The sequence below is a fragment of the Prunus dulcis genome, chromosome 1 (assembly GCF_902201215.1).
Source record: "Prunus dulcis chromosome 1, ALMONDv2, whole genome shotgun sequence".
Taxonomy (NCBI): Eukaryota; Viridiplantae; Streptophyta; class Magnoliopsida; order Rosales; family Rosaceae; genus Prunus; species Prunus dulcis.
The window spans coordinates 26084585-26154332 of NC_047650.1; the positions used below are offsets into that span (position 1 = coordinate 26084585).

The 69748-nt window shown below is 37.4% G+C and overlaps 9 protein-coding genes and 1 pseudogene across 12 annotated transcripts in view; 8 read left to right on the top strand and 2 right to left on the bottom strand.

The window, feature by feature from the left end:
* The first annotated feature begins 5946 nt into the window (after nt 1-5946).
* Nucleotides 5947-7692, top strand: LOC117617342 (protein STRICTOSIDINE SYNTHASE-LIKE 10-like). Its single transcript, XM_034346678.1, has 3 exons — nt 5947-6236; nt 6788-7057; nt 7173-7692. The coding sequence occupies exons 1-3, from the start codon at nt 5947-5949 to the stop codon at nt 7690-7692; spliced, it is 1080 nt and encodes a 359-aa protein (XP_034202569.1).
* A 414-nt stretch (nt 7693-8106) lies between these two features.
* LOC117614220 lies at nt 8107-10261 on the bottom strand. The gene is made up of 8 exons (XM_034342948.1): nt 9810-10261; nt 9353-9433; nt 9201-9260; nt 9042-9085; nt 8899-8941; nt 8724-8795; nt 8522-8623; nt 8107-8441 (listed from the first exon to the last, which is right to left on the bottom strand). The coding sequence occupies exons 1-8, from the start codon at nt 10182-10184 to the stop codon at nt 8322-8324; spliced, it is 897 nt and encodes a 298-aa protein (XP_034198839.1). The 5' UTR covers nt 10185-10261; the 3' UTR covers nt 8107-8321.
* A 2494-nt stretch (nt 10262-12755) lies between these two features.
* LOC117616520 lies at nt 12756-14654 on the top strand. The gene has a single exon (XM_034345859.1). The coding sequence runs from the start codon at nt 13234-13236 to the stop codon at nt 14488-14490; it is 1257 nt and encodes a 418-aa protein (XP_034201750.1). The 5' UTR covers nt 12756-13233; the 3' UTR covers nt 14491-14654.
* A 1365-nt stretch (nt 14655-16019) lies between these two features.
* LOC117621100 lies at nt 16020-17653 on the top strand. The gene is made up of 2 exons (XM_034351430.1): nt 16020-16439; nt 16543-17653. The coding sequence occupies exons 1-2, from the start codon at nt 16126-16128 to the stop codon at nt 17414-17416; spliced, it is 1188 nt and encodes a 395-aa protein (XP_034207321.1). The 5' UTR covers nt 16020-16125; the 3' UTR covers nt 17417-17653.
* A 490-nt stretch (nt 17654-18143) lies between these two features.
* Nucleotides 18144-19615, top strand: LOC117616662. The gene is made up of 2 exons (XM_034346049.1): nt 18144-18524; nt 18618-19615. Exons 1-2 carry the CDS (start codon nt 18145-18147, stop codon nt 19474-19476), a joined length of 1239 nt encoding a protein of 412 aa, XP_034201940.1. The 5' UTR covers nt 18144; the 3' UTR covers nt 19477-19615.
* A 783-nt stretch (nt 19616-20398) lies between these two features.
* Nucleotides 20399-22122, top strand: LOC117615941. The gene is made up of 2 exons (XM_034345160.1): nt 20399-20829; nt 20941-22122. The coding sequence occupies exons 1-2, from the start codon at nt 20450-20452 to the stop codon at nt 21815-21817; spliced, it is 1257 nt and encodes a 418-aa protein (XP_034201051.1). The 5' UTR covers nt 20399-20449; the 3' UTR covers nt 21818-22122.
* An 8131-nt stretch (nt 22123-30253) lies between these two features.
* LOC117617352 lies at nt 30254-31542 on the top strand (annotated as a pseudogene).
* A 750-nt stretch (nt 31543-32292) lies between these two features.
* LOC117617360 lies at nt 32293-33565 on the top strand. The gene is made up of 2 exons (XM_034346696.1): nt 32293-32585; nt 32728-33565. The coding sequence occupies exons 1-2, from the start codon at nt 32293-32295 to the stop codon at nt 33563-33565; spliced, it is 1131 nt and encodes a 376-aa protein (XP_034202587.1).
* A 630-nt stretch (nt 33566-34195) lies between these two features.
* Nucleotides 34196-45456, top strand: LOC117614589 (importin-9). 4 transcript variants are annotated; one of them, XM_034343453.1, is made up of 33 exons: nt 34196-34562; nt 34929-34990; nt 35308-35400; nt 35650-35821; nt 36068-36183; nt 36767-36853; nt 36953-37069; nt 37168-37231; nt 37349-37491; nt 37705-37752; nt 37854-37922; nt 38746-38821; nt 39665-39795; nt 39880-39939; nt 40082-40151; nt 40260-40324; nt 40406-40467; nt 40554-40677; nt 40753-40810; nt 40962-41074; nt 41264-41341; nt 41455-41517; nt 41639-41734; nt 41876-41985; nt 42467-42656; nt 43048-43162; nt 43656-43768; nt 43860-43937; nt 44297-44362; nt 44434-44565; nt 44635-44694; nt 44774-44854; nt 45021-45456. In XM_034343453.1, the coding sequence occupies exons 1-33, from the start codon at nt 34430-34432 to the stop codon at nt 45069-45071; spliced, it is 3096 nt and encodes a 1031-aa protein (XP_034199344.1). In that variant the 5' UTR covers nt 34196-34429; the 3' UTR covers nt 45072-45456. The 4 variants fall into 4 exon arrangements, 3 of the variants coding, with proteins under 3 accessions (XP_034199344.1, XP_034199345.1, XP_034199346.1); XM_034343454.1 differs by having other exon boundaries at nt 44297-44341; XR_004583892.1 differs by lacking the exons at nt 43656-43768; nt 44635-44694; nt 44774-44854; nt 45021-45456 and having other exon boundaries at nt 44297-44341; nt 44434-44500.
* A 24159-nt stretch (nt 45457-69615) lies between these two features.
* LOC117615929 (geranyl diphosphate phosphohydrolase-like) overlaps nt 69616-69748 on the bottom strand; it is a 598-nt gene continuing 465 nt past the window's right edge. The window contains exon 2 of the mRNA XM_034345113.1: nt 69616-69748. This exon is cut by the window's right edge and continues 172 nt beyond it. Within this exon, the coding sequence (XP_034201004.1) occupies nt 69616-69748 (133 nt within the window).

Here is a 69748-nt window from a genome sequence, read left to right on the forward strand (position 1 = left end):
GTATAAGCATAAAATAACACAAGTATTACTTACATTCTTAGGTGGGAGAAACTTTTCTCAAGTATCATTCGAGCTCGTATCGGCCCAGTAAATATAATGTAGCGCTTGATGATATAGTTATATCTTGCAATATCAAAGATCACAACTCTTTTGTCTCTGTCAAAACAAATAACCCTCAGAGTTAGGATCACTTCATGAATTCTCTCTTCAGATGTTCATTCTAAAGAAATAAAATCCCTTATGAACAGAGAGTTATAAAATAAAATAAAAGATACAAAAAATTATGATATTGATTGCAAGGTAAGGTAAGCAATCAGGTGAGGAAGCTGATGAGAGCAGACAACAAACTCTCATTTCTCCTAGTCTAGAAGAACTTTAGGAGATTAGAGCATGTGGTCTTCTTTACAGTTCCCCGATGTAGCGGAAACGTAATCAGGGATAGTCTCGCTTCATGAATGGATGATCAGAGATAGTCTTGCTTCACAAGCACATTGAGTGCACACTAATATGAAAAACATGTGGATATTTCATCACTAGATATGGAGAAAACTGGATGTATTCTGCAAAGAAAATTTCGTTAGTAACATATTTATACACAAATAAGAGGAATAGGTGGAACCGGTGAATTTCAAATTAACTACAAAAATTTGCAAGGTTCTCGGGGTGCTTTTGAAAAAGTAGCTCCATGAAATCTGCAAAGCAAGATCGACTTTTGACGAAAATAATACTTGAAAACGCCGAAAGTGCCGATAGACATTATTGGAGGCCGCGTGAAATTTTGGAATATGGGAAAGAGAATATGGGGATCCGAGAGAATATTGGGATCCTGGAAACCATTGCCATATTTCCGCCTATAGATATTGCTTCTGCAAGACCTGATTGGAGTAACTGCGTTTCAACTCAACTTCCTTTCGATGGGTTTGCTGTTCTTGAGAAGATAAAGAGATAGAGCTTATCATGTTTTTTCTTTTCTTTTCATTGTGCTTGGTTGCTGCCATTGGGACTTTGAGAGTGAAATACCTACGCCAGTTTTTATTATAGCAAGTCTCACCCCAAGAACAATAACTCTCAGCATACAGAGAGTGGTGGTGACGAGAGCACGTGCATGTCCTGGTAGCCAAGGTCATATTGGTCACTGCCTGAAGATCTTCGCTGGAAGTGGAAGCTATGCAATGAATGGGTCTAAAGATGCTTTTCTTTAAGCGACCCAGTCAAGGTCTCGGAGATCGAAGCCAATCACAAGCTTCTACGATATTTTATGCAAATTTCTCGTAGATCGAGAACACCAAGGCCAACGACGACGGTTTTGAGCCAACTTTGGGGAGTTGAACAGAGAAGTGGAGGAGGCTCTGGAAGAGCAGGGCGAAGCCATGGTGAGAATTTTGGAGGAGGCAGATCAGTTGAGACTAAGAACTATTAAGGAGCTTGTGAATATATTGACACCTATTCTAGCTGTTGATTTTCTGGTGGCAAGTAAGAGGCTTCACTTGTGTATACATAAATGGAGCAAGAACAGAGACCCTCTCCAGCTCTGATTACTTTACAACCACACACTTGCAGAGTTACAGTTGCAGAAGAAGACGGATGGAAGGAGGGAGGGATAAGAGATCTGGGTTTCATCAGAGAATTCAGCTGGTATATTTGAAAGCGAATTCGTGCTGATAACGTGTTATAAAACTAAGAAATTGGAGGGGGAATTGAGATAGAGAGCATAGAAATCTGATATTTTCATAAAGACTTTTGTTCTATCTTTTACAATGAGGAGGATGCCTTATTTTTGCTCTCAATGAATGATAGCAGACAAGCTTCATTATGATGTCCTTCATTATTTTCAAATGTGTGGGCTCCACTCAAGACTTTACAACACACATACAACTTGAAAATTGTGAAAACGTATTTCACTAAAACTCCAGCGCCTTGAAGGATTGTGGTGGTCCCCTTTCTTAGTTTATACTATGGAACGAACAAGTGCAATGCTAAATTGTCACAATCTCGTGCAACAAATAATCTTGTATTCCATGTTCAAAAGCTGGCGCCATTATTCGTTCATGAATATTACAGTAGAATCAATCATAACTCTCTTTCTTTGTGCTAAAGGGGATTGGTTGGCCTTTTATAAGCAATGAACTCTAGAACTCCAAATCTCATATCTCTTATTTATCTCCATGTTCTACGATAATGGATATCATATTATTTAAATCCATTCATTATCTCAAATTTAAAATTCATGAGAAGCGCCTTATTACTTGGACTTTAATTTTTGTTCCCAGATACATTATTTTGATTTTTGGCCAGGTACTCAAAAGTCAAGACTGACTTTGGGCTTTGGATGATGATGATGTGTCAGTGACAGAGCCAATATAAGGTGTGACATGAACCCTGGCCCGCAAATTTTTGTTAACATTGTGTAAATGAACTTCAGTCCATATCCTTGAAAGGAAACTTCCCTATAATTATGTTGTGTCCCCCTCAAAACAATAACCACTTGGCAATGGAGACCTTGATTCTTAAAAGGACTTGAGGTTATGTTAATATAATATCCAGCAACCATATAATTAAGCCAATTTCTCCAATAGTCAACGCCCAATAGTCCTGAGCAAAAAATAAACTAAATAAATAGTTATTGCGTTTCATTGGGTAGTAATTCTGTCAACTAATTTTTCACACGTGAAAAATCATAAATAAAAGCACGTATGTGCCAAATTCTTCCACTACTACTATTTAATTGATTTATTGATGACAGTAATTTTATTATTTTAGTTTTATTTTATTATTTTTTTCAGCATATAAGAATACACATAGAATAGAAGAAACTTTTCTAAGATATGAAAACATAGAGTTTTATTTTGATTCATGTGATTGAGTACACAATTATTTTAATTTTCTTTAACTAGTTTTATGTTTGACCTCCATTATATAGGGGAGCCACACAATAGCTGGCTCAAAGTCAAAGGATTAATGGGGAAGTTAGATGGAATTGCCTACCACATTGAGTTAATTAAACTCCCTATATATCTTTATAATTAAAAAAACATGTATATTCTAGCTAATATGGTTGATTATATATATAAAACACGAGGTATTTCCCTTCCTTTTTTTTTTTTTTTGGGAATTTAATCAGTCCAGATAGATTAGGTTGTCAAATTCACATTCTAGTGCCCTCTACATACGCATGTGGCAACATGCCGAGGCCGTGCGAAGTCCACAAAAAGTATTTTTGTCCGTATAATTTGCCACTTTTATTATTTTGGTCTTCGTAGTTTTATTTTTGTCAATTTTGCCTTCGTAGTTTTTTAATTTTGTGAATGTTATTCTTATAATTTTCAATCCGAAGCAATTCAAGGATACGTTTCAATTTTTGTCCAAATTTCTTCCAATTCCGTTAAGTTTTGACCACGCGCCCTTCACATGAGGGGTGTTATGGTCCACTTCAGCCAAATTCCTTCAAGTTCGCTCAAATTTTAACCCAGAGATGCAAATTTTTTCAAACCCCAAAACCGCACCTAAAGTGAATAAGAAGAGCTTCAACTTGTGTTTTACCGTTAGATGGGCTTGAGTGAACTAAAATACCCCTCCACGTCACACGTGATCAAAACTTATTGGAATTTGGAGAAATTTAACAAAAATTGAAATGTGTCCTTGAATTTAGGCCTCATCATTTGGCCCGCGGGCTCATGGGCCAACGGGGACCTGCCCGGCCAATCGAAAAAAAGCCCAGCCCAGCCCGTTATGAGCTTTGAGATGGCCCGGCCCGTCTTGGGTTGGGCTAGGCTTGGGCTTGGGTGTCTGAAGCCAGGCCCGGCCTGGTTAAGCCCAATAAAGCCAGGCCCGGCCCACCCACAAAAGCCCGGCTTGTTAGGCCCGCATACATATATAATTATGTATAAATAAGAGTTTATGATTAGGATTATATCACTTAAATCACATATATAATTTGTTTCATTGCATTTACTTTTCTTTACTCATTCATAGTTTATAATTGGATGATTAACACATTAATTTGTGTCAATTATTTTGTGTCAATTATATAATACAACAATTATATATATAAATAAGATGAACAATATATCACAAAACATAATTGTACCACCAAATATATTCATGCTTTTTCTTGAACACATCACCAAACATTTGCATATTTAGTCATACCATCCTTTAAAAAAAAAATATTTTTTTGATACTTATTTTTTTTAATACTTATTATTTTTTTAAATTATTTCTTAAAACGTATTACGGTCTAATTATGTAATAACCTCAAAAATAATACTTGGTTTTATTATTTTTGTGGAAAATCTTATTAAGTTGTGTGACTTTATTGGGTGTTTTATGAATTTGGTTTGATGTGAAAATATTGGAATTAAGTGAGTTTAATCTCAAATTTGGACTAAAATGCCCTTATGATTATGTTTATGATTTTTTTCGAATGAAGTAGGCCCTTTTCGGCCCGGCCCGATGGGCTTTCTCAAGCCCGGCCTATGAGTCGAGCTTGGGCTTTGAATTTTCTAAAAAAAACCCGGCTCGGTATTTTCTCTCTCCTCTTTAAAGCTCGGCCTAAGCTCATTAAATTTGGGCCGGGGACGAGCCCTACTTGAATTGCTCCAAATTGAAACAACATGAAATTGACAAAATTAAAACTACATGTCTTTCTTCATATGCACTGAACAGTTATATATACTAAACTCAGTAAGTTATTACCTTCAACCATAAATGGCAAGTGGTTGGGATATAATAAATTGTCATGAAACCCCAACATAAGGTCCTTGGTAATGGCAGTCAAAGGCAATGGGTTGGGGCCATGGTCTAAAATATCGATGATATCGGAAATATCGGTAGTTTAAAAATATGGAAATTTCGATGGAAATATCGATAATATCGACGAAATATCGAGAATATTTTGGTTTTTTTCGAATTACGGATATTTCGGAACATATCAATGTACATATCGTATGAATATTGACAATATCGACGATAATATAGAAAAATATCGATGTCGATAATTTCGCTCACACTTCAGCAATATTTTGTCAAAATATCGGTGTAATATCGCTAAAATATCGAAGTAAAGGAAAAAAAAAAGGAAAAAGAAGAAGAAAAAAAAAGGGGATTTAAACCCCTCCCATTTTACTCCTCCAACACCTTAACCACCATATATCACTTATGTTTTAGTGATAATATTGCTAAAATATTTATATTTATATGGGTGACATGTTAACAATTACATACAAAATGATTTTGGAGATTTATCATTTGATGAATACTCTTCACAATACACTTACTCTACACATAGAGATGATAAAGATAGTGAAAATTTTGAACCTCATAGGAATTCTATGTGGTACTAAGTTACTCATGTATCTTACCATGCAATGTATAAAGTGTAAAATATTGTAGTAAATAATTATATATAAATGATTATGGTGTGTTTAATTTTTTTTTTCATTAATTACTACATATTTTCTACATTCACAATGTTTGCCAGCTCGCTGTATAATCAACTTAAATCAATTAAATCCATCATGTAATGCATTTCCTTCTAATTTTTTTTGATAAACTAATAGATAATTGACTAAATAAATATTCTCCGAAGTTTCAATAAAAATTTCCAAGTTTTTCTTACAATTTCCGTGGTTTTTATTCAATTTTTATCGATATCGATAATATCCCGATATTTCCATCGAAATTTTCATATTTTTGGACTATCGATATTTCCGATATCATCGATATTTTAGACCATGGTTGGGGCCAACACTCTGGCCAGCTCTATTTGATGGTAATTTCTGAGGTCGATCACATAATTAGCAGCTGCTGCTAATGGCAAGTGAGTTAATATACAAAGGCAAGTGAGTTAATGGGAATTATTTTATTCTGTGAAGTTGTTATAAATAGTCTGGTACAAGAGAGCCAGAGAATTAGTCACAATATCTGCACAAAATAATTTGAGCTGCCATGAGGCCACCTTTTGTTTCATTCTTTTTGTTCATAGTCGTAGCCGCTCTTGATGTCATTCTATCATCTAAACCGCCGCCGGCGGCAGCAGCATCAGCTGCAGCTGCTAATTATGTGATCAACCTCAGAAATTACCATCAAATAGAGCTGGCGAGGGTAGTTGGCCCCGAAAGCATTGCCTTTGACTGCCATGGACAAGGACCTTACGTTGGGGTTTCAGATGGTACAATTCTCAAATGGCAAGGACCTCGCTTGGGTTGGATTGAGTTTGCCTTCACCTCCCCAAACAGGTAAGATCTCTTCAACTTCTTGTTGGTCAACCGAGAGATCTTTTGAAAACAACATTATGTAAATGTTTACAGCATTGATCTTACTTCTTGTTTTTATCCTTTATTTGCTAATGGAAAATAGCTCCGTTGCGAAAAGTCCTAGCATTAGTATGAGTTCGTTGATCGCGTAAGGGCGATCCATCTTGATGACGAATTCCTCGATAACGAGAAATAGAAATTGACTTTGCAAGTATTGGTGAACCAAACAAAAATCTTCATTTTGTAATTCTTAGATTTCTAGTGTTCTTTCGTTTGGTCGTAGTTTTGAAGTTTGGGGTTATGCTTTACTAGTTACCAATCGGGCTGTGAGGCCTCGTCTCTACAGAAGTTGACTTTTTTGGGTACTAAGCGAAGTTGACTTTTTTGGGTTGACATATTATTTCATCCATAAAAAATATAATATGTTTTTCTTATGGATTTTTATTACTTTTTAAATATGCTTCTTTCAACAGTAATACTTTCATGTAATTATTATTATTATTTTTGAACTAGTGAATTTTTTTGTTAATCAGGCCAAGGAAATTATGTGATGGGTCAACCAACGCGACGAATGAACCCATATGTGGTAGGCCACTGGGCCTTAAGTTCAACCCCAAAACTTGTGATCTGTATATTGCAGATGCCTACTTTGGGCTCCTCAAAACAGGCCCTAATGGTGGTAAGCCGGAGGTACTTGCCAGTTCTCTAGGAGGGGAGCCCTTCATGTTTACAAATGCTCTGGACGTTGATGAAGAAACAGGCATTGTCTATTTCACAGACACAAGCACTGTCTTCCAAAGAAGGTATATTATCTAACTGCTTACTTCTTCTTCTTTTTTTTTTTTTTCTTCGTCCCGCAATGTGTCTAATGATCTGAACCGTTTATTTTATCTTTTTTAAACTTTGTTTTGATCGTAGGGTATGGATGCAGTCAATCCTAGCCGGTGACAAAACCGGGAGGCTACTAAAATATGACCCTTGTACAAAGGAGGTGACAGTGTTGCTCCATGATTTGGCTTTTGCAAATGGTGTGGCTCTAAGCAAGGACAAGTCTTTCATCCTAGTAGCCGAATCTGCCCCCTTCACAATCCACAGGCTTTGGCTTCGAGGCCCCAAAGCTCCTGCCTTTGAAATTTTTGCCCAACTAGAAAGGCCTCCAGATAATATCAAGAGCAACAACAAAGGAGAATTTTGGGTTGCACTCAATAGTGGAAGAGGAGTTAATGAAGTAGGGAATATTGAGACCTCGGACAAGTGGTTGAATGTAAATGATCCTGTAGCAGCAAAGTTTGATGAGCAAGGAACAGTTGTGCAGGTGTTGGATGGAGAGGGCGGTCCAGCTCTGGAATCTGTTAGCGAGGTTGAAGAACAAAATGGGAATTTGTGGGTTGGGTCGGTAGTGAAGCCTTATGTTGGTGTAGTTAAGTTTCGGGTATAGCATATAAACATGTGATATTCTGAATTTCATAAATTCATAGGCATAGCTTTAGCCCTATAGCCTATAGCTTTTATTATTGATACATTTCTTTCGCAATATAATCTGCTTGAGATTTAACTTCTACACGCAAGCAAACGGCTTATAACTCAAGTAATTAAGAGTAAATTACTCATACATCCACATTATGAAATTTAAATTAACCTGGTAATATTATGTGCTCATTCTTTCACCCAGACCCGAGTCTTCTACCCTTCACCTATTTCTGTTCCTTCTCATTGGCAACCACCAATTCTTACTATACTTGAGATCCTAAATCTCTAAATTCTTACTATACTTTAGAACTCTCTGTTTTCGTGGCCAATTCTCACACATACATCTGTTCTATGTATGATATCAAAGAGGAAACAAATTCACTAAATGTGAGAAATGGAAATCGACATTTGCCTATATTCAATTGTAGTTTGAGATATACATGGCAAGAATGTAGTCATGAACAATGATGACTGATGTGATTACACGAGATCAAAGATGGTCTCACCTGAAAACATGAAACCATTGTTACGATTTTTTGTTTCCACCTATAATATATGGTACTATAGAGTGTTAATTTATCAATCCCACGAAAGCAGTCATATAGCCTTCTCTAGCCATCTTGGCAATCTCAATGATGATTTCATTCCAAGCCTGGTAAGGAACACCGAATACAATAGGTGCAGCAAGAACATGAAGGATCCACTGTTGATCAATACCTGTTAAATATATAAAGCCTTCATACTCTAGTATATAAGTGTGTGCGACAGAAGGAGAGAGACAAAGGGGGAGAGAGTACCAGAGTGCCAAATAAGGCATATATCACTCCCATCGACGGGACTGTATAGATGCCCGACGCAGTGAATATGAATGTTAGAGAAGCATGAATGTTTATAGTGATCTGCAAGCAAATTTGATCCACCAAAGAAAACAAAACAAAAATTGAAACTCAAATCTAGGTATTGCATCAAACTAATACCAGATAAAGGATAGTCAATTACCAAAGCAAGTATGTTTTCACTTATCAAGAATGAAGATATCAAAACATAGCCTACAGCGCCCAGTGATCGAACCTGCATATACAATGAATTTTACCATTAACTAAAATCTTTAAACGAGATAAACACTGCTTCAAACAGATTTAATGAATTCAAGGCAGAAGGGAGAAAACACTACAATTGTGCACAAGAGAATTGAAAGACCCCAATTTGCTCCCGACCTGAGAAGATGCAAAACAGAAGGTAAACTGCTAATCAGAATGACATGGACAAAAAAGTAATCCATACCCACTGCTTAAACTAATTTGAATTACTTCATACCTCCATAAACCTCCCATTGTGAAACCAACCAAACCATGCTTAAGCTGCACAAGAGAGAATCTATTAAGCAAGTCAATAATCAATCAGTATGGTGGGAAGAAGAAAATTGTTATAGATACTAATTCACAATATAAAGAACAACTGGACAAGCAGACTCACCAGATAAGTTAAGGCTTTCACTGGACCAGACAAAACTAGTAATAGCATAGTTGTTGCCACCTAGCAAGACCCAAAAACCATTGCAATTATGTAATGCAAAGGTTATATCAATCTCTAAGTTCAAACATGGGGTTACGAAAATATTCACAAACCATAGTTTTTCTTCCAGTACTGATGCCCCATCTCATTGAGGTGATCACTATTGGCAACGAGAAGAAGCAGCCAAAATAATTCTGCAAAAAAACCAACCTTATTGAGATAATGTGTACTAGAATGAATGACATAAGACATACGGATAACCATGACAAAAGTTCATACATAATCCCAACCAAGTAAACAAGTTAATTACAATTCCTCTGTTTTGGTTTATCTCTGCAACCAAGCAAAGCTGTTGAAACAAAGTAGCCTAACATCAACTAAAGTATCTAAAATGTTCAAATTATAAAAATCAAAATGAAAAACAAACAACTTCATGTAAAGCTCGCTGCTTTATAAGCAATAAACAGTAACAAAAGCGTTAACGACTACAAAATAACACAATTGAAACTGTTAATTTGGGTTGTTTGTCTAAACTGATTCAAACCCATATTTCATTATAAGTCAACAAACCTCAATTGCGAGAGAATTGCTGAGGAAGTACACCAAGCCAGTAAGTGAAGCAAACATGGAGCACTCCACCAATGCTAATGTCTTCTTATAAACGACGCCGTCGGGCGATAAGTCTTCAAGCTCGGGTGAAATTTCAGTGCTTTCTTCTTCATTTGTAGAAAATGATGATGCTTGACTTGCTGATGCCCTAACAAATTTGAAGGTGGGGTTGGATAGTAAAATTGGGGGAAACGAAAAGGGGTTGGGTTTGAGAGAAATTTTGGTTCTTTGAGAGGTGGGAGAGATAAGGTCAGGAAGAGGGAGAGAAGAGTGGAGAGGGGTAGTTTTGGAAATGAAGAATGATGGGGTGAGGTGGTGAATTTGCAGGGGAATCATGGAGGTCACAGAGTGAGAGCTCTGAGAAAGTGAGAGATTGAGAGCGGGAGAGGAGCTTTAGATTGGGCTTAATTGGCTGTGAGGATATTGGGCCTTGTTTGGTCTTGGGTTGAGTTTTGCTTGTGTTTCTACATTGGGCTAAGGGCAAATGAGTCTTTATTGGGGTATCCACCCAACAATTTCATCAGAATTACCCATGATGTAGAATTCCTTGGATATTATCATCTCAATCATGGATTCTTGAAGCCTTACTCAAAAAGTAACATTTCTCTTTTCCCATAGTTTTCGATGCAAACGATATTGATATTGGTGGAGTGTGGATTCGAACACAGAATCTCGAGTATAAGAATAACTTTTTTAATCACTTGAGTTATAAATTCATTTTTAATCACTGGAGTCCTATTACTCTATTTTTCAACTCTTGAAAATTGTCTTTTTGTTCAACCAAATAAAAGATTTATTTGTTTGGGAAACAATTCCTTCAATTAAAAAATGCTTACGTTCTTCTTCTTTTTTCTTTATTTAGTTACAACCGTCCAATCTAAGCATTGAATCATAAGCAAAACTTAGGCAAAGGCACATGGCATTGACACCCCAGAGAAAGTGAACGTCAGACAGCAAGCATGTCTTTTTTACAAATCTGCAGGTAAAAATTGCACTTAATCATGAGCACATTCAAAACAAAAGCAATCTTAAGATCCCCAAGACATTTAAAAACTCATGAACCGCAACGCAACAAAATAATTAATGAAGGCAGAGGCAAGGCCAATGGAAAACATCATGATTGCCACACTTCCATGATCCAACATATTTATATTAAATTAAACAAAACATTCTTTTGGTTTGGTAAAATAATTGTTTGTGTGTCCCAAACCACAAACGGGGATCTGCATGCGCTGGGCTGGCTGGGCGTGCGAGCTTTGCTATTATGTCTCCAAACCAGACGTGCTTCTGGCTCTACAAGTTTTCATTTTTGTGGTTCAACCCCAAATTATTTCAAAGTGAAACACGCAATTGGACTCAGTCAAGTTCATTTGTTATTTTCTCTTTTCTTGTGCGCTTCAAATTAGGTGGAACAAAAGGGATTAGTTCCTAACTTCCCTGTCCATTTCAAATCATTTTCTATCAGTTAATCAAATAGAGATTGAAGCTTACCTAACTTTACTATTGGAGTCCCTATAATTGGAATCAAAATACAATAAAATTTTCCAGTGTGAAACACACAAGATACACGACTGTTCTTAACATGACTCGTTTACAATAGAGATGCTTATGACTTTTATGTTATAATATGCACAAAACATAAAGAGAAAATGAAAAACAATCAATCAAGGACCACCCTACTTTCTGATCAAACAATGTATAAGCTGTGATGATCAAACAATGTGAATGTGATTTTTTCTTTTTTCACACATATCGGGGTCTTATAAGTTATGTTTATGACTTACGAGAGACAACTCATTTACGATTGTTCTTAGTATGACTCCTGTAGAGATTGAGAGACGCTTATAATTTATACATTATATATACACAAACAAAGGTGTATAAAAGTTGTGATGATCAAATAGTGTGACTGTGATTTTCTTTTTTCACACATGTTGGGGTCCCACGGTTTATGTTTATGACTTATGAAGAGACAGAGGGATATGAGAATCTCTACAACTCCAACTCTCCACGGCACGTCAAAGGCCGATCTCATTTGCTTTTGTTTGTTTTGATACACAAATGTGACAGATGCAACCATCGTCATCATCATCATACTTAGCTTTGCGACTTTTAGGGCTTGATTTAGCAGCAGCCTAACCCAGGTTTTGGATTTTAACACTTTCATCAGCATGGGCGTTCATGGAGCCTCAGATATCAGAGTCGTCCATTGCCATTTGAAGTCTCCAAAAGAGAGGCCTCGTTGGGTCAACAACATAGGCTGAATTGTCGGTGGTACACGTGGTCAATATCCACGGGAAAACGACATGGTATGAGATTGTGTCTCAGTGAATGATTGTAGAATGTCAAAAGCAAGTAGACAAATGAATATGCCTGTTTCCCTCATGCCACCTCTCATGCACTAGGTTTAAGTTTAACATCACACCACAAAAATTTACCATAAATTTAGTGGGTTAATAATACAACAAAAAATGCAAAGGAGGGTCACCACAAGGACCGAACGTACGACTTTCAACCGCTAATGCATTATAGACTTCACATGTAGTAATAATTTGAAATCGCTTTATCACAAACATGAGAAGAGGAATGAGCGACTCTCTCAATTGCTAATGCATTGTAGACTCCACATGCATCAATAGTTGAAGTCGCATATTCTCGGAAGATGAACAATTCTCAAGATACATTGTAGACTTCACATATATCTGTAGTGTTGAACATGAGAGACTTCCCTAGACCTCTCTCTGAACACAAATAAATTCATAACAGAAAAATAATTAATTTTGAGGGGATAAAAGGAAGTTGACAAAACACATTAAAGGATTGATGGATCTAGACCAGATGATCAAATGACTTTACAGTGAGACTAGGTATGCGGAGTAGGGAACTGTGGTTTGGTGGGTCTGGTTAGCATTGATGGTACAAATGCACGCAGTAGTGGTAGAAATTTATGAAGGGGCTCTCAGTTCACTGATTTTACTCAAGTTCGCTGTAACATTCACTTCCCTACACAATAATGCCTGCAGGGGTTTAGTGCTTTCTTGCATCACTCCTTTTCTTCTTACCACTGTTTGCTGAAAAAGCAAACGTAAAGTTGACGCCTCCTTCATCTATCAATTCATTTCACTTCAATTCAAATTCAATCACTCTGAAATCTCATAGCATTCTCCATACCACTCTGATTCTTGAAAATCCCCAAAAAAAATCTCTTTTACCACTCTTTCATGTTATCAATTCAATTACCATTCTTTCAAATTCAAGCGCACATTGCTTTCTGCCTTTCATTGATCTTCTTCTAAATCTCATCAAAATCAAAATCTTTTGTTTTATTTGACATACACTTTTTCATTTGAAACTTTATCTTCAAGATTGAAGCGGCAGGGGAGCCATGAAAGACAGAGGCAAAGCTGTGGAAGCACATAACAACATTGACATGGAGTACTTTTCTTCATCTGAAATGCCATGTAGAAAACACCCCAATTCATCATCAGTTGGGATATGCGCTTATTGTCTTAAAGAACGTTTGGTCAAGCTCGTCTGCTCAGATTGTGGCGAGCAGCGTCTCTCTTCCTGCTCTTGCTCTGAGATCTCATCAAACCGAAACTCATGCACTGTGGAGGTAGGCAGCGTTGGCAGAGTCTCATTTCTGATTGAGAATGAAAAGCATGAGGCTTTACAATCAAATTCCAAGGCCAACAAGACCCAAGAGAAAGAGGATGTTGTGGTGCTCAGGAGAAGCAGCAGTAGCTGCGTTGAGATTAAAAGAAGTGGGTTTTGGAGATTTGGGAGGTTGTTTAGGAAGAAAAGATCAGACAAAGATTGTGGGAACCAAAGTGTTGTTGGGTTTGATGAGAAAAGTGAGATGTGGCTCGTTGATCATATGGGCGTGTCAAGGTCCAGGTCTCTCTGCAGTTTCAGGGGCGGTGGCTTTTTTGGATCAGAGGATGGTGGAGAACATTTAATGGTTTCTGGGGCCAGGAGCTCAATTTCAGCTGCAAGAAGTTCCAGTGTCACTACTGCTGGTATGGTTTTAGATTCTGGAAGAAAAAGTGGGTTCAGTGAAGGAAGAAAGAGCGGATTCAGTGAAGGAAGAAAGAGCGGATTCAGTGAAGGAAGAAAGAGTGGGTTCAGTGAAGCAGAGCCAAGAAAAAGTGGTTTTGATGGTGAAAAGAAAGATGAGGTTTTGGCTTCTGAATTGGGTACTGATTTTAAGGGTGCCAAGAAAAATGGCCTTATGGAGGCTGCTGATAAGGGTTTCAGTGGGGCAACAAGAAGAGTTTTCTCACTCAAGGAGAGTGATTTTAGTGGCATGGATGAATCAGGGTTTATTGACTTGAAGCTTGATTATTCAGCAGAGTCCAAGCCAGAATTCTCTGCAATGAAGATGGGAAATATCACTGATACAGATTCTGTATTTGGAAGCATGAGAGGCAGTGACTTTGTGGCAAATGAATGTGGAGGTCCATTTGGAGGTCTAATTGGAGATGGTATTTTCAGCCATGGAGGTTCTTGTAGAATAACAGTCAATGACAGAGGGATCAAGAGGGGGAGGAAAAGTTTGAAGGGTTGGAAATGGATTTTTAGGCATCATCCAAGCTGGGGAAGTACTAGGAAGAAAGATGAAGATTTAATGTTCAAAACCTGAGATAAAAATGTTCATGGACCACAAATGACAAATAACTGTGTTTTTCTGTAGCTTACAAATTGTTGTCTGTGTTTTTATCAGTTTTTTTTAATCCTTGTATTTATGTTGATGTTGTTAGTAAATGTTAAAGGAGGTAGCTCATACTAACTGGGATCTTTGCATAACACAAGAAAAATAAAGTTATGGTCTGGTCTCTTATAAAATTTAGCATACACTAAAGCTTAACAAGGAAAATGTTATGAGCAGACAGTATGTATAATACTTTTTCTCAGAAAATAATGTTATCAGACAGTGTTGAGTCGCTTTTGTTGGATTCTTCTAAATGTCACTGATTTAAACAGAGGATTGTTTGAAATGCATTTGCACGTCTGAAAGGGGCCAAAAAGACAAAAATCACATCCCTATTGTTTGAAAGGCTTGTAGACCAAGTAGGTGTTAGCATGCATTTGTGTTGAGATCTTCTATGCTTTGAAATTTCAGAGAAACCCCAAAAAGAATATGTCCCCTTTTTCTTTTTCTCCAATATCAATAAAGGATTGTATACCATCCCAAGAGAATATATATAAACAGATGAAGTTTGGTTTTTGACCTTTTTCATTTACGGCAATTATTTTTTTCTTCAAGAGGGTATTTGAATACATGACCTCCAGTGTAAAAGCGTTAGTGTTAATTTGGTATTATTTATTTGGGGTGATAAGTGATTTTTTTAAAAATTTGAGAAGCACAGTCCGTTTGGTAAATTATGAGAAAATCACTTATTGTTAAAAATTATTGTGAGAGAAAGCTATAAGGGAAAGCAGCTAATGAGGTGCTTTCATTTTCTGATTATACAGGAATCAGTTTCAAATAGGCGCTGGGTTTAATGATTATGCGGTAATCATTTTCTGATTATGTGGGAATTAGTACCAACAACACTTTTAACAAAAAGTTTACCAAACGCCAAATTGCTTTCTCTCACAGCAAATCTGACAATGATTATTTTTACAGCACATCAATGCCAAACTAACCCTAAGCTCTAGGGTTCGCTTCTTTGTCACAGCACCTTAATTTTACTTCATTGAGTTATGGACTTGTGAACAAGGGACTGATCCTCAGACCAAGTTGAATGTTGGACCAGAGCGCATAAGAAGATCCCTTTTTCTTTTCTTTTTTGGCTTGGAAGCAACAGCAATGAAGTCTTGTAGACCTTGAATTTTTATTGAAGGCCTTAATGGTCAAGCTCGATTTATTTCAGGCCCAAACAATGTCCATTGTTCTTCTGTCACAGACATATTCAGCAAATTTTGGCTTTATTCTCTCCCCTGGATTCCAGCTAGCCAGCCAACTAGCTTGTTTGATACTTAAATGAAGAAATAAAAGTTTGGAAAGTGAAAATAAAGCGTCAAACATTTCAACATCATGTCCAAGCCACCAACCCACCACAAGAGCCCTTGGCCAATCTACAACTACATGCTGGCAAATCTTATCAAGAATTGCAGACCAAGTGGTGGAATTTGTTCACCTAATTATTAATGACATTCAACACGTCAAATAATAGTCAACCATTGACAAACACTTACAAAGCATAAGAATTTCTCTCCTTTTTGTGTTAAGAAGAAAAAAGCAGAGAGACGAAGAGTCTGCGGCAGAATCAGAATGTATGTGACAAGGCCTTTTTCCATGTTCAAAAACTCCCCTGCTGATCTCTCATTGCCTCCACCGGAGGGTCCAAACTCTGGTATTCTTGTCGTCCAAGATGAAGAAGCTACATGCTGTTTTGGGTTATTCAACAGCGAGATGATCAAAGACCTGCCTCTCCCTCAGAACAAGAACCTGGAGCTTTACTATGCAACAGGGTTTTATCCCAACAGAAATATGCGTTTCCACAAAGTTTTCTTCATCCCAGTTCTTAATCAGCCTTTGTCTTCCAACCGCTACTATGCAATATATCCATATGGGAAGGATAGAGGGTAAGCAAGCACACATAAAACAATCCCATATCACATTGATTTTTAAAATTTAATATGAGGGTTTATAATTATAACTGTGTTTTTTGGTTTGTTCGTTTTGCAGGGAAGCCTACACAAGCTCAAAAGAGGAGGATTTGGAAATGGACACGTGCTGTTTTGCAGGTCGTAACGATGTACTACCGCAGCATTTTGATCCCCGGAACTTACATCAGCAATATGAGATTCATCTTCAAACAAGAATCATTAATGTGTCAGGTGGTTTTGTAGCCAAATCAATGGCTCAAGATGGGTTTCCTCCAGAGGCATTGTGGAGGAAAGGGTGGAAACTCAAAAGCTCAACGTTGAATGAATTCGAACTTGGTGATGCACCAGGACTAGACACCGCCCTCCGTGCCTGTCTTCCAGATTTCAATTTCCCACTAAAGCCTGTGGTTGTAGGGAAGTGGTATTGTCCCTTCATGTTTGTTAAGGAAGGGACACCAAAATCTTTGAGAGATGAAAGAACTAGGGCAATGTATTATGAGATGACACTTGAGCAGAAGTGGGAACAAATATTTGCAAGGGATCATCATAGTAACTACCATGATCAAAGCAATGCTGTGGCTGTGGATGCTGTTGTGCAAAGTGAAGTGGTTATGGTTGCAGGGAGGGAAGCTGTGTGTGATGAGAGAAGTGTGGGTGATGGGGTGATGGAGTTTAGGAGTTTGAACAATGTTGGAGAAGAGACAAGGGTTGGGGTGAGCTTAGCAATTGTTGAGAGAATGAAGTGGGAGCAAGGAAGGGTTGGGTGGGTTGGTGGGGATGATAAAGGTCTAGTGAGAGTGCAGAGGGTAGAGGAATATGAGGGGAAGGGTGAGTGGAACAAGTTTGGTTGTTTTGTATTGACTGAGAGGTTTGCTTTGAAAAGAATGGATGGAAACTTGGTATTTACCCATGATTTCAAGCACACTCATCAGTTTAGGAGCAAATGGGAATGAAAAAAATATGCAGTTGTTGTATGCATACCAAAAACTTCAAATTGGGTTTTTTGTTTTCTATACATTTTTGTAGCTTGTGGACTCAGTATGCCTTCTGAGAAACTATTTGATTTATGGAAGTGTAAACTAAGACTTTTAAATCGCAGGAATGTTCACATCATTTTGATCAATGTGTTTACAATGTCCCCTGTTTTGTTCCTAACAATTCTTACAAATTAAGGCTTCTGAGTTTGACCATTCCACTGGATTGAATCTTCAAGCATAACCAGAATTACCAAAACATTGGACTGATTCTCAGTTTCAAAGCCAAATTCGAGTTCAAACATATCTTCCTCATACGGCTCAAGTTTTTCTAATGATACGGAGGACTCAGAATTGAAAGAAAATATCAAGAATTCCTTACTTTTGGACTGCTTCAAAGTTCAGATCTTTTTGATTCACAGCCAATCATTGGTCTTCCACTTGGCATCAAACTGTTGGCATCCTCATCTTAACGAAAGAAGCAGGAAGAAAGCTCAAGACGAGGGTAATTTCTTCGCAGGTTCCATGTCAAAAAGTGAACGAATAAATCCACCTTCCTTGTCAAATAAGTTCCATTAGACACGCTCTTAATAATAGTCAAAAAGTTGATTTGTAATATGAATAAAATGAATAAATCACCCATAACTTGTGCAAATTGTATACGCAAACTTGAAAACCTTTCATATTATAAATAAATCAGGATTTATATGATCCCTGGGACCAAAAGTACAAGAAGCAAAAAGTTGATCAAGAAATTTAGAGAGAAAATGTACGTGACAAGGCCTCTTTCTATGTATCTCAGGGACCCTTCCATGGTCACCTTGCCACCCCCAGAGGGTCCAAACTCAGGTATTTTGGTCATCCAGGATGAAGAAGCGGAGCCAACAGTTTGCTTTGGTTTGTGTAAAGGCCACGAGCTCCATGACCTGCCTTTCCCTCAGAACAAGAATCTAAAGCTTCGGTATTCCACAGGAGTGGGAGAAAACCGACATGTTTCTCATTTCTACACTGCCTTCATTCCAGTTCTTAACCAGCCATTGGCTTCGAATCGGTACTATGCTATACAGTCGCGTGGAAGGCTTAAAGGGTATGCATGCTATCTCAAATTGAACTTAATTCTAGTATTGTAACCAATCCATGGAAAAAAAAAAAATTTGAATGAACTTATTGACACTTGCAGGCAAGCATACACCTGCTCAACAGAGGAGGACTTGGGAACCTGCTGCTTCTGCACTTTTGTAAAGGACGTACCCTCACAGCCTTTCAATCCCAATAACATATACCAGCAATTTGAGATCCAGCTCAAAGGAAGATTCAATCGTGGCTTTGTTGCCAAAGCCATAGCTTCAGATGGGTACACTCCGAAGTTTCTTGGAAGAAAAGGGTGGGAAATATATACCTCAACTCCTCGTGACTTCGATTTAGGTGAAGCACGAGGTCTTGACACTGCACTACGTGTCCGCCTTCCAGATTTTGACTTCCCATTATCGCTTACAAGCTCGAACCCCGTGGTTGTGGGGAAGTGGTATTGTCCCTTCATGTTCATTAAGGAGGGTACACCAAAAGATCAAATGAATAGGACCAGGTATTATGAGATGACACTTGAGCAAAGATGGGAACAAATATTTGCATGTGACAGTAGTAATAGGGAAGGCAACGCTGTGGTTGTTGATGTTTCTGTGCAAAGTGAGTATGTTGCTGTTGCTGGGAATGTGGAAGCTGTGCATGAAGAGAGGGATGTGGCTAATGGGCTTATGTGGTATAGGGGTTTTAACAATGTGGGAGGAGAGAGCGGTGTCGGGTTGAGCTTAGCAATTGTGGAGAGGATGAAGTGGGAGCAACAAAGGTTTGGATGGTTTGTGGGGAATGAGAGGCAAGTGAGAGTGAATAAAGTAGAGGAGTTTGGGGGAATGGGAGGGTGGAGGAGATTTAGTTGCTATGTTTTGGTTGAGAGGTTTGTATTGAAAAGAATGGATGGAAGCGTGGTCCTAACTCATGGTTTTAGACACACTCATCATATCAGGAGCAAATGGGAGTGAGATTTTTGCTCTTCTTTTGGTTTGGGGATGGCAAAATCCATTTTGCCCTGTTTTGATTAGTCCCCATTGATCCTTGGAGATTAGTTATTTGATCCAATGCAGTAATATTCTTTATTATTATTATTATTATTTTGACGTATTTCTTTAGCTTGGTTGAAATTTTCAAGATTAGCCGTCCACAAGAAGTTGAAGGTTAACTGATTAATCAAACTATTAAAATAAATTTAAATCTATATCCCTATGATGTTTAATTTCAATCTCAGACACAGGCATTAAGCTTTTAAAAAAGACCTTTCTAGCTTATATGGTGATTGAGAAATACGTGAACCTTCCTGGTAGGTTCATTAAGAAGATTAACAACACTGGCAACACAAGAAAATTATAATTAAAAGTTTTTTTGGATGTGTTCATTAGCTTGATTGGAATTTTCAAGATTAGTTGTCCACAACAAGTTAAGGTTAACTGATTATACCAAAGTATAAATATTTATCATTGTAGAGAACCCACAAGAGCCCTTGGCCAATCTACAACCACATGCTGGCAAATCTTATCAAGAATTGCAGACCAAGTGGTGTAATTTGTTGAATGGTATTTTAGTCTTTTTATTTTTAAGAAAAAAAATAGAAAATATAATAAAGAGACATCTCTCTCCCTTTCTTACCCATCCCAAACCCACCGGCCTCAAAAACACATTGCACAGAGCTGCCCCGCGGGCGCCCCCCCTCCCCTCTGTGACCATGTATACATTTTTTTTTATAATAATTTTTTCATTTTTAAAATACCATTGAAAATAAAAAAAGACTAAAAAATTAAAGTAACATTTCTCTTAAATTTTCTTTAAAGTAACAAATTAAAATTGAGTATATGTTGAAGTTACGTGTCTACAAAAATCTCAATTATTAATAGCATTCAACACGTCATATAATAGTCAACCATTGACTATGTCAATATCTGTATTCACTTCTTCTCTGGGATGGGATCGACCCTCCAAGAAAACTTACAAAGCATAAGAATTTCTTTCCTTTTTGTGTTGAGAAGAAAAAAGCAACCCCCCAACAAAATGTATGTGACAAAGCCTCTGTCTCTGTATAGAAGGTCTCCTCAGTCACTGTCGTTGCCACCACCGGAAGGGCCAAATTCTGGTTATCTTGTTCTCCATGACGACGAATCGGTGGAGATAACATGTTGCGGATGCGCTGATGATCGGGTTAAAGACCTGCCTTTCCCTCAGAACAAGGATCTAACAGTTGGATATGGCTCAGATGATGACGAAGTTACATTCATCCCAGTGCTTAGTCAGCCCTTATCTTCCAATAGATACCATGTGATACTTCGGACAGGGAAGCATAAAGGGTAAGCATAAATTTATAAATATTTATATGATTAATTTTCAGGCGGCGGTGTTACTGTCACACTGAAATGTTCTCTGTACAGTTTAATAGCTGTGTTGAGTTTAATTTGCAGGGAAGCGTGCACAAACTCAAGGGAAGAGGACATGGAGATTGTCTGTTGCGGCTGTACCAATGTTCCAGATGCTAAACCAAAACCACTGGAACCATCAGACGTAAATCAGCAAGTTGAGATCGTTCCTAGGGAGCGTGACAGGGGTTGCTTTGTTGCCAAGTCTGTTGATCCAGATGGGTTTCCTCCTTCCTTCTTGAGAAGAAAGGGGTGGACTGTGACCATGCACACACCCCGTCATTACCGATTGGGTGAAGCCTCAGGACTCAACTCTTCACTACGAGCAAGCCTTCCGGCGTTCGATTTTCCATTATCACATGACTGCTCTGAAGCTGTGTTTGTTGGTAAGTGGTATTGTCCTTTCATGTTTATCAAGGAAGGAGGGGTGAAGCTGAAGGACCAAATGAAAAAATGCATGTTCTATGAGATTAGTCTTGAGCAAAGATGGGAAAAGATTTTCGATAGCATTAATGAAAATGTTGAGGGAAAAAATAAAGGTGCTGTGTTTGTGGATGCCTTTGTTCAAAGAGAGGTGGTTTTTGTTGGTGGAAGTGAAGCTATTTGGGATGAAAGAAATGTGAGTGGTGAAGGGTTCATGTTGTTTAAGAGTTTTGATGGTGTGGGACGAGAAACAAGTGTGGGATTGAGCATGAAAATTGTAGAGAGAATGAAATGGGAACAAGAAAGAGTTGGATGGGTTGGTGGGAATGAAAGACGAGTGAAAGTGGAGAGAGTAGAAGAGTTTGGGGGGACAGGAGGCAGGTGGAAGAGATTTGGTTGTTATGTGTTGGTAGAGAGGTTTGTCTTGAAGAGAATGTCAATAGCACTACTCGCATATGATTTCAAGCACACACACCAGATTAGGAGCAAATGGGAATGACAGAAACTTAAACTTTGTCGTTGCCATTCTCATTAGCGTTCTCATTCCACTGGCATCTACCTTCACATTTTAATTTGATTGGAACTTTCAAGAAGTTGCCCACAAGAAGTTGAAGATCAGCTGTTTAATCAGATTAGCAAAGTAAATTTTCATTGTAAGGGCACCCCCAATGGTTGGGGCTCTAAAAGAGATTGATAGAGCCTCTTTTAGAGTTCCGATGGAATTTTTGGAGTTCTAAAAGCATCTCTCTTACAGTGAGAGGATCTATATTATATATATATATATATATTTATGATGTAATTTAATTTAGGTGCTATTTTTGTTTCTTGTTAACTTATTTATGTTAGTTTTATTTTTGTGAACATTTCAACTAAAAAAATAAAAAATTGGACAAGATTTGAAAACATGGTTTAAAAAAAAATAAACCTGGCCGTTTAGAACTTGAGGGTTGTAGCCTGAGTCAACTTTACAAAAAGAAAAGAAAAGAAAGAGACAAGCTTGTTGCAATTGGCCAAGTGATTAAAAAAAGGGATTTGAAACCTGGTCAGCAACTATGACTCTGTCGAGTCGCAAGGCAAGTGAGCCAAAAAATTGTTGGGCTGGCAGCTTTTTCCAGATATGGTCCTCACCGAGTTTTAAGGGCTGCAACCGGGTAAACCGATTCGGCTTCAACAATTTAAAGCCTCAAATTTACACCATTGGGAAAGATATTTTTTCAAAGAGTTGTTATTTATTAGAGCCCAAAGGTGGTGCAACCCATTTTAAAGCCCCCATTGGGGATGGCCTAAAGAGTATGGATGTGATGTATAAGGGGGCTCATTATAATATCTTCAATAATTTTTAGTTCTTCGCAATTAGTGTAACCTTAACACTGAAAAATTATCCACAAACAAACATCAAACTTGAAGACTTAATTCACCTTTCCATATAGATGCTGCTTGACACTCAGTGGCAAAGTTAGTTCTTCGTCGTGTTATTCGTTTCTTTTAAGAAAGAGTCATAAATTTCCATTTGAATTATCTTCTTCAGAGACTTCTGGTCCTTTGGACCTTGGACACTCTGATGTTTGGATGTCTCCACTTTTATCTATTTATGGTTTTTGTTATTTTGTGATTTTTGTGGATGATTTTTCATGTTATACTTGGATTTTTCCTCTTAAATTGAAATCCGATGTCTTTTCTATTTTTGTTCAGTTTAAGCAACTTGTTGAGAATATATTCACTACTAAGATTAAATCATTTCAAACTGATGGTGGGGTGAATATATTAATAAGCAATTTCATACCTTTTTTGTCTTAACATGGCATTTTTCATCGTTTTTTGTGCCCGCATCATCCTGAACAAAATAGACTTGCTAGACGAAAACATAGACACATTGTTGAAACTGGACTCCTATGTTAGCCAATGCTTTCATGCTTCTTTCCTATTGCGCTGAGGCTTTTCACACTGCTGTCTATTTTATTAATAGATTGCCTTCTCACATTTTGGGCTTGGTTTCTCCTTATCAGCGTTTATTTCATCATGAACCTGATTATATTTAAAATGTTTGGTTGTGTTTGTTTTCCTTATATTCGACCATACAATTAAAATAAACTTAAACTTAGGTCCACTAAGTGTGTTTTCCTTGGTTATGCTTTGAATCAATGTGGTTATCAATGTTTATATTTGTCCACTGGTTGTATGTTTTTATCTAGGATGTTATGTTTGATGAACTATCCTTCCCTTTAAAGATGATCTTGCTTTGGCAAAGGAATCCCCGGTCTCCATGTCCTCGATTCCCCTTTATATTGATGATACCCCTCTCCTTGCCTACTCCGTCTCTTAACTCACTTGACCCTCTCCTAGTTCACCTGACACGGCTCCTTCCGGTCCTCTTGATCTAGAACCAGCACGCCTATAATCTACCCCTACCCCACCTCAGCTACCTTCCCCATCCAGCCCCCACCTACTGATTTGCTGTCCCCTTTTCCTTCCATCTCTCCTGCCTCGATACTCACATATACTCGTAATCCTACCCTTGCTATTTGTACCTTCCCCTCTCCTTCTACCACCCTGCCTAGTTCTCCTTCCTATCTGGCTATGGATTCAGCATCTTCCTCTAATGCGCTACCAGATACTTCTTCTCCTCCAACTTTGGTAAGTGCCCTTCCTCCAGGTAAGGTAACTCGGGCCATGGATGGCATCCAGAAACCCAATCCCAAGTATGCACTTATTTTTTATGTTAATAACTTGTCTATTGAGACTTCTTATTACAGTCAGCCACATAAGTTTCCTGAGTGGCGTCAAGCCATGACTGAGGAATGTATTGCCTTGCAACGCACTGGGACTTGGATCTTGGTCCCATATCACTCTCAGATGAATGTTCTTCCGCATCAAACGACGGTCAGATGGTACTATCAAGCACTATAAAGCTTGACTTGTTGCTAATGGATTTCACCAATCGGAAGGTATTGATTATGGTGACACATTCAGTTATGTGGTCATTCACTCTACCATCTGTCTTGTTATTGCTTTGGCTGTTCATTTTCACTAGTCTATTCGTCAGCTGAATGTTCAAAATGATTTTCCGCATAGTTCTTTGACATAGGAGGTGTATATGCGTCAACCTTCTAGTTTTATTGATCCTCAGAAACCTGATTATGTTTGCCGCCTTAACAAATGCTTTGTATGGCCTTAAACAGGCTCTGCGTGCATGGGTTCAATGTTTTTCTTCTCATTTGCTGACATTGGGTTTTGTTGCCTCAAAAGCTGATTCTTCTCTCTTTATATTTACTGATGCCTCAATTTTAATTTATTTGTTGATTTATGTTGATGACATTCTGGTTACTGGCAATAATGATGCTAGCATTGTCTTTTTCATTGCTAGTTTGGGCAAGTTGTTCTCTATGAAGGACTTGGTGTTGGAAGTTTAAATGAAATTCAAAAATATTTGTCCCACATTGGTAGAAAGTAGAAAAAGTGAAGTTTTTATAAGTGTGGAAGTCCTACACTTAACAAATGGAAATGGGCCAAGTGGAAGCCAATTGGGCTTCAAAAACGATTTGGGCTTTGGGCACTTTCATATTTAAATTAATTTTTTGGTTTCGAGTTAATAATTTTTTTATAATTCGGATTAGTTTATTTAACTGTTTTCTAACAGTTGACTCTTCTGATAAGGTTTCAGAGGTTTATTTAAATCGAACAAAGCCTCATTTGTTTGAAAAAACATTATACAAGCATTTCACGGGAGGCAGTCACCTGTAGAACTTCAAGCACCGAGAAGAGGTGAAATTACTGTCTTTAGGACATTGCATAAAATATGCAAGCCTCTATCTCGAATCCAAGTCATTTTTATTTGTTGTTGTTTACTGTATTCTGTATTACAATTTGTATCTATTTCGTTGATATTGTTAATATATAATTATTTTAAATAGTCACTGATTATTGTTTTTCTAACACTTAGGTCCCCTCCACTATTTTCTGGGCATGAAGGTGACTCGTACTTCTACTGATGATCATTTGTCTCAGTCTAAATGTATTTTGGATTTACTCAAGAATGATTGCAAGCCTGTCTACACCTGCTATCTCTGGTCGACATCTTAGCCTTTTGGATGGTGAAACTTTCTCAGATGTCTTTTAGTACCGTAGTGTTGCTGGGGCCCCTCAGTACCTTACCTTGACACGCCCCGGATATTACTTTTGTTGTTAACCAAGTTTGTCAATTTATGCATAGTCCTATCACTCTTAATTGGATTGCTGTCAAACAGATCCTCCATTATTTAAAGTCCACTTATGCCCACGGCCTCGTCTGCCGACCCAGTACTATGGCCTTGACGGCCTTTTCTGATGCTAATTATGCTAGTGATCCTGATGATCGTAAATCCACTGGTGGGTATTGCATTTATTTGGGTTCAAATTTGTTTTCTTGGAGCTCCAAGAAATTAACAACGTGGTGTTTCTCGCTCAAGTACGGAGGCTAAACTAAAAGAGGCCACTGGCGTTAACGCAGGAAAGTGACTAATTATAGGGATCTTTATTATGTAATTACTTGTAATTGATTGTAAAGTTATACACTTACCTTATGTATCCAACAACTAGGGTAAATCTACTGCTTCTTGTAAACTATGGGGTCGTTTGGTACGGCCGACTGTCATGGACTGGACTAAATTCTGGGACTGTATTGGATTAGCTCGGATTGGCCTAAGCTGGATTAAGTACTGGCCTCCGTTTGGTGATGCATCGGACTAAGAAGCTGGATTGTAAAAATAGTGAAAACCTATGTTTGGTACTGTGTTGGACTAAAAAAATTATTTAAATATTTAAAATTAATTAGGAATCTTGACCTAAAACTAAATAAATACTGCAAAGAAACCAACGAGATATGTATAATTTATTATATAAAAAAAATATTTTTTAAAGACAAACTATCTTTATCTTTTATCTATTTTTTCTTTCTTTCTTTCTTTTCTCTCCTTCTCTTTTCTTCTTCCTTCCTAGACCTGTTTCTTTTTTCTCTTTTCTTTCTCCCCCCCGATCTCTCTCTGGTTCTCTCTCTTTTTTTCTCCAATATTGACACAACATTGGTATCCCTTTTTTTCTATATCCCCCTCCCAAACCTTTCTCTGCATCCCTCTCATTTTCTCTCTATTCTTCCCCCTTCTTCCCCCCCGCCTCAACAAACACCCCCCCTTCCCCCTCCCTTTTTTTTTGGTTACAGAGGGGGTAAACGCCCCAAAACAAAAACAATTAAATATGACAAGGGGAGGTCTGGCAGGACCTTGAGCATCAACATCTAAAATGGCTCTAAGGAAGGCAGGAGTTTCTTCAAAAACATCGAGGCCATGATTAAACTTGTGATTGGCAGCCAAGGTCTCTTGTTCCCTTTGAAGTCACAGATCCTCATCTTCTTCGAAGTCACAAATCTCCATTTGGTTTCACTGAGCCACGGTCAATGGTTGGTAATTTTTCGAAAGGTTCAATTGGGTTGTGGTTCCACTGGGTTTGATTTGGTGGTGGTTGATTCAAGTGGTTGAGTTTGATTTGGTGGTGGTTGGTTGGTGTGACTGGGTTTATGGTGGTGATAATTCTAGGTGAAGAAGAAGAAGAAATTGATTCTTGAAGCTTGGATATGGATTTGGTTTTGCGATTGGATTAGTCGGACTTGCGCGTCAAAATAGCACGCTCGCTATTTTGCGAACTCATTTCAGCCTCTCTGTATAAGGAGAGCGAGTGAGGAGGTTTTTTAACTGTTGGACTCCACAATCCCATTTAACTTAGTCCCCCATTTTACCAGACATGGGCTTCAAGGCTTATTTAGCATAGTCCAGTCTAGTGAGGCATACCAAACACACCCTATATATATTGCAACATGCTGGCTGTGGGTGTGCAGCAGCCTTCCCTTGCTTGAGATTCCTTTCACCCTTCTTTCTTCTTCTGCATCTATGGTGAGCCAATTCACAACAAAGAGAATGTCAATGAATGGAAGCTTAGCACTACTCACGTTTGTTTTAACCACACCCACCAGATTAGTAGCAAATGGGAATGAAAGAAACGGAAACTTTGTCATTGCCATTCGCATTCTACTGGCATCTACTGCTACATTATTTCAGATTGATTGGAACTTTCAAGATTAATTGCAAACAAGAAGTTGAAGATCAGCTGATTAATCAAATTAACAAAGTAAATTTTCATTGCAAAGAAGTATAGATGTGATTTGTAAAATGACTTATAAGCACTATCTAATTTTTTGACACATGTCCATTAACTTAACCTATACAAAAACTTCACAACTTTTAAAATTTATTAACTAAAAAAGAAATAAAAACTTCACAACTTCAACCTTTAATCCTCTTTGGTTCCAGGGGCCACCTCTCTAGTTTCCTCTTTCGGCTAATAAACCGGGCTCCTATCCCCTCTACATGTTGTGGAGAGCTTTCATCCCAGTTTTTATTGGAAGTATTGTAGCTGATAGCTGTGGTTAGCGTGGTGGCTGCTAGCTGTGATTGATTTACACGTCCTTAATTTAGGGAATTTGATCTTGTTGCTTGTAATTAGAGTTTTCCTATAAGTAGGGGTTAAAGTTAAGGTTGTGGTGTGTTGGCCAACAGCTCTTAGACTGACCAATGGTTCTTAACCTGACCGGTGGATATTAACCTTCCCTGTGTAATCTTGTAAACAACATATAATGAGAATATATATTCTCCCCATTATTTTCCACAGTTTTTTTTGCTGAGTTTTGCTTCCTTTGCTTTTGCAAGGTTCTGATTTTTCCCCAGTTTTCTTGGGGTCTGCTCTCCAGCCTTTTGGCTGGGTTTTTGAATCTATGTAGATCTGATGCCTTAATCTTTTTGTGGATTTGGTTTGAAGTGGTTATTGGATGTATTAGAGCTTTGTTTCTTTTTGGAGGTAGAGTTCCAAAAAGATCATGAAAGACCAACAAATTCTGCGTTAACAAGGAACCAGAAACACCCAAACCGGAAGGGACTTACCGCTCAACATTCACCCGGTCAGAGAAGGCCACAGCACCTCCAAAAATCCACATGATCTCACAGCACCCAAAAAAGGAAGATTCACCATGACTACACCAAAAGATGAAATGAGTAGGACCAGGTTAACCGATTAATCAAACTATTAAAGCTTTAATCCGTATCCCTAGGATATTTCAATTCAATCTCAGACACAGACGTTAAGCTTAAAAAAAGACCTTTCCAGCGTATGGTGATTGAGTAATGCGTGAACCTTTCCTGGTAGGTTGTACAAAGAGCCAATGAAATTTGATTTGATTTGATTTATTTTAGAGTACAACAATGACAAATTTGGAAGTATTTAAGCCGGACAATACTTGGCCCTTGGGTTAAGATTAACAAAGCCGGACAATACTTGGTCCTCAGCCCTGAACAATTTTCTAAATTATAATTAGACTGACTTTGAATCTCGAAGAGTTTACGTGCCTTCTTAGAAGTTTGACTTCATGAACCCTATAATTAAATTAATACTCCTTGCAATCAAGCAAATTAATTACTCCTTCCTGGTATATGCTGCAAATTCTGTCTTAGCTTTGTTTGCATGACTAAAACAACGTGGTACAAGGACATTTGAAATTCTTTGAGCCGATGTCAAGACCAGATTAACAACAGGAGAAAAATCTCCATCAGTTTATTAATTTTAAAAAAATGAGTATTAGTTATGAACCTAGGAGTTTACGAACGTTCTCAAATGTTTGAAGTCATGAGACACAAGGAAATGCTATAAATAAATAATCTCTTGAATCAAATCAAAAGTGAGCTGGTCTTCGTTTTCTTATTCACCATCTCCTAATTCCTTGGGCAACAAGTAACACCACCCTGTTGATACGTTGACACTGGCAACACAAGAAAATTAACTCTAATATTATCAGCACAAAACAATTTTTTTAAAATTAGAATTAGATTAACTATGAACGTAGGAGTTTGTGTTCTTAGAAGTTTGACTTCATGAACCTATAATTAGTCCCCAATGATGCATGGAGATTGGCATAGTTGTAATTCATCAATTGGAATATTTTTAATTTTTAATTTTTTGAATAGGTAGATTTCATTCCATTAGAAAGTGGGAATAATGGGCATGTTATGCGTAGCCTCGTTAAAACCTTTTCGGAGAAAACCACATGGGAAAAATTTCGGCGTAGGAAAGAGTGCCGCACATGCCGAAGAAGTACAAAACTAGAAATAAATTACATAACATCAATGAACAAAACATCCTGTAGGAAATCTGGTGTATCAGTAACCCATTCTGCCACTCTCTGGGAGTACAGAGTATAGCAAGCCAAGCGAATTGCAACCCCATTAGCATTCCTCTCCGTATACCTCAAACAGACACTCTCTTCAATCCTCAATTAAGTATCCTAGGTGGGACGGATCAGCTTGGCCCTGAATTTTTCTTTTATCAAATAATTGTTTTTTGGATATGTATTTCATTAGATTGGTTGGAATTTTCAAGATTAGCTATCCACAAGAAGATAAGGTTAACTGATTATATTAAATTATAAGTTAAAATTTATCATTGTAGAGATGAGTAATAACATACACCCCCCAACAGACAGACATTAGGCTTAAAAAAGACATTATATATGGTGATTATTGAGAAATGCATGAACATTTCCTGGTAGGTTCTACAAATTCTGACTTATCTTTGCTGCTTGTATTATTGTATGTCTAAAAAGGACCAATGGAATTTGATTTGATTTATATAAGAGTAGAACAATGACATTTGAAGTATTTTAAGAGCCGGACAAGAAAATGAACTCTAATAATGTTGATTAAAATTTTAAGCTACACCAACAATTTATAAATACTCTCAGCGCATAGGAGTTTATGTGCGTTCGAAGACATTTTCATCAAGCAAATTTAAAGCTAGCTGGTCTTCCTTTTCTTGTTTGCTGTCTTCTAATTCCTTTGGTAACAAGTAACCCCCCGCCAAAATGTATGTGACAAAGCCTGTCTCTGTGTATAGAAGGTTTCCTCAGTCACTGTCATTGCCACCACCGGAATTCTGGTTATCTTGTTCTCCATGACGACGAATCGGTGGAGATAAAATGTTGCGGATGTGGTGATGACTGGGTTAATGACCTGCCTTTCGCTCAGAACAAGGATCTAACAGTTCGATATGGCTCGGACGAAGACAAAGTTACATTCATCCCAGTGCTTAATCAGCCCTTATCTTCCAATGGATACCATGTGATACTTCGGAGAGGGAACCATAAAGGGTAAGCTTATTTATAAATATTCATATGATTAATTTTCACGCGGCGGTGTTACTGTCACACTGAAATGTTCTCTATACAGTTCAATAGCGGTGTTGAGTTTAATTTGCAGGGAAGCGTGCACAAACTCAAGGGAAGAGGACATGGAGATTGACTGTTGCGGTTGTACCAATGTTCCAGATGCTAAACCAAAACCACTGGAACCATCAGACGTAAACCAGCAAGTTGAGATCGTTCCTAGGGAGGGTCGTATCGTAGGGGTTTCTTTGTTGCCAGATCTGTTGATCCAGATGGGTTTCCTCCTTCCTTCTTGAGGAGAAAAGGGTGGACTGTGACCATGCACACACCCCGTCATTACCGATTGGGTGAAGCCTCAGGACTCAACTCCTCACTACGAGCAAGGCTTCCGGGGTTCGATTTTCCACTATCACATGATTGCTCTGAAGCTGTGTTTGTTGGTAAGTGGTATTGTCCTTTCATGTTTGTCAAGGAAGGAGGGGTGAGGCTGAAGGACCAAATGACAAAATGCATGTTCTATGAAATTAGATTTGAGCAAAGATGGGAAAAGATTTTCCATAGCGTTAATGAAAATGTTGAGGGAAAAAATAAAGGTGGCTGTGTTTGTGGATGCCTTTGTTCAAAGAGAGGTGGCTTTTGTTGGTGGAAGTGAGGCTATTTGGGATGCAAGAAATGTGAGTGGTGAAGGGTTCATGTTGTTTAAGAGTTTTGATCGTGTGAGAGGAGAAACAGGTGTGGGATTGAGCATGAAAGTTGTAGAGAGAATGAAATGGGAACAAGAAAGAGTTGGATGGGTTGGTGGGAATGAAAGACGAGTGAGAGTGGAGAGAGTAGAAGAGTTTGGGGGGACAGGAGGCAGGTGGAAGAGATTTGGTTGTTATGTGTTGGTAGAGAGGTTTGTCTTGAAGAGAATGTCAATGAATGGAAGCTTAGCACTACTCACATATGATTTCAAGCACACACACCAGATTAGGAGCAAATGGGCATGACAGAAACTTAAACTTTGTCGTTGCCATTCTCATTCGCGTTCTCATTCCACTGGCATCTACCTCTACATTTTAATTTGATTGGAACTTTCAAGAAGCTGCCCACAAGAAGTTGAAGATCAGCTGATTAATCAGATTAGCAAAGTAATTTTCGTTGTAATGAATATAAGTGTGCTCATTATAATATCTTCAACTTTTAGTTCTTCGCAAGTGTAACCTAAACTCAAAAATTTATCCACATACAAACATCAAACTTGAAGACTTAATGCACCTTTCCAAACAGATGCTGCTTATTACTAAAAGACATTGAGACATTAAGCTTGTAGAGCTTGCTAGTGTAAGGTGATAAGGAAATGTGCGAACCTTCCTGGTATATGCTACAAATTCTGAGTTGGCTTTGCTTTGAGCCGGAAGGACAAACAAACACCAACAGTAGACCAGTCAAGATTTGACAACACAACCACCACAGCCAACAACACACCCCACACCCACAACCCCCCTACCCACACCCCCCCGGCGCGCCAAAAACAAATAAAAGGGCAAGATAAGATTAAGGCATAATTAATAGTGGAAAAATCTCCATCAGGAGTTAACGTACGTTCTCAAATGTTTGAAGTCATGAAACACAAGGAAATGCTATAAATAAATAATCACTGAAATCAAATTTTCATCAAGCAAATTGAAAGTGAGCTGCTCTTCCTTTTCTCATTCACTGTCTTCTAATTCCTTTGGCAACAAGTAACACCCAACAAAATGTATGTGACAAGGCCTCTGTCTATGTATAGAAGGTCACCTGAGTCACTGTCCTTACCACCCCCAGAGGGGCCAAATTCTGGTTATCTTGTGCTCCATGATGAAGAATCCGATGAGGTATCATGTTGCGGATGCATTGATAACCGGGTTAGAGACACGCCTTTCCCTCAGAATGAGGATCTAACAGTTGGATATGGGTCAGATAACGACCCTGTTGCATTCATTCCAGTGCTCGATCAGCCCTTGTCTTCCAACAGATACCAAGTGATCCACCGGAGAGGGAGGCATAAAGGGTATATATATGCATGTTATATACACTATTCTTATGATTTATTTTCGCGCTACCGGGTCACACAGAAAAAAACTGAACTTAATTTGCAGGGAAGCAAGCACAAATTCAAGGGAAGAGGACATGGGGACTGGCTTGTTCAACAGACGCTATGTTCGAGATGTTAATCCAAAACCGTTGGATCCATCAGACATATATCAGCAAGTTGAGATACTTACTGGGGATAACTACTACAAGGGTAGTTTTACTGCCAAGTCTGTTGCTCCAGATGGGTTTCCTCCTAAATTATTGAGGACAAAAGGGTGGATTGTGACCAGGAGCACACCTTATGATTACCAATTGGGTGAAGCCCCAGGGCTCAACTCTTCACTACGAGCAAGCCTTCCAGGGTTCGATTTTCCACTATCACATGATTGCTCTGAAGCGGTGTTTGTAGGTAAGTGGTATTGTCCTTTCATGTTTGTCAAGGAAGGAGGGGTGAGGCTGAAGGAACAAATGAAAAAATGCATGTTCTATGAAATACTACTTGAGCAAAGATGGGAAAAGATTTTCGATAGCGTTAACGAAAATGTTGAGGGGAAAAATAAAGGTGCTGTGTTTGTGGATGCTTTTGCTCAAAGAGAGGTGGTTTTTGTTGGTGGAAGTGAAGCTATTTGGGATGAAAGAAATGTGAGTGGTGATGGGTTCATGTGGTTTAAGAGTTTTGATGGTGTGGGAGGCGAAACAAGTGTAGGGTTGAGCATGAAAGTTGTGGAGAGAATGAAATGGGAGCAAGAGAGAGTTGGATGGGTTGGTGGAGATGAAAGGCAAGTGAGAGTGGAGAGGGTGGAAGAGTTTGGAGGGACAGGAGGCATGTGGAAGAGATTTGGTTGCCATGTGTTGGTAGAGAGGTTTGTGTTGAAGAGAATGTCAGTGAATGGAAGCTTTGCGCTACTCACCTATGATTTCAAGCACACACACCAGATTAGGAGCAAATGGGAATGATAAAACTTTGCCCTACATTTTCCAAGATTCGTCTACATCCCATGTCTATGTAATGGAATGCCATAGTTGTATATAGAGATTGCTTTGCTGGTTCAAATGTTACCTCTTTGATGATATAATGATTATTACGTACTTGAATTACTTAACACTTCAATTTAAAAAAAGAGAGAGTTAATAGAAAGCCATTTGTAAACCAACATGAGATTATTGAAGGTTTACTTCTTGCAATCACCATTAGACGGTTAAAGATGAGCTAACAATGTACTTTAAAAAGCTAATGTTAGTCGAATGATCGAATTAGTCATTAAGACATTTTATTTTTCATATACTTAATTACATTATATTTTAGATAGGTGACTGGTAATAATTGGTCTACAATGTGGAGTAATCAAACAAATCCCTTGGAGGATAATGAGATGATGGTCATAATTCGAATCCCTTCAATTATAAAAAAAAAAAAAAAGAAAAGAAAAGAAAAAAGCCAGCGGGGTTAGGCCCATATAATGTAACTGAGCCCAAATATAAATGACATTGTTTGACTTGGGCTTTTGACCCATAACCGCTTGATTTTCCCAACCCTATATCTTTGCGCTACGCAGTACCAACTAATTTACAGTTGTGTCACTGCACTATACTAGAGTTCGGAATCTCTCCCTATATAAGCCAGCCGCCTACCAAACTGCAAAATCCACTTCCACCTGATTCTCTCTCCGATTCATTTCGAGGCGGGAAAAACAAAACCTACTCAGAACTGAAACATAAATTATTTAAAAATAAATATAGAAAAGTAAAAGAAAGACAGAAAGATAAAAGCTATTACTTCAACAGTTTAAATCGGATTAGGGTTTCGGTTTTGTAGTTACGATGGCGAATTTCAATATCGTCGTCGATGAAGATCAGCAATGGCTGCTCAATTGCTTGTCTGCTACTCTCGACCCTAATCACGAGGTTCGCTCATTCGCCGAAGCTTCGCTTAATCAGGCTTCTCTGCAACCAGGTCCCTCACCTGAAACCCTCGCTTTAATTTTAGTTTTCTCCTTTTTCATTGTTCCATTTTTATCTGCAATCAACACCCTTTGACGAAATTTGAATAAAATGAATTGTGGTTTGGCTTTTCTCATGCTAGGACACAAGCTGCGCTTTAGTTTTAGTTTTAGTTTGATTGGCCATTTGAAATTCTAGCTGAAATGAGGAAAAATGAAAAATGAAAAAAATGAAATTCTATATGAATGCAGCTATGAGTTGGTCGCAAATCTAGTTGGTGGAGTGAATATTTTTTTGCATTCCATATTTGATTTCGTTATTCTGCTTATGGATCACGGCAACACTTAGAAATTGTTTGACGGGTTCTAATTGACTGAAGGTTTTGGAAGTGCGTTATCCAAGGTTGCTGCTAACAGGGAGCTCCCATTAGGGTTGCGCCAGATATCCTTTTTTATTATTATGGTTCTTTATGTACCATCACAAGCTTCTATTTTTATTTTTATTTTCTAATTGTGATTCCGTAGTTTATAGTTAAATATCTGCTCTTGCATGTTTCATCTTTGATAACAGAACAGGGATTAGGAAGTTGCCTGTTTATTAGTGCCATCGTCTTCTTTGCTCCCTTCTTTGTCTTCATTGTTTTATTCTTCTATATTTTGCATGCTGGATGCTTTGGTTAAAGGTCTAACTGTTGCATGCAGCAGGGATTTTCTTTTTTTCTTTCATTTATTCTCTTGTGAGGCTTAACATACTTGTACCTAGCTGCTGTCCTTCTTAAGCAGTTTATTAAGAAACACTGGCATGAGGCTGAGGAAGCATTTGAACATCCTGCTGTTTCAAGCGACGAGAAGGTATTTTCAGCTGTTGACATCTTTGATATTTGTACTTCTATTGAAAGAGGATCCTTTTTCTTGAGCAATGAGCCTGTCATGTTTCACTAATTTTAATTACCTACCTTTGTATTTGTTGCTTTTTTTTCCCCCTCTTTTCCCTACGTTGCTCTGGAGTTATCACTTATATGTTTACATATGTTTTTAGGGCTTACTAGTGCACAAGTTTTTCTGCCTTCTTATCTAATTAGGTCATTTTTGCATTTTCAGGCAGTTGTACGCAGACTTCTGTTGTTGTCTTTGGATGATTCTCACAGGAAAATCTGTACAGCAATTAGTATGGCTGTTGCATCTATAGCAGTTTATGACTGGCCAGAGGTTTGGCCTGACTTATTGCCGTACCTAATGAAGTTGATAAATGATCAAACTAATATGAATGGAAGTAAGCCTTCATTTGGCCTCTCTCTCTCTCTCTCTCTCTCTCTCTCTCTCTCAATGTGTAACCATACAGAACCAATTTGAAATTTCTATCATAAGGTTCTCAAGTTAGTCGTATTGCCTAGGGTAGTTGTTGAAAATAAGTATCAGAAATGTCAAGTTTCTTTAAATTGTTTGTTGGGGCTGTTTTATATTTGGGAGCTTAATAAGTTTGCTGCTGAAGATCTGTATTTGTTCTCAAATTTTGTAGTACATGGTGCTCTAAGGTGCTTGGCTCTTCTGTCTGTTGACTTGGATGATACAGTGGTTCCAACATTAGTACCAGCCTTGTTCCCATGCTTGCTTAAAATTGTATCATCTCCTGAGGTTGGTTTTTAATTTTTTTAATTTTATATTTATTTTTATAATAATTTTTTTATTTTTTATAATTTTATAAAATTGTTTTATTTTTCGTTGGATTGTCATTCATTCGAGATCTTCTTAGCACCTGTGCTCCATTTTTTCAGTGGTTGCTTCTCGAAAGAAAGGGCATTAAAGTTCCTGTGTAGAATGTCTGTTATGTGAGTCTGTGTGAATATTTCCATGTTCTTGTACACATAAACTGTAGTTTCTGAATTTTTTTCAGGAGGAAACAGTTTTCATGAAATTTGAGGCACTTTTCAGTAACTGAGTTGTTACCAATTTGAGATGTTTTGGAGAGATTTATATTTCATGTCACATTTTTTGGGGGTTTCATATATGTCTTCTCATGAATGGACCTAAGCTATCTTATGCTTTATATCTTTTTGGCTGCTCGCCTCCCTTGACTTGTATCATGAGGGACAGATAGTGCTTCCTGTTTAATATATTGTTTAATATATACAGACGTCAAATTTGTGGATATTTGGTTTCTTGAATACAAGCATCCTTCCATTTATTCTGTGCTTTGATGTGAGATTTGTTTGTGCAGATGTATGACAAATATTTACGCACAAAAGCTCTTTCAATTATTTATTCGTGTATCTCCATGTTGGGGGTGATGAGTGGTGTATATAAGGTATTCTCTTGTCTATTCTAATTAACTTTCCAGGATATGATGTGTGGTATATTAAGCTTCTTCTATTATGAATTAACAGATTAAGATGTTTATGTTCAGACGGAAACCAGTGCATTAATAGTGCCAATGGTTAAGCCATGGATGGATCAATTCTCTAAAATCCTCAATCATCCTCTGCAATCTGAAGATCCCCATGATTGGAGCATAAGAACAGAGGTTGCTTTGTTTGTTTGATAAAAAATCTGTCAATAATGTGTATACTCTAATTAGAATGGGGCATTTGATTTGTGGTTTATTTGTGCCTTTATCATTAGGTATTGAAGTGCTTGAATCAGTTTGTTCAGAACTTTCCTAGCCTCATTGAAAGTGAATTTATGAGTAAGTTATTCATTCTTGTCAACCAATGAATCAGACGTAAACCATATAGATTCTCGTTCTGCTCATTGATAAGTCTAGTTTTCATATATTGTGCTGAATAGACCTTGTTTATTGCAGTTATTGTAGGACCATTGTGGCAAACCTTTATGACTTCTCTTGGAGTATATGTGCGATCATCTATTGAAGGTACAGAAGATCCATTTGATGGAAGATATGATTCTGATGGGGCTGAGAAAAGCCTTGATTCCTTTGTCGTCCAGGTAGTTAATCTATGGCATTTGCAGATATTATCTTATGCGCTTGTATGCCGCTCAAAATGATCAAAATTGCTTTATTTTGATGCACTATTCTCTCCCTCCCCCACCATCACCCCCCCCCCCCCTTCCTCCTCCTCCTTCTCTCTCTTCTCTCTCTCTCTCTCTTCTTTTAGTGTGCGGAGATTTGTTTCTAACTTAAATATTTTGCATACATAGTTGTTTGAGTTTCTGTTGACCATTGTGGGTAGCGCAAAATTGGTAAAGGTATGCTTCAAAGATTTTGAAACCCATTTCTACGTGTTTCCTTCCTTATAGCCTACCTTCTTTTATCGTAGTAAGGTCCCTTTGCTCCCCTTTTCTTGTAGGTCATTATGAATAATGTGGAAGAGTTGACATATTACACCATCGCTTTTCTCCAAATAACAGAACAACAGGTGGGTTTTTGCTTTGCTCTTCTTTTGTCTGTTCCTTGTTTGTACATCTTATGTAATGGACTGAATGGTCCAGCAGAAAAGGTGTTCAATTTGTTCATATTCAGATCATAGTGTTAATGAACTCCAAATTCTTTTGCTTGAAAATTAAACACCTTAATGGTCCTAAATTCTCTTTGCGTAGAATAACTGAACATAAAATTGTCTCTGTATTTCATTAAAATGTCTCTCTTATCTGTATTTCATAAAGACGTTAACATGGATATGGACTTCTTGTTTAGCTCTTATTGTTCTTCCTTCTCTATAATAAATACTTTTGTCTTATGCAAAAGAAAAATGGTCTCACTTACCTTCACATTCTAAATCTACTTTTCTGTGTTGTTTACCTTGTGGTTATCATCTTCGCTCTGGTTTTCTAGACTTCCATTTTCCCATGATCATTTCCTTTGGCTCCAAACTGTATCACGTCCTCAGGCACCTTAATTTGATTTTGGCATTTCAGTTCCTTTCGTCAAGATTACTCTTTATTTGACCCTACCATATAATCCACTTTCCTCAAGATGGCTCTCTATTTCGCTATGTGAGACTAAACACTGAAACCCACTTAATTCATTATAATTATTTAACTCATATTTGCCCCTAAGTTGTTGTCATCTCATTTAATGCCTTCTTTCTTTTTTCTTTTCCCTCGCTGAGGATATAATTCCTCCTCTAGTATTATAAATTATATTTGAAATCTCATGTCTCCTTGTGCTATTGTAACCTTCAGTTGAATGATTTTTATTTCTAGTATAATTTGTTGTTTTTTAATTGTCATTTTTTTTAGGTTCATACTTGGTCAATGGATGCCAACCAATTTGTAGCTGATGAGGATGATGTTACTTATAGCTGTCGTGTTTCTGGTATGCGTACATTATACATCTCACATGCTTGTTAATTCTTCTTATGGCAACCATAATTTTGTGGTCTGAAGATTGGAGTTTACAGGATGGGTCAATTTGTTAGTTGGAACATCATAAGTGCAAATGATGTTGAATTTAGAGGAAAACATTGAACTTATCATGAAATTGAACTGATATGGCATATATCTATGAACAATAAGTCTATCCAGAAAGCGTCTGGTTTTATCATCCTAATTGAAAATCAGTATGCCAACAGTTTCCAAAAGTTTGAAAACTAACTCATTTTTGGATGGAGAAAGACCATTATACCCTCATCTTGATCAATGCCTGCCCATGCAAAAAGGGTTAGTCTTCTAACTTCTGAAAAAAATTAGTCATTTTTGGATAATGATTTTATTTTGAGTCATTTCACCCTAAAACTCAGCATTTTGGCGGAACCCAGACCTAGGACTACCACCTTCCCACTCCACCCCAATGCCACTTGAGCTAGAACTCATGGGTAGCGGAACGATTACTGATGATGAGGGGTATAATCTGTGTGTGTGTTATTCTAGCAATAATAGTTGTTGATTTGTAACCTTCAATATGCCATGTGCTCTTCTCCTTTCCTTTTGAAGATTATAATTTTGAATTTATTGTAAAAATTTATTGCTCTGTATTTCGTTGCTTGTTAAGCATAGCATGTTCTGCAGTGGGCCTCAGAGAATCCCTGGCAATCTAAGAGAAGTGGAATATGTGATTGTACAGATCATTTGACTGCATCTCACTGTTATCAGCTTTAGAAGTGGAATGACATGTTTCTTCTGACGTACTTGAGCTTTTAATAGCACTTTTTCTTTCCAGGTGCACTTTTGCTTGAAGAAGTAGTGAATTCATGTGGTACAGAAGGAATCAGAGCCATCATTGAGGCCGCAAAAAAGCGTTTTAGCGAGTCTCAAAGAGAAAAGGATGCTGGTTCTCCAATTTGGTGGAGAGTAAGTAGAAAATTTTCCCTATGTTTGTTCAGTTTTCTCCTCTGTTAACTTTCCCCCCTTCTTTTGGGTTGTATGTACTATCAGATAAGGGAGGCTACTCTTTTTGCTTTGGCTTCTCTATCAGAACAATTGCTTGAAGCAGAGGTTTGTGCTTTTTTGTTTGTTTTGAAGGGATAGTTATTGTGTTTTGTTAAGGTTCTGATTATTGGCGCAGCTTCTTTTCTTCATGAATGTTATGCAATTCCTATTTGGAAGTTGGTATACTGTGATTAATTTTAGTTTACAGGATTCAGAACTGACAAGAGTTGGCTCAGGAAACCTACTGGAGCAAATAATCACGGAAGACATTGGATTAGGTTATCTCTTCTCTGCAATAAACCCCCTCTCCCCTTTTTTGTCTAAAAAAAAGAGAAAAAAAATACAAGGTTCATTTCATTCGTCAGTGAATACTTTCTGTTTTGCAGATGTACATCAATATCCCTTTCTTTATTCTCGTATCTTTTCATCAGTTGCTAAATTCTCCTCTGTGGTAACTTTTGCAATATTTCCTTATCTATTTTGAAGTTAGATCATTTGGAAATATCTTTATAACATTTCTAATATTTTACAGATCAGCCATGGAGTTCTTGAGCACTTTCTCTATGCTGCTATCAAAGCAATTAGCATGGATGTGTAACTTTCTCTCCCTCTCTGATATATATATGTACAAGAGTAACTTGTATCAAATATATATTTTCTTGACATTGTTCTGTTGTCAGGCCCTCACCTGTCAAAGTAGGTGCCTGCAGGGCTCTTTCTGAGCTCCTACCTGAAACAAATAAAGTTATAATTCACCCGCATCTGATGAGTTTGTTTCAATCACTGTCAGATCTTCTTAATCAGGTAATTTACAGCGAGCATAAACCTTAGGTTTATTGTTGTACTTGTTTTAAGAATTTACTATAATTCTGGTTTCAGGCATCTGATGAAACCTTGCACTTGGTACTTGAAACACTGCAAGAGGCAATTAAGGCCGGTAAGTTTTAAAGGTAGTATGAATATTAACATTTCCTTTTATTGGTTGAATTTGTAAGCTTGCTATATATTATATTTTGCCCTTTTATTGTATCCTCTTTTTACATTTAATAGGTTATCTGTCTCCATGCTTTGTTTTACACTAATGATAGGTTACGAATTATCGGCATCAATAGAGCCTATAATCTCTCCTGTTGTCCTGAACATGTGGGCATCACACATTTCCGATCCTTTTATCTGTATTGATGCAATTGAAGTTATGGAGGTAATTATGTGGAGCATTGTTGGTAATAACATATTTAAATGCCCACTTACAATGTTTGAGTGTACATACAAACATTTCACTTATATATTACAATTAATCATGTGGATTGGGTGGACGATTAGTTAAATGATTTTCATGATCTACTTTTTAAATTAACCGTACTGTTGTTTTTTAATTAACTTACTCCAGACACTGAAGAATGCTCCTGGTTGTATTCGTCCACTGGTTTCTCGAGTTTTGCCATATATTTGGCCAGTCCTGAATAAAGTATGGGTTGTAAGAGTGTCTGTAATATGGATTTATATTCTCATTGTGATTTTTTTGGTGGGTTGTGGGGTGAAAAGTATTTATTTTTGACGCATCTTGATGGTTATTTTCAGCCCCAACAGCAGCCTGATGGATTAGTAGCTGGATCAGTGGATCTGGTAACAATGTTATTGAAAGTGAGATATACTTCAGTGGATATTCATCCCTTATTTTCCTTGGCTCTTGGCTTTCCTGTTTTATCTTTAGACAGCATCTTGGTTGTATTACCACAGTTTTAATTAGATAGCGTTGGTGCAGAATGCTCCTATTGATGTGGTGAAAACAATATATGATGCCTGTTTTGATACTGTTATACGGATAGTCCTTCAAAGTGACGATCATAGTGAAATGCAGGTAATCTTCTACTCTCTCTCTTCCCTCCCAACACACACCCCACCCAACACAACACCCCCACCCCCCCTAACTAAGTTTGAAGCGCCACTATATATCTAATGTATGTCAATGACTCAAGTTTGTTGTGACGACTTTGGCCAGAATGCAACGGAATGTTTAGCTGCTTTTGTATCTGGTGGAAGACAAGATGTGCTTGCTTGGAGTGGTGATTTGGAAAATACAATGAGAAGATTGCTTGATGCAGCATCAAGGTAACCACCAGCTTTTTTGAACTGCATTTTTGTGTCTCATAATGTCTTGCAAACTCTTGTTTAGTTCTTTAGTTCAAATTTGCCATGTGCTTAGTGGTCTCAACTGGAAATGGAGTGCTGATGGGTACCCTTCCTCAAAATCTCTGTTAGTGGGGGACCTGTTTTGTTTTTATTTTCATGACATTCTTTGAGGCCATTCTTGTTTGGAGGTTAATAAAGCCAATGTGTACTTGTTCACCATTGTGATGGATTCAACCGATGATGCTCTGCAAGTTTCTGCTTTATATGAAAATTACATGTTTTCTTGCATGCAGAAAATAAGTCAGGTTCTGATGATATTCCTTATATGCTTTCGGATTTCGTTTTGGTAGAGCATTGAATTTATATTGTTTTTAAAGAGTGATTGATTATCACAATAATATCCGTAGGATTTTTGTGGACACTAGTTACTGAAAGCTGGATGTTTCAAAACTGAGTGCAGGCTTCTAGACCCTGATTTGGATAGCTCTGGTTCTCTTTTTGTTGGGAGCTACATTCTGCAACTTATTTTGCATCTGCCATCACAGATGGCACCCCATATTCGAGACCTGGTTGCTGCTCTTATTAGGCGCATGCAATCTGCTCAAATAGCAGGATTGAGAAGCTCACTTTTACTCATTTTTGCTCGATTGGTATGTATCTCAACTGTTCATCTTTGTGAGTTCCTTTGGTGGCCACTTTTTTGCTTATTGTGACACACTAGTATATAGTTTTATTTGATGCTGATGTCAAGTAGAATTATAATTCATGTATAAACTTTTGTCCTCTGAAGGTTTCACTTATTTTATCCCTAGTGCATAACAAGATTTTACATTGTGAATATCCTACAGTCAATTTCATGTACCGTGCTTATTTCCCAATGCGAGTACTTCTTTAGTCGGTTAATCTTTTCAGCTTCTACCTTACTAAAGTCTTCCTCATCTTTACTTTGCATTTTATGTAATATTTTAGCTGGTCTATTATGGATCAGGCATAACTAGCCATACTTTATATGGATTAATTTTTTAATTTTGTATTTAATAGGTCCACTTGAGTGCCCCTAAAGTTGAACAGTTTATTGACCTCCTGGTCACCATCCCAGCTGAAGGCTATGATAATTCTTTCGTCTATTTAATGTCAGAATGGACTCAGCAGCAAGGTATGTTTTTCATATTATTGTTTGCTTGTCAATGACATATAATTGGAGCTGGATCAAAATGCAAATTTGGACTGGAATTCTCTGATTGTGCAACATATGATTTATTAAATGTAATTGCTCAAACCCAATCCTTTCCCCAGCAAAAAGTTGCATCTTATCTTATCTTCAGCGCATGATCAAATTTCCGATGTGTATGCTCAGTTGCATCTCAAATTTGTAGTCTTAGGTTATAGATTAAAGATGAGTTTTTGAATTGGATGTAATATCAATGTATGGCTAAGTAACATCTAATATGATTACAATTATTTAATATTTTCACTTAGTAGTTAGCAGAAGAGGCTTTGAGCATACACGTGCAATTATTTAATCTGTATTTGTATCTTGTTTAAATAAAATTTTATCTGAGCCATTTAATGTTCTGAAGAGGCCAAGACTTGTTAGAGGCTATGTGAGAGTGATATAAGATATTTCTCCACATGTTAATTGAGTGCAGGTGAGATCCAGGGGGCTTACCAAATTAAAGTCACTACTACTGCTTTGGCCTTATTACTATCATCTAGGCATGCTGAATTAGCAAAAATTAACGTGCAAGGATATTTATTTCAGGTTCTACTGAAACTTTTTAATTTCGTGCACATGTTTATTTTCTCAAATGCGCTTGTTGATTCAAGAACTTGCTCTTCTTGCTTTTCTAAAGTCTGCTGCTGGAATAACCACTCGCTCAAAAGCTAAATTAACTCCAGATCAGTGGACTGTGGTGCCACTTCCTGCAAAGGTATTTATTTATTTATTTTGACAAACAGAAGATTAATTTGGAGCTGAGAAAGTTGTGACTGTACAGGACTTTGCTATGCTAGAGTTGTCATAGCAAGAAACTTTTGCATGGCCTAGGTACCATGATGGTTATATATGGTGCCTAGTCCCCTAGGGGAAGCTTTAAAGACAGACTTTCTTTTGTCTCCTAATAATTATGTTTCAGTATAACCTTATATTGGTTAGTGCACGATTGTGCCTGGCTTGATGACTTTAGCCATTCTACAAGGAAGTTTGTCATTAACGCTTGTGCTGTCGGCAACCTTCAGGTTCAGTTTTAGAAGCCTTTTCTCATTCTCCTGCCCCTTTTTGTGTGTGCAGATAATGGCTTTACTGGCAGATGCATTGGTTGAAATCCAAGAACAGGTTGTAGCTGGTGATAATGAGGTAATTAATCATTTGCCAAAGATTATTTGGGTAACAATAAACGTTAAGCTTTGAACCAATTCCTGCTGCAGGATAGTGACTGGGAAGAGGTTGAGGCAGACGATGTGCAACTTGATAAGGACTTGATGTATTCAGCTGGTGTTACATCCTCCGGCAGACCCTCACACCAACATCTCGAAGCAATAGCAAAAGCATTTAATAAGGTACTTTGTTGTTACTTGTATGTTTGAAATTCCTCAGGATAACTGACCAAACTTAGCATGTTCTGAAAGGATGAGGAGGAGGATCGGTATGAAGATGATCAACTAACTGTGGCTGATCCCCTTAACCAGGTATCTTGTGGGCCTATTTGCATTTGCTAAGCATCATAAGTCATTTTAAATATATTAACTATTTCATAACACCTTACAGATTAATCTGGCGAACTATCTTGCGGAGTTTTTTGTAAACTTCTCTCAGAGTGAAAGACAAATGTTTGATCATATTTTCCAGGTGAACTTCAATAATCCATTTCATTCCGATTCAATCAGTCGAAAGCATTTACTAAAAGTGATTCAATTTTTGTACCCAAAGAAAAGTGAATTCGACTCTCCTTTGATCTGGTGTAGTTATGCATGACTGCCGAGAATGTAATATCTTGTATTTTTTTAAACTGCAGAGCCTGACGCAGGATCAAAGGAATGCTATTCAAATGGTACGAGCTCAGTGAAGATTTTAGTGGATGTGTTATGGTTGGATTGTTTGCTCCAAAGCCAGCCATCGTCCAATTGTTTTCATAAAGAAAAAGATTATTAACCCCCAAGAAAGGGAAGGAAAAAAAAGAATCTGTATTTCAAGCCAAGGTCGCTCCTGAGGATGTGACCTGCCTTTGGAAGTCTCGTTTCTGTGTCATTTATGCCTTTGGAAGTCTCGTTTCTGTGTCGTTTATTATATCTCAGTTATAAATGCCGAGGCCATTCAATGCAAATTTTTCGAGTGCAGTTGATCAATAACCACAATGCAGAATTATATAGAGCCATGTATTTGTTTGATTTGTTGTGAATATTGAGAAAAAACAATAATTAATTCCAATCAAGAGCATGAACATTGTAGTACCTCTACTTTCGACAGAAAAAACACACGCACACATATATACAGTATTCTTCGTTGTGGGAAAAAAAGGGAAATTGCATATATTTGGTAATAGATGATGGTGAAATATAACATTTATAGCTATCAATTTATGTAATATTAGGCCATACACTTCAATTAATATCATACATCCCTTAACCATCAGGAAAAACAAAATCAATTGTTCTAAATTGTTTGGTCTTCATATCATAAAGATGCAATTGGGGTGGACCGTCGTCAAATCCCGGTGTAAGTCCATTTAAATAGTGAACAAGCGCAAGCTCACCTGTGTGAATTGTACCTAGAGCTTCAATGTAGCACCCACCTTCGCCATATGTTTTTTCTAACATCAAGCTAATAGGAATCCGAAATCTAACTTCACTCAATCTACATGGTTTAATAAACAACTTCAATATGAATTCAGAATCTAATTCTCCTCAATCCAACTCCTCCTCAATTCAATTCATCCTTATTCAATTACGGATTAGTAAACATGCCATAAATCAAATACTTTGATCACTTAACCCAAAACAAAAAAAAAAAACAAAAAAAAACTGATCCAACCCAAAAAAAAAAAGAAAAAGAAAAAAATGAAAAACTTATGGTGAGCATGTATAAACTCATAAACTTTACTAGTATCAGACATCCAATTGAAGAGACTTCTATGTTTCTTTTTCTCTTTTTCTGGAATAAGAACGTATGCTCTGCCTTTTTAATTTGGTGAAGTGGGGGGTAAACACCCCAAAACAAAAGAAACTATTCACTCTGGTCTAAACAGACCAATCTAGCTTTAGGAATACCTAAAGCATCATCAGCTAAACAAGAACTAACCCAACTAGGAGCCGTGTCAAGAATGAACAATCCCATATCCAAGTTATAGCTCCAGTTGGCAAGACAGTTAGCAACTCCATTCTTCTCTGTATATACATGCGTGAGGGTGCAATGACCAATTTTTCTCATCAGTTCACAGCAGCTATCAACCAAGGTTGCCAAAAGGGTGCAAACCAAGTAGAGAAGGCTGCAGGCAAAGGTTCACAGCGGCAGCGCTGCCTTTTCAGTTTCCATTGTTTTGATTTATTTTTTAAATTAAATTAATCAAGAAAAGTAAAAGGTTTTTTGGGTTAATTAATAGAATAAGAGTAAATCAGAATTTTTTATTATTAAAGTATTGTTTCTCTCTTATATAATCTCATCAAACAAATAAAACATAAATAATTAACTATAGTTAAACCCATCGACATATGTTACCTTTTGATAAGGGTGGTGGTGAAGGTACACGTTGAGTTAAAGTGATGAGAAAGAATGCTCTCAATAATTATATAGAAAAGCATATAGAAGTTGCTTCTCCCCATAAATGATTTTTTTATTTTTTTATTTGGTGGGAATAGATGCTTTATTAAAATGAGCACCATAAAAGTGTACATAAGATAGCACTGAAAACAGCCACCCCTATAAATGATTCTAAATATGAAATTTGTTTTTGTATGCAATTATTATAAAGTTGGTTTTTAAAACCTTCGTATGTCTTTATTTTTCAGTTTTTTTTTTCGGTTTGATTTCAGAGACATTCAAATTCAAAAGTTCCAATTATTTTATTTCTATATATTTTATGGGATCAGAAATTTGATTTTTTGTTACCTCCAACTGTACCTGAATATGGTTCTATAGATGATGTTCGGCCTGTTCCACCCCACGGATCTCAAGAGAATCATGGAAATCATGAAACTTAAAGGAAAGAAATAGTTCAAAGAGAAGGAGATGCTGTAAAAGTTCAAACATGCTCTGAATACTCACAAGATAGTTCTCACAGATTTCTGGTCCAGATGGGAGATCAAAGCCCACTCCTCTTAGTCAAATTGGATTCAGAGACCCTGCAAGTGTTGCCCAACAGCTGACATTGTTAAGTGTAGAGGTATATAACAATGTTATCCGAAAAAAAAAAAGAACGAAAAATTAGCGTCCACCTCTTATTTATTTTGCATCTCATTTAGCAAATCCAAATGTTTTTTTTGTAAAAGATTTGTGCTTATTTAATGTATTGTGCTATTTAAAAAAATTCTTTCTCATCTTGCTTTATGTAAGAATATCGCGATTAACCTTTGTACATGTTCTTTTGTTTACAAAATTAATTAAATTTCCTGGTAACCTTCACTGGTTTCAAAAATTTATGAGCATTTGCACTAATACAACTTGAATGCAACATTGGGCGACAGGTTCAAGCAGAATCAAGAGGAGATCTTCGACCTGATCCTCGGTTTGATGCCATCAATTTGATCTCTCTTGCTATTCATAATTTTTTTTTTTTTTTGGTCGAGCTATTCAGAATGATACTCATTGGACCCAGATGTTTTGATGGGTTGGGATATACAAGGTGGTTCTCTTGGGTTTTTAGCAGAAAGGGCTTCACATTTTGCTATAGGCTTACTCAACAAAATATCTCCGATACCATCTGAAACCAAGATTTAGAAGTTTCGGAGAAAGCAATACAAGAAAAAATGATTCATGAGGCGGTCATTGCTGATCCAGTTGCACTGGACTGTGCTAAGCGATGGTTTTTAATCACCCTTCACAATCGTCTTTAATCACTTTTACCGCCATCGTGGCAGATATGCCATGGTTGTCAATTTTTGTCACCCCAATCCAACTGCGTCTCTGTCACCGTTATCTCATAATATATCGTTTTGGGTAGGAAGCATAATTAACTAAAAGGAAACCAACCATCAAGAGAATTGCATTTATTTGCCGGTAGATGATGGCGAAATATAGAACATTATACCTAGCTTGAGAACAAGAAAAAAAAAAAAAAGAAGAAGAAGAAGAAGAAGAAGAACCAAGCTATATAAGGGCATCTATCTCATTTCAAGGGGAAGATGCTATCCTAATAACTAGTAAATAACCTAATTGGTCTCCAATGATCCCTTAACACCTTCTTACGAAAAACAAAATCAAGTATTCTAAATCGTTTGGTTTTCATATCATAAAGATGCAATTTGGGTACATCATCATCATATCCCGGTGAATATCCAAGAACATAGTGCACTAGTGCAAGCTCACCAGTGTGGATTGTACCCAAAAATCTAACATAGCACCCAAAAATCAAATACCAAACAGCCCCTAATAGTCTCCTTAACCCACACATGGTTTTGATAGTCCTTCAAAATACATAACACGATCTTGTCTTGCTTCCACGACTTGTCAACAAACACACCCAAGCATCCCCCCCACCTCAACTACAACTGCACTTTCTCGGCAATAAGAATTAGCAATACTACCATAAAAGTGATAATTATCTTTATCATCACAGTCATCAAACTCTTGCGAATAATCTTGGAGTAGTGGCATCACTCTGAATGTCTCCTTTCTAACGTCAAATGCCACTATCACTTTCTGCTTCTCATAGATCCAATGTACGGCCCCATTGAGACACACACTTCCACTACTTCTCCTTCTATAAGAGACAGAGGCGTAAGCTAGAGCATCAAAAGGAAGATGGCCATTGTCTACCTGCAATGGCCTCCATGAACTCGTGCCTAGTGTGATTATGTTGAACCCGACATGACATTTTCCAAGTCCTTTGGAATGAAGATAGAGGAACTGGAGAACCTTATACTCGTTGGAAAGTGGACTGTACCCAAAGTGATATGTAGCAAATCCCGGCCAGTAACCTTCTATTTTAATTTCATTGAGGGGAAGTTTGGTGCATTCTCGGGTGCTAGGGTTAAGCATAAAAACAGGGCCATGCGGGGAAGATAAACATACCAAGCCCCAGACATTCTGCACATCATGTGGATGGCCAAAGCCGAAAGCTTTTCGCAGATTCTTGCATGAAAATTTGGCGACACGGGTTGGAATGCACCCTTGTTGCTCTATTTTTGAGGAGAAGAACACGTGTTTTGACGAGCGGGGTCGTAGTTTCTCCTTTTTCTTGGCTCGTTGTTTCTCCTTTTCGAAAAGGAAGTTAGTGATGCTCTTGTTGCTGTCATTCCAGCGAAAGTTGTGACAGGCGGCGACAAAGGAAGGGCTGCGGATGAGGGAGGACCAAGACACGTGCATACGCACCTACACCTTATCAGAACCTTTGCTGGTAGCCGTGGGAGTATATGAGAGAATATGATTTCGGTTGGGAGCTCTGGGATTGGATGATCATGATGATAAGCTTCCTACAAGAGTTAAAACAAATTACCTCAATTAAAAACAAAGAGAGCAGGGAAAACGGCAATGATGGATACATGTATGTATATATTTATATATCTCAGACTTAACCAAGTTCCTTGAACGGCGTTTTCAGGCCATTGAAAGACCTCCAACCTCAAGCCAGAAAGTCTTCACATTAAACCCAAGGACCAGGGGCACAGGAGATAGTATGCTAATAAGAGGCAGAAAAAAAAAACAAGAGATGCTATATACTTTTGCTAGCTAGAGTTTCCCTCATATTAATAGGGTGTTGTTAAACGAACCCTAACTGGGTAAAATTAGTCCGGTATTGTTGTTAAATCAACTCTAAAATTTACTAAAAACAAAAATATTTAGGAACCTCTTTATATGGGTCACTTATAGGAGAAATTACGACTTATTGCTATTAATGGGCTTTATATAGCAAATGATCCACTAGTGTAGTGGTTTGGAGTATTTACTCCCTCAGGCAAGGTCCTGGGTTCGAGTCCTAGCATCCGTGTTGTGTGTATGAGTTATGAGTTTAATATGCTATTGTCCCTTTCAATAGGAAAGGTCCTCAAAAAAAAAAAAAAAGGGGGGGGGGCTTTATATAATCTGTTAATGAAGAGAAAACATGAACTTATAAGTATTATTTCTCAATCTTTCTTTTGTTTGCCGGGGAATAAGAAATACTCCCCAAATTAACATACAATCTAGAAATGCTAGACTTTTGAGGGCCAAATAAGAAGACACTAATAGTGTAATGACCCAAACCTAAAATTCATAACTAATGAATAATTTATTTTGAGAAAGGACAATTTTGCCTTTAGAATATTTACTAAGGAAAAATTGACTTTTTGACCGAGAAGAAATTTGACAATTCTATAGACACCGTTGCGTAGAGTACGGTGAAATGAGTTCATAGACACGTAGTGGGCCGAAATCGGAGTTGTAACGAGAAAGTTATGGTCAAAAGAATCTCAGTGGCATAATCGTAAATATTTCGAAGTTGGATTTTATAAAATCAGCTCACCCTTTCTCTCTCCTCGCGCCGACCTCCCTCTCTCTCCCGCGTCCGTCACCTTCTCTCCTTCGTATCTCTGGCCACCGGCCACGGCTGTGGACGGGGCTGGTACCAAAACGACCGGGATGACGTCCTATTCCTACCCCAGCCACCTCCCGCCGCGGATTCGCCGAAATTTGGAGAAGAAGCGGCCGACGTCGTCCGAACTTCAAAGCCGCCGATCTCCCTCCTCCGGCCACCAATTCCGTCGACCCATGTATGGATTTTGAACCTCTCGAGCTGTTCTAGCTGCCTGTTGGGTAGGAATTGATCGATTCTTAGTGTAACTATTGGATTTTTGAGCTTGAAGTTTTGGCCGATTTTCGGCCTCCGTGATCGGCCACTTCCGATCTGTTTTTGGGGTAGGTCCAAGAACAAAAGTGGCTCCAAATATGGTGTTTTACCTAGGGTAGGAGTTTGGAGCCGTGGTTTGAAGTTTTTCCGGCGATGTGTAATCGCTTTGGACACCCATCGCTGCCAGCGCGTGCTGCGGCGCGTGGGTGAGGGTAGTGCAGTGGCACTGTGTCTTGTTGCGATCCTCAGGTTGTCACGAGCGCATAGGATTTCGCGGATCTCAATTTGGATGCCGTTTGAGCCCCGAACGGATTTTCCATATTGTGCGATTTTCGGGTTCAATGCTGCTGAGCCGTTGGATCGAGCTCAATTTCAGATATGTGGTTCTAGATAATTTCAGAATTGTGTAGGATTATACGGATTGTGAATCGGAGTCCCGGATACTCCGAAATCGCGAACCTTGGGGCTAGGGTTTAGAAATTTTACGATTACACGATCGTGGTCAATCCGATCGTCAGTTTCAGACCAGACTTGCAGGACATGGTTATTTAAATGTGAGGAACCTATAGGAACTCTCAGATTAGTAATTGAAGGTCGTGGACCCCACGAGGTTCCGTATCGACCAATATGGAAGTTTATCGCTTAGTGAAGTCTCGAGTCTTTTCAGTTAGCTCTAAACATCAGATGCCTAAGTGGGCAGAAAAATGACTTTAAAGTTAATGCACGCACTTCTAGGAGCAGGGGGTCATGGTTTTACTTAAAAACTTATACCGAGCAGTTTTATTAATTAAATATTCATGGTGGTTTAACCAGGCACCCGGGACCAGGCAGACCCGCATGAGAGACATTCAGAAGGTCTAGTTAGCTCGGACCAGGAGTGAGTGGACTTTTCTTTTATAAATGATTTTATATAAATGAATTTCATTATTTGATCTTGAATAAGTTTTATTAATTGTGATTTTTCCTAGCATGCTTTGTGAAGTTAAATATCTTATTCATATGCTGCTTAGTTGATTATGCTAAAGAGATATAGAAAGTAGAGTTTGAGATTTATATCAGATAAAATGGCAGCATAGTTCCAGACTTAATAAAAATTCAGTTATTTATCAGCTTTTTCAGAAGCTTTCTATTTTCTTGTGGCAGCAGAGTTTTTGATTTAATAAAAATTCAGTTATTCAGCAGATTTTCCAGACATGTTATACTTTCTCAGAAATGTTATATTTTTTAAACCACCGTGGGTACCCAGCTACAGAAAACAGCATGCTTTCAGTATCTGTTACCTTCAGATATGACGATGTCTACGGACATCCAGTTTACCTTCAGTTTTATCAGTGCACTTGACATTTGCCTCACGAGTTTCGGGGACGTCCGGACCGTGAGTGCTAGGATTGCAGCTCGAGTTGACTTTGTGTCACCGAGACCTGCCAGGATTTGCGGCTCGAGTTGACTTTGTGTCACCGAGACCTGCCAGGATTTGCGGCTCGAGTTGACTTTGTGTCACCGAGACCTACCAGGATTGCGGCTCGAGTTGACTTTGTGTCACAGAGACCTGCCAGGATTTGGGGCTCGAGTTGACTTTGTGTCACCGAGACCTGCCAGGATTGCGGCTCAGGTTGACTTTGTGTCACCGAGACCTGCCAGGATTGCGAATCAGGCTGACTACGGTCCCCTGAATCCTGCCAGTTTGCGGCTCGGGTTGACTTTGTGTCACTAAGACCTGCTAGGGGAATTGACGGATATCAGGAATTGACGGAATTAAAGGGGTACACCCGAGTGGTAGTTTTAAATTGATTACAGTGCTTTTATGCAAGGTATGAGTACAGTGCTTTTATGCAAGTTTGATTACAGTGTTTTTATGTAAGTTTTGATTACAGTGCTTTTATGCGAGATTTATCGATCTTGAATATGATTTACATATAAGTATATAAATCTGTGAATGCCTTAAGTTTAGTATGCTTCAAATGCAGTGTACATATTCAGTTTTACTTACCTATTTTTTATAATGGGGGTTAGTATATTCTTAGGATATTTTATGAACCTTTATTTTTGTCCACTCACATTTTCAAATATTTTGCGCCCCCAGGCTGTAGCGTGCACAGGAAATCCACCACCGGGCCATCTTGCCTTCCGCGCCTTCTTGTTACAAAAGTTTGGTTTTGTAAAAGGATTGACTTATCTGTAAACTATTAGAATTGCTATGATATTTGCCCTAGATTGAGAACTGGACTGTGTATTGTATCTTAAGTGCTGGCAGTTGGTTGTATAGATATTATTGCTCGTTTTGACAGGTGAAAATTTTGGGATTGAGCAAATTACAGGGGAGACTCTGCCGAATTTTCGGCAGGAGTCAAGGTCAAAATACTGTTCGAAGGGCAAATAGGTCAATTGTGCCCGACATTCACCACGTGTCGGACTTGCACAGGGTCCGACTCGAATTCTAAAGCGGAATTTGGTTCGGGTCCTGTCAAATAGACTTGGGTATGGCCATGGAGGAGACTTCACTAAGGCAAGAAAAACAAAATCAAGCATGCTAGACTTCATAGATTATTATTCATGAAAATCTAGGTACAATAAAACTTTAATAGGTATACTATCATTCATAAAAGAAAAAGAAACTATATATAAATTTTGTGTTTAAATAAATAAGTCATGACATAGGTACATTATTATTATATATATATAAAAAGGTAGATTATTATCCATTAAAACTAGGTATAGTAAAAATTTAATAAATGAAATCCAAAATCCAAAATTTTTATTTTTTTAAAAAAATTAAATGAAATCCCCTGCGGCACTTTAAAAAAAAAAAAAAACTATGAGGCACTTTTATTGAACCAAAAACTGAGAGCATGTGTAGAAAGTAGGGATGGCAAAAATCCCCGTAGGGGCGGGTCCCCAACCTTAACAGGGGGAGATTTCGGGGCTAAATGGGTATCGGGTACGGGGATCTCCGAACTTGAAAAATCCCCGACGGGTATGGGGAAGGGATGGTATCAACGTCCCCATCCTCGAACCCGACCCGAAAATATATATGTTTATATTTAAATAAATAAATATATAATTATAATATTTATGTTTAACCCTAAGTTAACTTCCCTCTCCTAATTTTTCGTAATTTTCTATGGAATTTCATATTGATGTGATTTTGAATAGCTGAGTTGAACTTTATAGTTAATTTGGATGTGTTGAATGATAATTTAATATGAAACTTAATGTTAAAATGTATGATAAATATTTTTTTATGCAAAAAATTCGGGGATTCGGGGCGGGTATGGGGGATAGTCCCCCGACGGGGACGGGGACGGGGATTCCCCGAAACCTAATAAACGGGGATGGGTTCGGGGATGGGGGCGGGGATGAAGAGCGGGGATGGGGATGGTATTGTCATACCCGGCTCCTACCCGACCTGCTGCCATCCCTTGTAGAAAGGAAAAGATGGAACAAAATTTCAAAAAGGCAAGCAAATAAGGAAAGCTAAGCATTTCCACCAACTCATTGTTGACTATATCTATTAATAAATTTTAATAATACAACGGATAATTAATTGCATACAAAAATTCTAAAGGGAATCACCACAATAAATTGGGGAACCAAAAATTAAAACACCACTCGTTGAATTGTAAATAGGGGTATTTTAGGAATTAAAAATTTATAATAAATAAGATATTGAGCTTAATAAGGTAACTTGATGAGTTGGATCCTAATCATGGGTTTTTACTTATAAAAATTGGATATTATTTATAGGAACAAAAAGTGAAGAATTGTAGGTAACGCAAAATTGAATTTAAAAAGTGTAAGTCAAATTTACTATTAATTTATTGAGGTCCTTTCCTATTGAAAGGGGCGATAGTATATTAAACTCACACACACAACACGGATGCTAGGACTCGAACCCAGGACCTTGCCTAAGAGAGTAAATACTCCAAACCACTACACTAATGGGTCTTTTGCTATTATTAATTTATTAATTTGAAAATAGGTGCAGTTTTGGGTGAGTTTCTGAGGACCAAATAGAAAGGGCATGGATCATGCATGGAGGAGATTTAATGTCACTCGACATCGTCTTCACAGTGAGACAATAATTCAACCAATAAAAAGACAGAGAATTAATGTGGCAAGTTTGTGTTGTGATTAACATGTCATTGTGGACATTTGGATGATCGTGTGGTTGTGGTACTGCGCACATGGTTCACAAAATAAAGGAAAAATGGAAGAATTTTAGTTTGAAATGTCATCATCTTAAGGAAAGGAAGAATTCAAAAGCAAAATATTTTGGTACCCACCCTGACCCCCTAGTCATTTGGAGTTAATTCTAGTATTTATTAAGTAATCGTTTAGTAAGTTGGACTGTACTTATTAATTTATGTTAGATAATATTAATTTATTTTGGAGAGGACTGACTGTTTATTCATAAAATTATAAGGCGTTTGGTGTTGTTCTGAATAAATAGTAAGACTAAGTTATATTTTGTTTGGTGCTCCGTCAGACTATTTTTTTTTTTTTTGGGTCAATTATTTGGCAAGATTCATATGACCTTTGTTTTTTTGTTTTTGTTTTTGTTTTGCCAAGATATATAAGACAAGATAACATGAACTAACTCATTATCATAATTGTAGAACTTAGGATTATAAGTTACATAGTATATAAGCACACCTTTATTGATGGAAAAAATAAATTCAGATATTGATATAAAAAAACTTCTTTTCTTGATATATATATATATATATATATATATAGGAGGCGGATCCGTGGCACTATGTTGTTGACACAAGTTTGGACACAAAATTTCAACCATTAGATTAGAATGGATTGAATGGTTGAGATTATGTTTCATTAATAACTTAAATTAAATTAAATCTCTAATGCCAAGTAAATTTCATTTTTATTTATTAATTATGATAATCCCGAAAATCACTCAATTATCGGTCCCCCCTTTTGTTTTCTTATCATCATGATCTTCTCAATTAATAACCTGCGAAACCTCACCATTACCTTCCCCTTGCCATTGTCATCTACACCAACCGAGCATTCTTCCACGACATAAAAAATCTGTCTCAGGCTACCAATATTGAAGAGAAAATAAGATATTAATATTTAACCAAAAAAGAAAGAGCCCAGATTTGTTGCAATATTTCTTCTCTACCGTTTGGTTGATCTAACTTTGTGTTTCTCTCTCTCTCTCTCTCTCTCTCTCTCTCTCTCTCTCTCTCTCTCTCTCTCTGTTTTTTTTTTCCTCTAACATCTTAATGGCTTACAAGCTTTTATTCATTATGATTAATAATAACATTAAAAAAATATATGGCAAAAGACAGTTTGCTGTGCAGTTCATTGTGTGTTTGTGTGGATGGGGTGTTATTCCCAAGCCTTTACTTCGACAGTCATAATCTATGTATAACTGTAATAACCCAAAAACTAAGCAATAAAAAAAAAAAAAAAGCAAAAAACAAAGATAGGGATAGAGATGAAAAAGAATCAGAAACTTGTGTAAAGCTTTAGAAGAAAGGAGGAGGATGGGAAAGTCATTAACTGAAGAATTCCAGAGGATAGAGAACAACGAAATAGGAAGATTTTATAAAACATTGATTGAGATAGAGAAATAAGAAAGAGAAATTCAATTAATAATTATTTATATATATATTTTTCTTCAAAAAAATATAATTAGTTTAGTTAATCTTAGCCATTCAATCCATTTCAATCTAATGGTTGAAAATTTGTGTCAAAACTTGTGTCAAAAACATAATGTCACGGATCCACCCCCTATATATATATATATATAGTCCTGATCTCTTGGACCCCTGTAGTCCAAGAGATTTATAGTCACTCACCGTTGGATGTAAATTCAACGGTTGACTTGAATCGGGTAATAATCATTTATGTCATATTGCATTTATATATATCTTTTTGAACCATTGGATTAATATCCAACGGTGGGTGACCACAATCTCTTGGACTCCTGTGGTCCAAGAGATCGGGAATATATATATATATATATATATAACGAAGAACCAGTGAAATAGAAAGGAAGGGCAAAAGAAGAACCAGGAAAAGAAAAAACAGTAGAGTAGAGATGGATGCAACCTAAACAACTTTCAGACTAATGCAGAAAATAATGATAATGCATCAAAATAATGCTTTCAGAAAATAAATAATTTTGAAAATAGCAACTTTTATTTATACTTACAAAGATTGCTACTGCAACTTCAAACAACTGCACTCCGTATTTACAAAGATGATTTCTCCGAGGGATGTTTCAGAGGAAATCTTTAAAACTGAAGAAAACTTAGAAAATGAAAAATTACATTCTGATTACAACTGAGGCCGAAGCCTCCTTATAAAGAGAGAAGCAACTATGATTTAGATTAACTATAGTAAAGTAACTGAGGTTTGCTGCAACTGTTGGGTCACGGAAAAGCAACCTGATTCAACTTTGAATTTGGCTTTATTCGGAAGATTCTTTTACTGAGGCAGCTTTTCGGTGGAAAAGCGAACAGTAAAAGCAGATGCTTCTTCTTGGCAATTATGATGTTGGGCGACTTTGGCATGTGAAGGTGTCAGCAACTTTTGGCATGTGAAGGTGTCGGCAACCATAATGAAGCCTAGTCAGAGTGCAGATCATAGGCATCATAGGGGTCTTGACTGTCTTCGTACCAAGACTTGGGCTTAGCAGGATTCTGAATGGGCTGACAACTGGACGACGAAGGAGAGTCGTTGTCCTCATCATCATCCATCTGGGAGGCCTGCATTATCAATTGGCGAGCAATTTCCTGGAGTTCTGCTTTGGATTTTCCTTCGACTGAGAGGGAAGATCGGATAGAACCAGAAGGGGAAACTGGGCGCGGCATTGGTTCAACTGGGAGATCATTGTAGACATATCTAGCAATTCGATCAACTTCAAATTTGTCCCACCACTTGACAGAGAATTGGCGGGCAAAGATTCGGGCGTCTTTGGTGATTCTGTAGGACCATTTGAGGATCCATGGAACCTTATATCTGGCAACAAATAACAACTGCTTTGGGAAAAATAAATCAACTTTGGAGAACTTAGCCTTCTTGGTGTAGTGGCGGATTAACTCAAGGACTGAAACAGGCAATATTTCATCAACTGGACCATGCTTTTCCCACCAATGGAGAAACCAGTAGGGGAAAGAACTTTTGAACTTATTATCAAAATTGATGAACCAGGAATGACTAAAATCTTCAGATTGGTGAAGAAATATAGTATACCAAGCATCAATATAATCAGAATAATTATACTGTAATTTTGACTGGAGCAACTTGAGTTCATAAGGGCGACCTGAATGCTTCTTGGCTTATAATTTGGTGAATATAGAGAGAATGATAAAGGATGATCTCGGGGTGATCACGATACTTTATTGGTTTGATTTCAACTGACTTGGTTTCAAGTAATATATCTCTATAATACTTGAGAGACTTATAAGGACTGGAAGGCATATAATGGAATCCAGGAGGGAAATAGTGTTTGGCGATTTCAACTGGGTTGGCATGAACATCATAAACTGGCTCAATGACAAATAAATGGGAATTACTTTTGGGCAAATAGGGGATGATTTTTTAACGGCTACTGAAGGTCCTGCTGGTACATCAACTGAAAAAGGGTCATAACTGGCAACTAATGTGGATTGATAACTGGGGCAAATTTGGCCAATTGTGGAACCTAAGGAAGAGAACATGTTTGCAACTGATAATGGGGTAGCAACTGTAAGAGGGGGATGACCGGGATAAGGAACTATCTGTTTGGGCAATTCTGGCTTATTTTGACTCATGGATGGAGATTGAGATGGTTGCGACTGGGTTGGCTTAGGTTGACTGGCTGACTCTTTGTGTTTGTCTTTTTTGGGAGCCATTGTGGTTCCTGCAAAAATTCTCGAGTAAGAAAATCAGGGACTGAATTCTCACTACCTCTCAAATATTCAATGTCAAAATCAAATATACTTAATATACTTTGCCATCGTGCAAAAATCTGTTTAGATGCAATGTTATGAACATCTTTTTCTAAAACATGTTTTGCAGATTTGCAATCAACTCGTATTAAAAACTTTTGATTAAGTAAATCATCTTGAAATTTACTAATGCATAATACAATAGCTAATATTTCTTTTTTAATAGTACTATAATTATATTGCGACTGAGTCCAGGTTCCAGAATGAAAACGAACAATTTGTTCTGGAGAATCTGGGCTAACTTTCTGTTTGAGAATGCCACCATAACCTATGTCAGAGGCATCGGTTTCAACTATTTTGAAAGAATCAACTGAAGGAATACCAAGACAGGGGAGTGTCTTGACATGGGCTTTGATTTGTTTGACAACTTCAGTATGGAGATTTGACCAAAGGGGAGGATTATTCTGCAGTCTATCAAACAGGGGCTTACATTGTTTTCGCAGATTTTTGTAAAAGTCAGAAACATAATTTAGAGATCCTAAAAACCTCTGGAGTTGACTTTTATCAAGGATTTGATCAAGGAATTTATCAGCGAATTAGATAACTCGATCAATTGGGGAGATTTGGGACTGGCAGATATTGAAGCCAAGAAATCTGATATTGGTTTGAAATAACTTAATTTTCTTGGCAGAAACAACTAAACCATTCTTTTTGACTATATGAAGGAATTTATGCAAATGCTTCCAATGCTGTTCAATTGACTCAGAGAAAATAAGAACATCATCAATATAAATAATCGAGAAATGACTGTAGGGATTGAAGATGTCATTCATAATATTCTGAAATTCACTAGGGGCATTCTTTAAACCAAACGGCATGACATTCCATTCATAATGACCGAAAGGAGTAACAAATGCAGTTTTATATCTATCTGACTCATCAATTTGGATTTGCCAGAAACCACTCTTCATATCAAATTTGGAATAAACAACTGCTTTTTCTAATCGGTTAATGAGATCTCTCTTGTTAGGTATAGGATACCTAATCCATTCTAGGACTGAATTAAGGGGCTTATAATTGATAACTAATCTTGGGACTCCTCTTTCTAGTTCAGCATTTTTCTGGACGTAAAAAGCAGGACACGACCAAGGGGATTTACTCTTGCGAATTATGTTCTTTTGGAGTAACTCATGAATTTCTTGTTTACAAAATTCCATTAACTCTTGATTCATCTGAATTGGCCGGGCTTTGGTGGGGATATTCTTTTCACTAAAGGTTTTGATATAGGGAAGACAGACGACGTGCTGTTTTCTATACCAAAAAGCATTAGGCAATTCAGAACAAATTTTATTTTTCAAATTATTTTCAAAGGACTGTACCTGCAACTGAAAGGCTTTATCAGCAAGCTGTTGTTCAACTCTTTTAAATCTAATTTCTTCTTTAAGAAATTTCAACTGGTTAATTTTTTGAACAACTTGAACAGATTTAGAGACTGACTGTTTTTGTAAAGCTTTTAAATTGTGCAACTCTGGTTTCGTCAAGAATTCGAACTTAACCTTTTCACCTAGATAGGTAGAAATGATACCATCGTATTCTACCTGGAAAGGATACAATAAGGCAAGAAAAGGCAGACCTAAGATGACTTCATCAGTGATGTTTTTGAGTAGGACAAATGAGGTTTTAAAACAGACTTTGTTTTGGCAAATATGGGCTTTTGGTAATTCAAAATTTAACTGAAGAGATTTCCCTGAGGCAGTGCTAAGGGATTCTCTAGACTTCTGATAGTATCTAATGGGAATTAGACCTTCCTGGATACAGTTAAGATCTGCTCCTGAATCAAACAAAGCAACTGTGGTGAGTTCAAAGTTTTGAACAAAATTGTTATTTTTGAATACCATTTTCTAAGGTGAACTTGTTTAATTAAATTGAAAACTTGTTGGTCTTCAGAAGGTTCATCATCAGAATGGTGAGGGCTTTCTGATTGGCTTTTAGGCTCAAAAGATTCCTGTCTTAAAAGATTAGTTAAATCTTGTTTGATCGTATAATTCTCAACTTGCAATTGTTGACTTATTTGTTTTAACTCAACTAATTCTTTTTTAACTTTCTTGACTTCTAACTGGAGGTCATGGAGGGTTACTTCTTTTCTGCTATTGAATTTTTCTAAAGTAGTATTGATACTTATAGGCTGGGGGTTAGAGTGGTTTGAACTGTCTTGACTAAGGACCTTTTTTAACTTCTTCAAATATTCAGATTTCAACTCAGGATTTTCAACTTTACCTATTAAATCTATTAGCAGCTCTTCTTGTTCTTCCTGTTTAGTAAGAACAAATATAGATTTTAATCTATTACAACATTTATCTGTGCAACCAATTTGGACTCTAGGAGAACTGGGTTGTGATTATGAAGATTGGTCAGAATCGGACTCAGAACTGGGAACGAAGGTTTCAGCAGAACTTGCTTCTGAGTCTCGCAACTCTAAAACTTGTATCAGCTTGTTCTTCTCCTCTTCAGTAATTTGCAACTGTCTAATCACATCTTTTACTTTGCATTCAGAGGCAAAATGACCGATCTTCTGACATTTAAAACATTTAACTTTGCTTTTATCTTTCTTAGGGCGACTTTTCTTACTATCTGGGTGTTTCGACCAATTCTTTTTGGGGGAGAACTTTCTTTTCTTATAATACTCATTTTTTCGGGAAAATTGTTTCTTAGGAAAAGAATAACGATTTTTTCTAAGATGACTGGGCTTATTTTTCCTAGAAGGAGGGATGCTGGTAAGACCGTATTGTTCACAGAAATTTCCTAACTCATATTTGGCTGACTTTCTATCAGACTGGATTTGCCTATTAATTTTAAAGTCAATACACATTTTCATACCGACTTGATTAATTGTGCTTATAATATTTCCATATGTTAAATTATCCCAATCAATTTGACCTTGTTCATTACTCAGGGTTGTACGTATTTTGTGGGCAAATAAGTTTGGCAAACCATTAATAAATTTTTCTTTCCAGAATGGCTAATTACTATCATCTCTAAGCATGACTCTAGAAATGAAAACATCTTTGTACCATCTGAAATCAGACAACTTTGGGCATCTAAGGTTACTCAACTGATCATGGATCCTAGCAGTGGTATTACTAGGGGTTCCAATGAAATGCTCAATGATTGTGTAAAACAGAGTGTTGACACCGTCTTCTATACCTTGACCTATTTGTTCGTCAAATATAGGGAGACCGTCTTCATTAAGTTTTACGGCATAAGTGATCTGGTTCTTAGACTCAGGGGTGAGGTGCTTATCCCACCAATATCTGGGAGTACCGGTAAAACCAGTAACTAGCAGAGGAACAATTTCAGACTGTCTGAAACTGTGATTGGTGATGTAACTATTGGCAACCATGGACATATGTTGTAACTTATTCAAGATTTCTTGCTCAGAAAGACCATCAATATTCCATTCATACAATTTATCAGAAGAAACTGAAAACTGGGTTTGGAAGCTTCTTTCTTCAAACTGCATATCTGGAGGTGTTGGTCTGGGATACCAATTTTTTGTTAAGCTAGTGGGACTTACATGTTTGTCTAATCTTTTGATTCTGGGTTCAGTTTGGACTTCTAAATTTTTGAAAGCATTTTCAATTTTTGAGATGTTACTAGTTTCAGAACTTATTGACTCAGACTCAGAAGATGAAGCAACAGCAAAAGAATCTAGTGTTTTAAGACCAGATTTTTCGGCTTTCTCAGTTTTAGTTGGGGTCAACTGTTCTAGCATTTCTTCTATCTTTTTCATTGTAGAATTGACTTTAAGTGCAGGACTGGACTTAAGCTCTTGAAACTGAACTATTGGTTTTTCAACCCTAGATTTGGGCTTGAGATCTGTCTCTTGGGGATGCAACTTGTCAATCTTAGTTTCAATTGTATCCAACTGTTTTCCTATGACAATTAGACTCTGGTTGGTGTAATTACTTTGTTCGATTAGTTTTCTATTTGGATCACTACTTTCAAAGGTTTTGAAAGGGGTGGCAGGTATTGGTGCTTTCTTATGATCTATTATTATAGTTTCTACTGGAGGATGACTGGCTTTAACTACCGACCTATCTATCAAATTCCACTTTTCTTTAGTTAGGGTTTTTAACTCATCATTAGACATGTAACGGCTTTCAACAAAATCTAGGTAGAATATTTCAACTCTGGCTGACCGCATGTAATCTTTCCATTTACTAAAGATTTGTTCACGGTGCTTACTATCAGGATAGGCTTGGTGGTAACTATCTCTTCTAGATTGGTTTTCCGGGGCTTTTAAATGGCGATTTAGACGTACCCAATTAATTTCAAATTTCTTATTTAGGGTTCTAAGTTGATTTTCTACTAGGAAGTCAGACTGGGTTGGAGACTCAGGCAAGTCAGACTTATCTTCTGGAACTGGAACCTGGCCGTAGCAAGGTTGGGTAACCTGAGAGGTTTTTCTCAGGGACTCAAGTTTGAAATCTATCATAGCTTTTTCTAACTCTAGGTCTCGTTCTAGAGTGGAGGACGAAGCAGCAAAGGAATGCCGAGCAGGAACATGCCTTTGTGACTGACCAGGAGTTGGTAACTGTTGTAACTGGACATTTGATTTTCGTAAGGGATGACTGTCAAATTTAATTTTTACTGTGCTGTCTAGGTATTGCTGGATGTAGTCTAAATTGTTTAGACTATGCTGGATTGGAGTTGGTTGGCTCTCTGTAACTAGGGTCCAATCTTTTGGAAGGGCAACTTCAGACCACTTAATGGTATGGGGAACTTGTATATGGGCGTCTGAAGTATGACTCTGGATCAGGACGGTTTGATCCTTTGGGCTTTTATTGAGGGCTTGGAAGTTCATATTTGTTCCTATGACCTTATAGTAGATTCTGTAAACTAAGGCTAACGGTTGTGTCCCGGGAAGGACATTATAACCTTCAGTCTTAATATTCAGAGTCAAAGTTCTCAGGATATGAGGATCACTAAGGCTTACAGTGAAGTCAGGATAGCAGTCAAAATGGACAGGGCTATTACACAGACTGGACTCAATGACTCCAAGTGTACTGTCGCTAAATTCAGTGAATCTAGCATCACGCAGACAGAGCAGGATTGAGGCTTTCAATCCTAACCGTGTCAAGGGCTTAACGGCAACTTGAACTAAACCAATATGCAGGAAATTATTACCATCTTTCTTATGTTTTAAAATAGACTCAAGATTAAGCAACTGACAAGTTTCATGTTCTTTACTTAAGGCGTAAACTTGTTCAACTGTTTTGACATGTGTTGTGCTATTAAAACTGGAAGGCAACCAATGTTTCTTATAAATTTTCTGACTGGGGACTTTAGGTATATTCCAATCTCTAAAATCTAATTGTTCTTTGCTACTGGAATTATATTCAAATTGTTCTTCATTAACTATTTTTGGGAGTCGACTGATATTAGAACTGTTTGAACTACAAGACTTTGTTCTAAATAAGTGACTCATAACTACTCAAATAACTGGGTTTGGCTGTCTGAGGAAGAAGATAAACAGTAGATCCTAAACCGACCGTCTAGACTCTAAGGAACCTATTAACTTCTCTCAATTTTCTGTCTCCTGCCCACCACACATGCCCTCCCTGGGGACTTACTGATATAGAAAAAAGGACTCACGGGTCAGAACTTAGAGAAAAGTAACAGATGACTCAAAGAATAAAAGGGAAGAAAAGGAAGAAATGAAAACCTTCTACTCAGAGGCTTAAACCAGCCACTTGGGCGGGAATGAGTAGCAAACTTAGACAAAGACCGTAACTCTTACGGCTCTGATACCAACAAGACGAAGAACCAGTGAAATAGAAAGGAAGGGCAAAAGAAGAACTAGGAAAAGAAAGAACAGTAGAGTAGAGATGGATGCAGCCTAAACAACTTTCAGACTAATGCAGAAAATAATGATAATACATCAAAATAATGCTTTCAGAAAATAAATAATTTTGAAAATAGCAACTTTTATGCACAATCTAAAAGCTTTACAAAAACAGTAAGTCTCTAAATCTGTTCAAGTTATCCAAAAATCTAATCAGTTGAAATTCCTTAAAGAAGAAATTAAATTTAAACGAGTCGAACAACAGCTTAATAATAAAGCCTTTCAGTTGCAAATACAGTCCTTTGAAAACCATTTGAAAAATGAAATTTGTTCTGATTTGCCTACCGCTTTTTGGTATAGAAAACAGCACGTCGTCTGTCTTCCCTATATCAAAACCTTTAGTGAAAAGAATATCCCCACTAAAGCCCGGCCAATTCAGATGAATCAAGAACTAATGGAATTTTGTAAGAAAGAAATTCAAGAGTTGCTTCAAAAGAACATAATACGCAAAAGTAAGTCTCCTTGGTCGTGTCCTGCTTTTTATGTCCAGAAAAATGCTGAACTAGAAAGAGGAGTCCCGAGATTAGTTATCAACTATAAGCCTCTTAATTCAGTATTAGAATGGATTAGGTATCCTATACCTAATAAAAGAGATCTTATTAATCAATTAGAAAAAGCAGTTGTTTATTCCAAATTTGATATGAAAAGTGGTTTCTGGCAAATCCAAATAGATGAGTCAGATAGATATAAGACTGCATTTGTTACTCCTTTCGGCCATTATGAATGGAATGTCATGCCGTTTGGTTTAAAAAATGCCCCTGAGTGAATTCCAGAATATTATGAATGATATCTTCAATCCATACAGTCATTTCTCTATTGTCTATATTGATGATGTCCTCATCTTTTCTGAGTCAGTTGAACAGCATTGGAAGCATTTGCATAAATTCCTTCACATAGTCAAACGAAATGGTTTAGTTGTCTCTGCCAAGAAAATTAAGTTGTTCCAAACCAATATTCGATTTCTTGGTTTCAATATTTGCCAGTCTCAAATTTCCCCAATTGATCGAGTTATCCAGTTTGCTGATAAATTTCCTGATCAGATCCTTGATAAAAGTCAGCTCCAGAGGTTTTTAGGATCCCTAAATTATGTCTCTGACTTTTATCAAAATCTGCGAAAACAATGTAAGCCCCTATTTGAAAGGTTGCAGAATAATCCTCCTCCTTGGTCAGATATTCATACTGAAGTTGTCAAACAAATCAAAGCCCATGTCAAGACCCTTCCCTGTCTTGGTATACCTTCAGTTGATTCTTTCAAAATAGTTGAAACCGATGCCTCTGACATAGGTTATGGTGGCATTCTCAAACAGAAAGTCAGTCCAGATTCTCCAGAACAAATTGTTCGTTTCCATTCTGGAACCTGGACTCAGTCACAATATAATTATAGTACTATTAAAAAAGAAATATTAGCTATTGTATTATGCATTAGTAAATTTCAAGATGATTTACTTAATCAAAAGTTTTTAATACGAGTTGATTGCAAATCTGCAAAACATGTTTTAGAAAAAGATGTTCATAACATTGCATCTAAACAAATTTTTGCACGATGGCAAAGTATATTAAGTATATTTGATTTTGACATTGAATATTTGAGAGGTAGTGAGAATTCAGTCCCTGATTTTCTTACTCGAGAATTTTTGCAGGAACCACAATGGCTCCCAAAAAAGACAAACACAAAGAGTCAGCCAGTCAACCTAAGCCAACCCAGTCGCAACCATCTCAATCTCCATCCATGAGTCAAAATAAGCCAGAATTGCCCAAACAGATAGTTCCTTATCCCGGTCATCCCCCTCTTACAGTTGCTACCCCATTATCAGTTGCAAACATGTTCTCTTCCTTAGGTTCCACAATTGGCCAAATTTGCCCCAGTTATCAATCCACATTAGTTGCCAGTTATGACCCTTTTTCAGTTGATGTACCAGCAGGACCTTCAGTAGCCGTTAAAAAATCATCCCCTATTTGCCCAAGAGTAATTCCCATTTATTTGTCATTGAGCCAATTTATGATGTTCATGCCAACCCAGTTGGAATCGCTAAGCACTATTTCCCTCCTGGATTCCACTATATGCCTTCTAGTCCTTACAAGTCCCTCAAGTATTATAGAGATATATTACTTGAAACCAAATCAGTTGAAATCAAGCCGATAAAGGATCGTGACCACCCAGAGATCATCCTTTATCATTCTCTCTATATTCACCAGATTATAAGCCAAGAAGCATTCAGCAGTCGCCCTTACGAACTCAAGTTGCTCCAGTTAAAGTTGCAGTATAATTATTCTGATTATATTGATGCTTGGTATACTATATTTCTTCACCAATCTGAAGATTTTAGTCATTCCTGGTTTATCAATTTTGATAATAAGTTCAAAAGTTCTTTCCCCTACTGGTTTCTCCATTGGTGGGAAAAGAATGGTCCAGTTGATGAAATATTGCCAGTTTCAGTCCTTGAGTTAATCCGTCATTACACTAAGAAGGCTAAGTTCTCCAAAGTTGATTTATTCTTCCCAAAACAGTTGCTGTTTGTTGCCAGATATAAGGTTCCATGGATCCTCAAATGGTCCTACAGAATCACCAAAGACGCCCGAATCTTTGCCCGCCAATTCTCTGTCAAGTGGTGGGACAAATTTGAAGTCGATCGAATTGCTAGATATGTCTACAATGATCTCCCAGTTGAGCCAATGTCGCACCCAGTTTCCCCTACTGGTTCTATCCGATCTTCCCTCTCAGTCGAAGGAAAATCCAAAGCAGAACTCCAGGAAATTGCTCGCCAGTTGATAATGCAAGCTTCCCAGATGAATGATGATGAAGACAACGACTCTCCTTCGTCATCCAGTTGTCAGCCCATTCCGAATCCTGTTAAGCCTAAGTCCTGGTATGATGACAGTCAGGATCCTTATGATGCCTATGATCTGCACTCTGACTAGGCTTCATTATGGTTGCCGACGCTCTCACATGCCAAAGTTGCCAGCATCATAATTGCCACAGGAAGAAGCATCTGCTTTTACTGTTCGCTTTTCCACCGAAAGCTGTCTCAGTAAAAGAATCTTCTGAATAAAGCCAAATTCAAAGTTGAATCAGGTTGCTTTTCGTGACCCAACAGTTGCAGCAAATCGCAGTTACTTTACTATAGTTAATCTAAATCATAGTTGCTTCTCTCTTTATAAGGAGGCTTCGGCCTCAGTTGTAATCAGAATGTAATTTTTCATTTTCTAAGTTTTCTTCAGTTTTAAAGATTTCCTCTGAAACATCCCTCGGAGAAATCATCTTTGTAAATACGGAGTGCAGTTGTTTGAAGTTGCAGTAGCAACCTTTGTAAGTATAAATAAAAGTTGCTATTTTCAAAATTATTTATTTTCTGAAAGCATTATTTTGATGCATTATCATTATTTTCTGCATTAGTCTGAAAGTTGTTTAGGTTGCATCCATCTCTACTCTACTGTTCTTTCTTTTCCTGGTATATATATATATATATATATATATATATATATATATATATCACATACAATCATCAATCTTTTCTCTTGTGTTCTTATGGACATGAAGCATGAAGCATGTCTGACAAACTTATATCAGACAAAAATAAAGGGGTTAGGTGTATGAGAGATCCCTAATTTTACTTGGTTGATGTGCATGAATCGATTTCCCCATGGTCATTCTAGCTTTTGCCATCCTAGCTTACCATTGTAATTATAGTAATTTTTCCAATACATAAAAAATTGAAGGATCGATGTGATGTTATTGCATATGGACTGCAAAATTTGTTTCACTATATAAATTAATCAGTTCTGATCTCTTGGACTACAGGGCTCCAAGAGATTTGTGGCCACTCATCGTTGGATGTAAATTCAACGATTCATTCATTCTTGCACTCTTTTTAAGAAACTTTTTTGAACCATTGGATTAATAACCAACGGTAGGTGACCACAATCTCTTAAACTCCTGTGGTCCAAGAGATCGAGAATGATAAATTAATTATTAAATAATTGAAATTATGAGAAACCCTTAATTATCAAAGCTTTGGCAGTTTCGTATTGCCTTTTTTTTTTCTTTATTCTTTTTAATTGTTCTCTTTGTTTGATAAGACTTGAAAGTATAGTCAAAGGATGCACAAACAAACCATTGCAACGACATGGATTTTGAAGAAAAACTCATAAGAAGAGAGAAGAAAGAGAAGAAGCAAGAAGAAGCATATTGGAGAGAGTATGAGAGAGAGGGAGAGATGAATACAAGGAAAAGAGAAGATAGCAAAGAAGAACCCTAAAGAGAAGACAATAAAAAGAGTGTACAAAGTGTGTTTTCTTTTTCCCTAGCTTTATAATTAAGCATGTATTATCTAAACCGGGTTGTGTAGGTTGTATTAGTTAGTCAAGTAAGGATAATATTAAAAGCCCAACACATTTAACATAGTCAGGTAATTAAAGAAGACAAGTTTACACCAAACAATTGACATGAATTATTTACTCATATCCAAAATCTAATATAGATACAGTGTACCAAACATGCCGAGAAAGCTTGTATTAAAAAAAATATAAAAAAAAATCAAAGAACTGATTTCTTCAAACCAAAAAAAAAAAAAACAGCAGGCAAAGCAGGATTCTGAATTAGAGTAGGCTGGGCGTGTAGGTGGGCTGCGGATAGGAGTTGCAGTGGGCTAGAATTTGTGGGATAAGGAATTTAATAAAGATTTTTCTTTTTGCTTTTTTGATAATCATTGGCATCTTTATTCAGGTAATAATAACAAATTTTGTAGACATAGCATTTTCATTGTGAAAAGTTGTGAAAATGCTATGCATGCAACACATGGAATTAATTAACTCATGCTCTTGCTATTCATGCACGAAAAGGATTAAATCCTGCCAACACCGCATTGTGCAGAGGACGAAAGAGTGGTTTGGGGAGGTTGTCCCACTCATACCAATCCCAACCATCACACAGTTTTGGCTCCACATTTTGGGGCTCTCCA

Coding starts and splice junctions, on each gene's coding strand:
- LOC117617342 (XM_034346678.1), top strand. CDS start 5,947: ATGAGGCCACCTTTTGTTTCATTCTTTTTGTTCATAGTCGTAGCCGCT. Junction 6,237..6,787: donor GCCTTCACCTCCCCAAACAG/GTAAGATCTCTT, acceptor TTTGTTAATCAG/GCCAAGGAAATTATGTGATG. Junction 7,058..7,172: donor AGCACTGTCTTCCAAAGAAG/GTATATTATCTA, acceptor TTTTGATCGTAG/GGTATGGATGCAGTCAATCC.
- LOC117614220 (XM_034342948.1), bottom strand. CDS start 10,184: ATGATTCCCCTGCAAATTCACCACCTCACCCCATCATTCTTCATTTCC. Junction 8,796..8,898: donor CAATTCTCTTGTGCACAATT/GTAGTGTTTTCT, acceptor TTGTATATGCAG/GTTCGATCACTGGGCGCTGT. Junction 8,624..8,723: donor GTGAAAACATACTTGCTTTG/GTAATTGACTAT, acceptor ATTTGCTTGCAG/ATCACTATAAACATTCATGC.
- LOC117616520 (XM_034345859.1), top strand. CDS start 13,234: ATGAAAGACAGAGGCAAAGCTGTGGAAGCACATAACAACATTGACATG.
- LOC117621100 (XM_034351430.1), top strand. CDS start 16,126: ATGTATGTGACAAGGCCTTTTTCCATGTTCAAAAACTCCCCTGCTGAT. Junction 16,440..16,542: donor CCATATGGGAAGGATAGAGG/GTAAGCAAGCAC, acceptor TTCGTTTTGCAG/GGAAGCCTACACAAGCTCAA.
- LOC117616662 (XM_034346049.1), top strand. CDS start 18,145: ATGATCCCTGGGACCAAAAGTACAAGAAGCAAAAAGTTGATCAAGAAA. Junction 18,525..18,617: donor TCGCGTGGAAGGCTTAAAGG/GTATGCATGCTA, acceptor TGACACTTGCAG/GCAAGCATACACCTGCTCAA.
- LOC117615941 (XM_034345160.1), top strand. CDS start 20,450: ATGGGATCGACCCTCCAAGAAAACTTACAAAGCATAAGAATTTCTTTC. Junction 20,830..20,940: donor CGGACAGGGAAGCATAAAGG/GTAAGCATAAAT, acceptor TTTAATTTGCAG/GGAAGCGTGCACAAACTCAA.
- LOC117617360 (XM_034346696.1), top strand. CDS start 32,293: ATGTATGTGACAAGGCCTCTGTCTATGTATAGAAGGTCACCTGAGTCA. Junction 32,586..32,727: donor CGGAGAGGGAGGCATAAAGG/GTATATATATGC, acceptor CTTGTTCAACAG/ACGCTATGTTCGAGATGTTA.
- LOC117614589 (XM_034343453.1), top strand. CDS start 34,430: ATGGCGAATTTCAATATCGTCGTCGATGAAGATCAGCAATGGCTGCTC. Junction 35,822..36,067: donor TCAAACTAATATGAATGGAA/GTAAGCCTTCAT, acceptor CAAATTTTGTAG/TACATGGTGCTCTAAGGTGC. Junction 39,796..39,879: donor GTTCTCCAATTTGGTGGAGA/GTAAGTAGAAAA, acceptor ATGTACTATCAG/ATAAGGGAGGCTACTCTTTT.